General features: G+C 36.1%; 3 protein-coding genes across 3 annotated transcripts in view; all 3 read right to left on the bottom strand.

Annotated features, from left to right (window-relative positions):
- Positions 1–2,669: 2,669 nt before the first annotated feature.
- Positions 2,670–30,735, bottom strand: LOC121424601 (neuronal acetylcholine receptor subunit alpha-10-like). The gene is made up of 9 exons (XM_041620352.1): positions 30,634–30,735; positions 25,412–25,557; positions 19,092–19,136; positions 16,655–16,764; positions 14,650–14,852; positions 5,960–6,092; positions 5,138–5,331; positions 4,203–4,463; positions 2,670–3,728 (listed from the first exon to the last, which is right to left on the bottom strand). The coding sequence occupies exons 1-9, from the start codon at positions 30,683–30,685 to the stop codon at positions 3,442–3,444; spliced, it is 1,431 nt and encodes a 476-aa protein (XP_041476286.1). The 5' UTR covers positions 30,686–30,735; the 3' UTR covers positions 2,670–3,441.
- A 5,572-nt stretch (positions 30,736–36,307) lies between these two features.
- On the bottom strand, positions 36,308–44,154 carry LOC121423938. Its single transcript, XM_041619487.1, has 4 exons — positions 43,355–44,154; positions 42,144–42,356; positions 38,465–38,686; positions 36,308–37,872 (listed from the first exon to the last, which is right to left on the bottom strand). Exons 1-4 carry the CDS (start codon positions 43,428–43,430, stop codon positions 37,697–37,699), a joined length of 687 nt encoding a protein of 228 aa, XP_041475421.1. The 5' UTR covers positions 43,431–44,154; the 3' UTR covers positions 36,308–37,696.
- A 9,727-nt stretch (positions 44,155–53,881) lies between these two features.
- LOC121423950 (RNA 3'-terminal phosphate cyclase-like) overlaps positions 53,882–72,089 on the bottom strand; it is an 18,253-nt gene continuing 45 nt past the window's right edge. Inside the window, exons 1-10 of the mRNA XM_041619499.1 lie at positions 71,920–72,089; positions 67,681–67,781; positions 67,170–67,313; positions 63,749–63,931; positions 62,375–62,516; positions 60,730–60,854; positions 59,683–59,741; positions 56,617–56,711; positions 56,109–56,213; positions 53,882–54,324 (exon numbers count right to left, since the gene is read on the bottom strand). The exon at positions 71,920–72,089 is cut by the window's right edge and continues 45 nt beyond it. Coding sequence (XP_041475433.1) covers positions 54,226–54,324; positions 56,109–56,213; positions 56,617–56,711; positions 59,683–59,741; positions 60,730–60,854; positions 62,375–62,516; positions 63,749–63,931; positions 67,170–67,313; positions 67,681–67,781; positions 71,920–71,964 — 1,098 coding nt within the window. The 5' untranslated portion in view covers positions 71,965–72,089 and the 3' untranslated portion in view covers positions 53,882–54,225. The remainder of the gene's footprint in view (positions 54,325–56,108; positions 56,214–56,616; positions 56,712–59,682; positions 59,742–60,729; positions 60,855–62,374; positions 62,517–63,748; positions 63,932–67,169; positions 67,314–67,680; positions 67,782–71,919) is intronic.

The raw sequence follows: 72,089 nt of genomic DNA on the forward strand, positions 1-72,089 counted from the left end.
TGAATTTGGATTGTATGTCCACGAAAATATGAAATTTAAAAGGAGGCCAGATCTTTATGTTTGTTGCGAGTGGTTGGACAGCATTTTCATTGAAATATAAATGTTAAACATAAAAGATGTGTAGTCGGTGTCATGCACCGTCCACCAAATAGTAACTTTTAAGATTTTCTCGAGAAAGTTATTCAAGTTCTTGATGTAATTTTAAAAATGAAAAGAAATAATGTATTATCATGGGGGATTTCAAAGTAGATAACAGTAACAATATGTTTGACTTTCTACATACTTTTATTTCTTATTCCTATTTTCCTCAGCTATACAAACCAACTCGCATCACAAATACATCTACTACAACTACAGATAACATTTTTATAGCAATTCTCATATTGCTGTAAAATCTGGAATTATCACAACCTCAGCGATCACTTGACACCCTTTATTGTCACTGAATTTGATAATGAGCCAGTCAATGACACCCATAGTTAAACTAAGCTTGATCTAAGTGAAAAAAAACTATTGCTTCATTGTGCACCAAACTGGTTTCAGTTAATTGGGAATTCTTGAACTTGTATGAAGAATGCCTTCTTGTGATTACAGTTCGTAACAATTTAGAGTTCTCTGGAAAATCTAAACCATGGATATCAAATGAGTCTAAACTACTGATAAAGTGTAAAAACAATATTTTTAAGAAGTATGTAAGAAATCCTCAAACCGAACTGCATGAAAAATATAAAAGTTGTATAAATTGTGTGAACAGCAAAATCAGAAGTAAAAAACGTACTTACTATAGTAATAAGTTTGCCACCTCTAAGCGTGATATGAAAGCAACTTGGAAAATAGTTAACGCCGTTTTGAACAATACAGAATCAAAGAAGATTAGTATAGAAGAGGTAGCAATTAAAGGTATTGTTTGACTTTGTGAGCAGCAGATTTAGAAAATTCTCAAACCAAGATGAAACATGTGTACAAGTGCATGTATTAGAAACTAATAAACCCTGAAAACAACCATTATTGAGAATGAAAAGCCAAAACTACAAGGCAAACCCCGATTTTGTAAATAGGTGTCTTATAGACGCCTAAATATTACACATAAGTGTATGGGACGAAATTAAGAAGGTGTTTCCGGTCACTTTATACTTCAATTTTTGAAGCACTAAATAATTATTTTCGAACTCAATTTTTTCTGGGCTTCATTTTTGTAACATATCAGAGACACAGGTGACAAGTGTGACCTTCTAGCTCGGATTTTCTAAAAGTCAAACCAATGTTAACCGATCACTTTAATATTGCTTATGCATTTAACAACTTTTTTTGTAAATTTTGGACAAACTGTCCAATGATATCTCACCGTGGCCAAAAGGAAATTTTAGGTCATCTCTATTTCTACGACCAGTTCCTACAAATGATATTACATCAATTATAGATAGATTACATTTGAATAAGAGTCCAGGTTATGACAACATTCATCCTAAAGTTCTTAAAAAGTCAGGATATTCAATTGTCAAATCCCTATGCATTATTATCAAGCTTGTCATTGAGAAGGTTGTTTCTCTTGACTCTTTAAAAATTGCAAAGGTGATAACTTTTTTTAAGAAAAGAAATGACTTTTAACTAATTATCAACCAAAATCAGTTTTTAGCAAAATATTTGAAAAAAAATAATTTATTATAATTTGCCATACGCGTAGCTGAATGAGTAGTCATTGAAAAATTATAATCATGGTAATAGTATTGATGAAGATGATATAATGATACTTGTAATTATGTAGGCCCTATAAAGAAATGTTATATTTTGTTGAAATACCCAAGGCGCATCATATCATTTGCTTATGGAAAGTTGTTAAAAACCAATGTCTGTCAACTTCAATGCAACTAGGTTGTTACCATACATCCCATGTGCTAATAGATATTCTAAAAAGCAGTATTTCTTAATATAAAAAGCTAGTTTTAAGTTTTAGTGTAGTACTCTTTCGCTGGTGTTAATAAATATAGATATCAAAATTTATACATATATACATATCATACATGGAAGTACATATTAATATTATAAAGGTTCGAGCGTTATGCCAAACTATATTCCTTACTTTGCTAATATAGACCGTAAAAAAAGTCTGAACACATTTCATTCTGCAGCTATAGTGAACAGACACCATGGACATTGCCAAAATCATTTAATTCATATACACAGCCCTGCGGTATAAACTTAATCGAAATATTCATGGTCCATCTTCTGAACTCTGTGCTAAAATTATGGGGAGCCAAAATTCAAAATGTCTGTTTATACTGTATATTTCTTGTGTGTACTATTTCGTATCCTGTTGCTTGATAGTGAGGAAAAATACTTCAGATATCATTCCCAGACAATTATGAACAAAACGGGTGTTACATGAATTTAAAAATGGACTATGTACTGTTAGGGAATTGTGCCCCAATTGGCTCTCCATAGTTAAACCACAACTTTAAACCAGGGTTTAATTTCAACCTCAGTTCAGAATACGGGCCAGTGTACCAAAAAATGTCAATAACGCAATAGGATATATTTAAAAAAACGTGTAAAACTACAATTTTCAATAAGGTAGACATAATCTGGCATATAACCGAATATTTCCCCTAATTAAAGAGTAGAAATTTATAATAACAATATAGAGATTACTATAGCGCTTTGCTTTAAAGGTTTGCTTATACTACAAAATGAAAAAAAGAGGTCATTACCCTTTAACATCACTACTGAAAACACTTCTAGATGACGTTACCTAAGAGAAAACCTTGCTCATGCTTATAGCGATCATAATTTTGAGATCCCGAATACTGTTGCAGTAGATCTTATTTGCAAATAACTAGTATAGACCGCGCACTTCCTTGGGATGAGACATGAACTGGGCTCATTGCCCGCTCGTCTTTGACTCGTGCAATGAAGGTGACATCCGTCTCAAGCCCAGTCCATAGTATTTTAAGTAATCATGATCTGCTATTTAAAATACGAATTTCAACGAAACCTCGTTACGGTTAGAAAGGTAGCGAATAAAATGTTTGTTATGATGGTCACAAGAAAAGACCTCTTTAGGCATTGCAGAAACTTATGTTTAATTGCAAATCAAACATAATTAGGCATTGCAAGAAAGTTAAGTTACAATTGAACATATATCAAACAATATCTGGATTTAATCAAAGGATTATAGTGCTGATTTTTTTTGGACGTATGCTTGATTTGATATTGAATTTAATTTTCCTGCAACGCCGCAAAAGATGGCATCAAGCAATATCTTACTCTCTAAATCCATCAGATTGAAACAGCTTCAGGGACCAATGTAAATTTGGATTGAGTTTTCAATCTGATAGAATTACCTAATCCGACTGAAACTTCAGATCCAATTTGAATTGATCCCTGACCACAAGCTATTAGATTGACTTTCAATCGGCGGAATTTAGAGAGTAATGCCAATTATTAGTCAGCTATCTTGAATACGAGGATCATGACAGTCCCGATCGATCCAAGCATGTAGAAGATAGCGAAGAGGCGATCGATCACCAATGCGATCTGTTTCCATTCATTCTTGATATCCTCGGTGTTATCGTCGTCCTCAAAATGAAAGCGGATGTACCGCATGTGATCATTCATCTGTCGTAGTAACACCAGCTTGCTTGCGTTATCGTTCCGACCGCCATTTTGGATAGTTCCGTCCTCCGGTGGCTTCACTTGACTATTCTCTGACTGGTACTTGCCCCTTTCCTCTGCATGAGAAAACAAGAGAAATCCACGAAAAGAAGGTGAAAAGGGCAACAATTTTCGCTGGCGACTTTTAGAGATTATATACGTCATAATCTGCCCACCGAAAAAGTTTGACCCATTACGTCACTAACCATCACCATTGGTTTAACTTTAAATATGAATTTTGGGGGTGCAATCTTGCACCCTTAAACCAAAAATATGTGGTTCCTGTTTGCACCCATAAAAACTAGTTTGTATCTTAAAAGGTGCGACTTTCCACCTTATACTAGTGTGTATAATGATTGTATCCTAATGGTGCACATTAGCACCTTTACTAAAAAGTACAACTCTGCACCCTGCAAAGGTGTGCAATGTTTGTGACTGAACCTTTGTAATGGCATAAGCGTCTCTGGGTGCAAAGTTGCACCCTCTGAGAAATTCACGTGTTGAATTTGAAGGGTGCAAAATTGCACCTTTCAATCTAAGTGTGTATTCACCTATGGTTCTTCTCCTGAAGCTGGTACGTTGGGAAGACGAAAGGTGTCCATTCCCATGGAAGCCTCTTTTCTGTGGATGAAACTCATTCTTGAAATCATCAGGTTGCAGCCGTAGGTTCTTTGCAAGATTGCCAAGAATGATCCTACGGATCCACATTGGAGCTCGTTTGCAGTATGGTCCACGATGGTGAAGGTTGATCACTGACACCGTTAGGAGGATAGAGATTGATACGAGGACCATCGTGGATACGTAATAATGACCTGTGATTTATACAATATGACGCAGATTGGAGAGTGTTGCTCTAAATTTCTAATGAAATAGAAATATTGCACGAATATATTTTTACAAAATTACACATTTTACCGTTATTATAACTCTATAGTTTATTTCAGCCAGCCATTACTTATCACACTCCATCGGCAACGAAATCGTTCCCCACAATCTTTTTTGGGGGGAGAAGAGGTTTATACAGTCACATCCAAGAGACCGAGTGGAACGTTATTTCCAATGCATATCATTGCTCGGTTTGGAGTTATTTCTGATGGTGAGACTGTATAGCATAAATGTAGTGGCAATGTTCACGATTAGGGGTAAAATATGTTTGGATTTAAGGGTATAATTACAGTATTATTTTGCCCAATGTATGAGTTTATTCAGGATATTTCAAATGACCAAATAATTTAAAGCCATCGATTCTCGTTTTGAGGTTTGCAGAAAAAGACGTGTTCGCGGATGAGATTTTTTTTACAAGATGTGCAGATATTAATAATTGTAACAGATTGAAAGTATAAATAATTTGTGAAAAGTATTTTTAACCATTTTAAGGCGTAAAACGTATAATTGTTCACAATATAATCCTTGAATATGACAACAGACACAGACACTCAAAAATCTCTTGTAAACGTGTCTCTGAAAAATCAAAGATCTTCCATACCTATAATCGGCACAACGCTAGAGGGCGGCATTGATTCAGCTATGAGGAGCAGGAAGACAGTGAGTGAGAGAAGGACAGTAATACCCAGAGACACCTTCTCTCCTGAATCAACCGGAAGTAGAAAACCAAGGAGAGTGATTGATGCGATCAGGATACAAGGAACCAGTAGGTTGAATACGTAATACATAGACCGTCTGAAGAAATACGTATATAGATAATTGATATTTACAAGAAAGAATATTTTTAAGTAAGAAAATAATTCATAAAGTAATTCATTTAGTGAGTTCATAATTTGATGATAGGGAATCCTTTCATTATCTATCTATTTATTTCTTTTTAATGAAAAAGAGTTATTGATTATCAGGTTAGGATCGACTCATGATCAATTCTTGTAACATTAACATTCCGCTAAGATTTTTTATTGAATCTTCTTTAGCTATAATCTCTGTCGGTACTTTTTTTCTACTTTGTCATGTTTTTGAGGGTGGTCACTCCTCGGCAACCTCTTTTTTAAATGTTCCGTTTAGGTGCTTGCACATCATGTATGTTATATTCGTAACCTACAATTATTTTCACTATTCTGTACATAGAATTCCCTTCTCAACCCCCCCCCCCCCCCTCTCTCTCTCTCTCCCTCGTTCTATCTCTGTATCGGCCCCCTTTCTTCTCACTCTTTTGTCGGTACATTGAGTTTTTTATGAATTCCAAATTATATACCCTTAATTCTTTATTGCCATGAATTAAAAAGGTCATTACAAGATCATGGTTAAAATGATGTCAACTTACAAATAGCAGACTCACTTGCCTCGTTCGCTTACTTACCTCCTGATGTGGATTGTGTAGGTGACGTCATAATACTGGGCCTCGGGCGAATCTGGGTAAGACATCAAACTAGTCTCGTACTTCAGTCCTACCATGTCCCATTCCCCATCACTACGGAATACAGTCTCATCACCTAAAAACAATGCCGAGTAGTATATAAGTCATCAGTTTCATCGTCAGCATGGTCATTGATTATGATGTATTCTCTCACCTTTGACATATAGGCCCGCATTCTGAAGTCAGGTTTAACTTAGACCATGGTCTAAGTCTGTGCTAAAATCATGGGAAGCCAAAGGTGTCGAAATTTTTATTAAGTTGTATGTTTCTTATGTTTACTGTGCTCTTTCTTGATTCATCGATGGTGAAGACAATCATCTATTGATGCTTCCTAAACAATTATAAATGATTTGAGAGCCAAATGAGCTGGAATAGGATATATCCACTGTTTAGTGACTTATGTAACAATTGACGATCCATACTTAAGGAACAAGTACACCCCAACAAAAACTTGATTTGAATAAAATGAGAAAAAATCAACAAGCATAACACTGAAAATTTCATCAAAATCGGATGTAAAATAAGAAAGATATGGCATTTTAAAGTTTCGCTTATTTTCAACAATATAGTTATATGAACGAGCCAGTTACATCCAAATGAGAGAGTTGATGACATCACTCACTCACTATTTCTTTTGTATTTTATTATTAGAAATATGAAATATTTTTATTTTCTCATCATTGTCATGTGAAATGAAGTTTCATTCCTCCCTGAACACGTGGAATTCCATTATTTTAACATGTTGTGCTTCAGGCAAGGAGGTCCTAATCGTAAAATTCGTAAAAATCGAAATATTGTATAATTCAAACAATAAAAAACAAAAGAAATAGTGAGTGAGTGACATCATCGACTCTCTCATTTGGATGTAACTGGCTCGTTCATATAACTATTTTGCTGAAAATAAGCGAAACTTTGAAATGTCATAACTTTCTTATTTTACATCCGATTTTGATGAAATTTTTAGCATTGTGCTCCTCTGATTTTTCTCTATTGATTCAAATCAACACTTTTCTGAGGTGGACTTGACCTTTAAACTACAACTTTAAACCTGAGTTTTAGTTAAACCCGACCCGACCCGGCCCATATAGTTTTAGCAGTCTTTATCATTAGCTCTATATGAATCCAGGAGTGCTTCTTTCATTTTTGCTACACAATGCGTGCCCATGGTGACCAAAGACTTTGAAATAACTGTAATTGGTTTATTTAGTTAGGAATAAACCAGGTTGGAAAAAAAGTTCCTCGAATGCATGAGCGCCTCTGTAGCAAAGGTATAGCAAGGTTGATTCTCACATTTTAATGTTGAGCAGGACCCGCTGGATGAACAGTCTGCGGAACTAAAGTGGCTACCCTGGGAAATATAACATTACTCTTATAGAATATGCCTCATGAATTTTCAAGGCCACGCGTCGCAACATAAGGATGTATGATTTTCGTTTTAAGAAGCATCTCGAGTTTTGCGGCGCAGATGGTTTGACCCTGCGCTTCCACAGTACTACTTACAGTTAAAGGAATACTCCAGACTGAATGAAATTCGATTTTACCAGACTGATATAGAACAATCAGACAATCAAAACACTGAAAATTTGATCAAAATTGGACAAAGAATTGCGAAGCTATGGCATTTTAAGGATTTGCATTATTCCGGTGAAAAAAATCTAGGCGAAAAAAAGTTAACGAGCAATCTGATGATGTCATATCCCCACTTGTTCTTTTTCTATGTTATCATAAGAAATTAGGTTTATTCAAATTCTTTCCTCCAACAACTAAAACAATGGATCATCAACTGATTTAGTGTATTAGATATTAACTGCTGCGACTTATGTCATTATAAAAGAGACGTACCATTCGCACATACAAAATAATGAAACAATTATGATTTTATGTAATAAGATTAGAAAAAGGAAAGTGGAGATGTGACATCATCAGCCCACCCAATGAATATTCACGACGGCAAGCGTATAACTGTTTTCACAATATATTGCAAAAAATTTAACAACTTCACTATTTGTTTTCCGATTTTTATTTTTTTAAAATTCAGCATTGTACTGTGTGAAGTTTACTGTATTTGTTTAAACATAAATATTTTCGGCCAAGAGTACTCCTTTAAAGCTTCTGGCGCTGGTTTGAGATAAGACAATTATCGTCTGTTACGTTTCAAATGAAATAGAATAGTCCGGGAGCAAAATTTCATAGGGACCCTATTTAAGGAGTTCATTCAACCCACACCACAAAAGGCTTGACACCAAAGGGTTGTAGTAAGGACCCTCTAGATTACTGCTAGGGTAAGTAGTAGAAATTGTGGTATAATCTTCTACAGTCGAATTTAAAGGGCGATGTAAAATAGCAAAAAAAAATGAGAAAAAAAATCAATAACTTTTAGGAGTAAGGTGAAATGTAAATTGCCATATCTCCACTTGTATACAGGGGCGGATCCAGGATTTTCCAAAGGGGGGGCAAATTTTTCGGAGGGAAATTTTGAAAAGCCCCCCCCCAAAAAAAAAAAGGTTTTCAACCACAAATTAAGGATATTTCGTACACGAAAAAAATTGACAAGAAAAAAAGGTAAAATTAATAAAAAATAAAATAAAAAAGGTCTTCAATTTCAAAAGAGGGTGAACACCTTGGTTTTAATGGCATTTTTACATTAAAAAAATTAATTTGGCTTCTCAAAAGGGGGGCACGTGCCCCCTGTTGTCCCCCCCCCCTCCGGATCTGCGCCTGCTTGTGTATGCCACAAATACGTCATTCATGTATCAAAATGTTACTGGGTGACAGCTCTAACGTTACAGTAACATTTAAAAGTGAAATTGAGATATCAAACCTTCAAAACAGGAATACACACATGGCCGATATCAACTTCCATCTCAAGTAGATATGAAAAAAAAATGATACGATAAAGTGATTTTGTGTTGTTAAACATGAGGCGCTCTAACTGCAGTGGGACTGAATATTCGTTATTCATAAAAAAAATAAGATTTTGGCAATATTTTTAAACATTTAAGATATGTTTTAACTATCATATATGTGATACTTTTCACAATGTTGTAGTGCCGTTAGTTTGAGATCCACCGCTGCGTGAATCAATTAGCATTTCTTGTTCTTTAAATTCTTTAAATTTTAAAATTCTTTTATAGGGTTCATTGGCAGAAATACCTCCCCAGAGGGGGGGGTTGCCAAATTCACCCCATCCTTTTTCTGAAGTTTGTCTTTTTCTTTGAAAATTTGCCATTTTGAAGTCCCTATTGAGGCAGATAGCATTTCTACTATGTAGTAAACCCTCTTTAATTCATTTGAAACAACTTTAAGACAAAGAAGTAACCTTTTATCTATCTCTTATAAATAAAAAGGTGCTGGCAACCTTCTCGCTCAGGAAGTGGTTGGAGTGGTTCATTAATTACTTTATAAACCGTAAACAATTTGTAAAAAAGAACGAAATTCTTCTCTACTAAAGGTTAATTAGGGATGTTCCTCAAGGCATTAAACTGGACAAGCTAGTATAATGGATAAGATCTAATAAATTAGTAAATCAATGGACAAAAAGCGAATGTATGCTTTTCAGCAATTTTTAGATAAATTACCCATACGATATTAGATTGGACAATACTGACGTTGAAGTGGTTGCTTCAACAAAATTTGTAGGTCTGATAGTAGATAACAATTTATCTTGGAAAACACATTGATTTTATATGCCGTACAATTTCACGTAATATTGGTTGTTATCAATAAGGTCAGGTTTTTTTCTTACAACTTCCTCTCTAAAATGCTTTATTCAACATTCATTTTATCCTATCTAAACTACGGGATAATTGTCTGGGGAAATACACATACATCACACCTAGACAGAATACTACTTTTACAGAAAAGGGGATTGCGTGTTATTTTAATATGTCTTGGAGATCCCACACAGACCAATTGTTTATCGACAATAAAAAAAATTATATCAATATAACCTGGGTCAATTCATGTATCAATTAAACAATAATATTATATAGAAATTGAAGCTTACCCCCTCAGGGGCCTGCCGAAGTAACCCACCCCCTTTTCGTATTTTGCCTATTTATTGGAAAATCTGTCATTTTGGAGCCCCATTGAGAAAAAAAGCTATTTTCGCTGTAATGTAAGTCACATAACTCGTCTTAAAACTATACAGAGATGAAAGAGTAGTCTTTTTCTATCAGCTACATACAAGGAAGTGCTAGGAAATCGAAGCGTACTCCCCTCAGAGGCCTGCCGAAATTACCCACCCCTTTTTGTATTTTGCCTATTTATGGGGAAATCTGCCAATTTGGAGTCCCTAATGAGGCAAAAAGCTGTTTCCGCTGTAAGGCAAGCCACTTAAATCGTCTTAAACATACTTGGAGACAAAAGAGTGCCCCTTTCTCTATCAGCTGCATATAACGAAGTACTAGGTAATCGAAGCATATCCCCTAGGGACCTGCCTAAGTTACCCATCCCTTTTTCGTATTTTGCCTATTTATGGGAAAATCTGTTCAGTAATGAATACTCCTGTAAAAATGGGGAGGGCTTTGGGCCGTTGACCCCGAAACAAATCTCACGAGAAAATATGAGGTTAGAAGAAATAAAAGGGGAAAAAGGATGAAATATCATATTTTCTGGATAATATGTCATAATCTGTCAAAAAAACATATTGGTGCATTAAAACGTTATTTTTAGACACTTTACCCTATTATCCATGTCTAGCCCCATCATTTTAATTTTTGAGAGGTGCCGGTGCCCTACGCCAGTGGTAATGAATTTGTTTTCGATCAGATTATATCATCATTAAAAAGTAATTCTCATTGATTTATGCAGCGTTGGGTCCCAAACTACCGGCACTGCAAGATCGTAAATAGTATACCACGGGCGAGCTAGAACATATCTGAAAAATGTTTTAAAATCTTCATTTTTATGAATAAAGCATATTTAATGCAAGTATAGTTTAAAGAGAAATTCCAGTAGTTGCAGTAAACACTGATTTCATGAGAAAGTCTGTAAAACAAGGCTTAATTGTCAGTATATCATCGAGGATCTAGATCTGGTACAGTTACATTAACTGAACTTTGTGAATCTTGAAATCTACGCTGAAAAATGTTCACACCGAAGATCCCTAACACAGATAAGCGCACGTGGGACAATGTATATTTATTGCTTAGAGCGTCGGGCCCGACCGTCTACCCGAATCCTGTGATTATTTGCTGATTTCTCATCAATTACACAATTTCTTCCAGAATCCTTTGGCACATGCGTTTTATTTATACAAACAGACACTTTGGGGGTCATTTCTTTGGATTCTGTACGAACTCATTTTGATATCGTTACCAAAACTAGCATTTACCTTTAATAGAGCGCCACATATTTAACCACAAAAATCATTTTATCGTCTCAATCTCTTCATATCTACTTGAGATGGAAATGGACACTGGCCATTAGTGCATTCCTATTTTGAAGGTTCAATATCTCAATTTTACTTTTGAATGTTGCTGTAACGTTAGAGCTGTCACCTAGCAACATGACGATACATGAATGATGTATTCATGACATATACAAGCGGAGATATGGCAAGTTCCAATTCACCTTCCCCTTAAAAGTTATTGATTTTTTTTCATTTTTTTTTTGTTATTTTACATTGCTCTTTCAATTCAACGGTAGTAAAAAAAAGTGATACCACAGTTTGAGACTACTACCTACCTAGCAGTGATCTAGAAGGTCCATACTAACTACATATGGTATCAAACCCTTTCTCTGGTGTGGGTTGTAAGGACTCATTTTTCACAGGTCCTTGCTCCCGGACTAAAATGAATGTTGATTCGAAAGGAAGACAATGAAGTTGTCGGCTATAATAATAATAAGTCGAAATTGTTTATATTTCTATAGCGATTCTCGACTCTAGATGCTATCCAGGTCAGAATTGAAAATAAAATCCATACAAATTATTAGGAATATGGGAGCATTTTTTTATAATTTCCAAATCATTATTTTTTTATTATTTTATTGTCTCGTTCTTGCATTTATACTTATACCTACAAACCTGTCTTTTAACTTATTCTTTGAGGAATCCACACTCAACAAGCCCTGCTTTTTAGTGGATCCCTCCATTTCCTCAACATTTATTTAAATAGTAAAGATGAATAAAATAAATCATATGCAAAACTCTTTAACATGAATAGTCTGCAGCTATTATGATTATCTAGTTCATCGTAAATATCATTATTATTATGATTATATTGTTTCGTGTCTATTGTATATATTTACTTATATATGCCACATTGTCATACTGTATATACTTGCATATTCATTTATATCTTTGTAATGATTTCTTTTGCTGTTAAAATTGATTTGAGTTGAAATGAAATAAACCAAACTGAAACTGAAAACTGAAATAATTCTCATGAGTGGTGCAATAATCTTAAAACTATAACGTGATGCTTTTCTATAACATTTTCAGTTTTTACATTTTCATAGCTCAAATTTGATTTTTCAGTTACATTTACTTTTAAAGTGATCCGGACTGAAAATAATTATATCTGAACACATAGAAAAAAATTCACTGGGTAAAACTTTTAAAATTGTATCAAATTTTTAAAACAATAATGAAATAATTGAATTTCAAAGTTCAACAATATTTTGTTTAAAAAATTGTATGCACGTCATCATGAATCTTCATTAGATGGGCTAATGTCCCGTCCCCACTTTCCTTATGTAATTACATGAAATCATAACTATTTCATATTTTCATATGTGTGTATGATATGTTTCCCTTACAATAAAATAAGTTGCAGCAATGAATAACCAATGCACTGAATCAGATATCAATCTTTTCTTTATTATTCTTTAATAGTATATTTGAAAATTATAATTTCATATACTAAAATGAAAAAGAACAAGTGGGGATATAACATCATCAGTTTCTTCATTGAATACCCATGAAGACATGCATAGAACTGTTTCACAGAAATAATACCAAACGTTAAAATGTCTTCTTTATTCCTCGTACGATTTCAATAAATATTTTCATTGTTTTGTTTGCTTGATTTTTCTTTATCTGTTCGAGTCATATAATTTTTATCCTGGAGTATCCCCTTTAAGTGTGAATTCTGATGTACAAGTATATAGACTTGTGTAATATTTTCTTGCCTCTTTCATATGTGTTTTCCCGTATAATTTCGATAGTTGTTATTTGGTTATTAGTTGCTAATTCGCAAATGTACATTAATTTCATGCATGTTTTCACATTTTTTGTAAAGTTTTCAATGTCAGTCACACAGGAATGTTTTACGTTGTCTTTTATTTTGTTTATACAACAGGGGCGGATCCAGCTTTCGCCAATAGGGGGGGCCGAAAATATTTTCATCAAAATTTTTCTCGATTAGCCGCGATAATCTGATTTTTTGTTGGTTTTTCAGGGGGTAGTCCTAACTAAAGACTGAAGTTTTAAATATATGTTAGTTTTTATTGTTATAAACAAGATAAGGTATCTCATGTGGTCTTAATATATAATGCGAGCGCGAAGCGCGAGCTAAAATTCTTTGATATTTTATGTCCTTAGAACTGAAGATTCTGAGCAGTTTTTGTAATCATGAAAAACAGATAAGCATCCAACTAAACAATGCGAGCGCGAAGCGCGACCCGAAATTTGATTATAGTAACGTGAAAAGGGACTCAATTAGGACTGTTTTTAGTGATTAATGAAGAGGATATCACCAATAAATAATGAGAGTGCGAAGCTCGAGCTCAAAATTTTTGATAGGCGACCTGAAAACTGGACTGTCTAAGCGCGTTCTTATTTAAATAAAGAACAAGCTGTGTGTCTCAAGCAATTAAATGCGAGCGCGAGCATATGAGCTTAATTTTTTTATATACTGACATGATAAAAGAGCATCTTGACAAATTTTGGAAAGAATTTCCAAAGTAGATAGGTATCTCACAAATCAAACAATGCGAGCGCGCAGCGCGAGCTGAGAATTTTGATATAACAATTTGTGTAAATCAAACAAAATAATGAAAGCTTGATGTGCGAATTGATTTCAGAAGTGGATATAATAGGAAGTGTCATTTAATCCTCTTGAATGGGATTCATTACACAGCTAATGCGAGCGCGAAGCGCGAGCGAAATTTTTCATATAAAGTCTATTTTACAATTGTTTCCCTAACCTTTTTCTTGTTTCCTTTCGGGGTCGGGCCGGCTGTTACGAGACTGTAAGTTACACATCATGGGTATAATACCTCTTTCTTACTTTTCTTTCTGTTTTTCGTAGTTTCTATCAAGATAAAGAGTACACTTTTTCTGCAGGTTGTCAAAAAATAGGGGGCCGGCTCGGCCCCCTCCTGGATCCGCGCCTGTACAATAAAATGAATTGAATTGTATGGAAATGAATTCAATTTAATTTCATTTATCACACCAGTACCATATGATACGATCCAGGATTTCCCAAAACCATAAATAAAGGATATTTTGGACCAGAAAAAAATTTGACAAGCAAAAAAAGTTCTTTAATTTCAAAAGAGGGGCAAACCTCGGTTTTAATGGCATTTTTACATTTACATTATACATTTAAATTTTGCTTCTCAAAGGGGGGCACGTGCCCCCTGTGCCCCCCCCCCCTGGATCCGCGCCTGATACGATTCATAATTACCTGAACCAGAGAGCATTAGCTCGGAGCCATCGTGTTGCCAAGGACCAAACTTGATTGGACAGTTCTGGTAATCAAAAGGAAAGTTTGCAACATCAAGCTGACAGCTGGACTGGATGATACATGGCGATGCCCAGTTAATGTGACCATCGTGTTCTACCTTCACAATCTTGTTGAACATGTAAGGTTTGTACGCATCAGCAGCGCTGCAGATGGAGAGGTTTGCTAACGTTATCACCATCATCAGTGAGTCCATTTTATTACGAGCAATTTAAAGGACACTATCCATGTGTCCGATTTAAGTACAATGAGAGAGACAAAAATAAACTCCTCAAAATAAAGTTTGGAAATCTGACTTTGATCGATAATTCCTCCTCGGTTTTAGTAAATATCAATGCGTAATTAATATCAATAAATAGGGCATTTAATATTCTTTAAAATTATACCCTACATGATATGATTATGGCTCACATGGAGGTGCAGTGCTTTGAAATGTGTGGCAAGGTCAAAATTCAAAAGTTGCAAAATGACACAATATTGACGTCACTTTTCTTTTTTCAGTGGTGATGAATGAGTTTCTCAGCGGCTTCTTTTGATTTTGATTGATAATTCCTCATCGGTTTTAGTAAATATCAATGTGTAATTAAATCATGAATAGATCATTTAATCTTCTTTAAAATGACATCCTAAATGATATAATTATCGTTCACAAGGAGGTGCAGTGCCCTGAAATGTGGGGCAAGGTCAAAATTCAAAGTTGCAAAATGACACAATATTGAAAGACACTGTTCTTTTTTCAGTGGAAATGAGTGAGTTTCTAAGCGGTTTCTTTTTATTTTTTCATGCACCTTAACATCAACATTAACATGGAATCAAACACACCTCTGCAGAGGCAAACACATAACAAACAAACAAACATGCATGGGTATTTCAAACCATGTTATCTTACAGAACCATCACTACAGAAGCAGGGGCTTGATTTGAATGGATTTTCATCTCTTTTGACACAGACAAAAGAATCATGTTCTGTATTGACCCTTCATGACCTTTTCTGCTCGTTTTGCAGCTTTTCAATTCAGACCTCATCTAACACTTTCGAATCCTGCTCTTTTCGTGATGGCATGATCATAACAAGCATGCTATCATTTTAGAAAAAATTAAATGATCTTTTGAATGATGTAAAATATGCATTGTGTAAAATTGGGAGTTGAGAGAAATTATTGGCCAAACACAGATTTCCAAACTTTTTTGAGGGGTTTATAATATTATGTTGCCAAATTGAAGAGTAATCTTTGTTCAGGCCTACGTAACAAAATATTGATCATCTTCTATGTCACCGACGAATTCACAAACGTTTGGGGTTTCTTAGAACAATTTCTTTCCTCAATATGTTTTCAAGAAGGCAACAATAATATTGATCTTAAATCAATCATACAGAATATAATGATTTGAACGTTTTATGGCAATTGCCCATTTCTATATAAAGAAGCTATCGTTTCAAATTTTTCACAGATCAGCATGACAAACGTGTCAGTGATTTTGAGAAGAAACGTCAGATATACAAAATGCCTAGTAGGGATATGCCTTTAACAAGCCTTATAAGGAGAAAAATCGACTTGACTCTCAAGTACCGAAAAATATTGTGATCAAATATCCAAGATGTTTAATGCAGAATGTCGAAGAAATATTATTAAAAGTCGCATGGCTTTTTTATTTCCTCACATTTCCATCTGAATATTATCCGGGATCCTATAATAATTTAAGAAAAATTGAATAAAAGATCGTAATAAGATTTTTTTAAGGAGAAGAGAGAAAGAATATCAAACATAGAAATTCAATGAAACATAACGAAAAAATGCAATTTTAAGCTAGCGTTGTATCCAAATGATCCGTGTTATTATCAAATAAATCCGCAATAACTAAAAGTGGCCCTAAAATAAGAAAATAATGGTTGTAATAAATATACGGATGGCGATCATTACGTCGTTCCCGAGGTGTTTATTCTTACTTGTTGTATATGACGATATCTGGCATCCAAACGAGGTCAGAGGTCAATTTGAAACTGGTTAGTCCGTTGTAATCGGCAGGATCCCATCGAAGAAATTCATCGTACCATTCCTATCATAAAAACAAAATGGTCTATACACATTTAGATGTCAAATTATATATTGATACGTTACTTTAATGCACATTCATGTGCATGCAGTTAATATAAGAGCTTCCTTGACATGCTTGAAGAACGTTACGAAAAATCATACGAGCCAGTCGCACCTGCCCCCCCCCCCCCTCCTCCCCCATCCCCCTCCCTGTAGTGACGTCCCTGATTTCAAAAACTTTCAAACGTCGGGGATTATGGCTTACATAAACTTAGTGTCCATTCCGCATACCGGTTATATCCCAGTTGCAATTTGTTATCCCCTCCCCCGTCTCTCCGTCTCTCTCTCTCTCTCCCTCCCCCTCCCTCAACCTCTCATTCCCTCTCTCTCTCTCTAATCCCCTCTCCTGTATATCTCTTTGAAATTCTATCTTCATCCAAATCCAGAAATTACGGTGGCGGTGAGGGTAAGCAGACCGTTTAATCTTCATGATCATATTACGTGTTGGTTTGCAAGGGGACCACCACATAAAATCTGTATTTCAACTTCAATTTTTTAATTACCCTACTCAATTCAGAAAATTCATACGCTATCAATGATTAATGTGAAATAGTATATTTTATTGAAGAGGTTCTCCCATGGAAAGGAGAAATCAATGACAACTTTGTCAACGTAAAACGAATGTGTGCTTCTTGTACTGCGTCACAATGATTGCCAATTTAAGGTTCTAATGATTTAATTAACTGATCGTGGACCATAATTACTCATGTTACTTTTCGTGTATAGCATATTTCTGCTATATGAATCCAACTGATAATGCCAGTGCTAGAAATATTTGATGGACTAGGCAAATTAAAAGAAAGAATTATTCATTAAAGAATGGTTCTATATAAGATAATTCTTTGAAGGAAAAATATTTGATGGACTAGTTTATTTTTCAGGTTACTCAGGGTAGGCCTATAATGTTGGTATATACCACTTATAACCTGCAAGCAGAACAAATGATTTATCTTTTGGACATAAGTGGTGTTTTATAACGAATGATAGCCAAACGTTGCACTATTCTCTAACATCAGAGGTTAAATTCGTCAATACATTTGGGTCCCGATTCAGTTCCATGAAATTTGCTCCGACGACAATTCCTCCGCTGGAAATTCCACAGATTAATGGAATGACCAACTTCAACTCTGGACTTAAAGAGAAATTCCAGTAGTTGCAGTAAACACTGATTTCAAGAGAAAGTCTCTAAAACAAGGCTTAATTGTCAGTATATCATCGAGGATCTAGATCTGGTACAGTGACATGAACTTAACGTAATACAATCTTGAAATCTGCGCTGAAAAATGTTCACACCGAAGATCCCCAACACAGATAAGCGCACGTGGGACAGTGTATAATTATTGCTTTGAATGTCGTGCCCGACGCCCTACCCGAATCCTGTGCTTATTTGCTGATTTCTAAGCAATTACACAATTTCTTCCAGAATCCTTTGGCGCATACGTTTTATTTATGCAAACAGACACTTTGGTGGTCATTTCATTGGATTCTGTACGAACTCATTTTGATATCGTTACCTAAAATAGCCTTTACCTTTAATGTTGTTCCCTATCATATACCTATACACCTAGATCCAACATAAGTCCATATTACAATCCTAACCATAACCTTATACCTTAGAGAATATAATGTCGCCGGAGCTAGATCCATAACATTTCATACATGTATCTGTCTCCATGGTCTTGGAATAATTCCTGAAATATCTTTCTTCACAATAAAAACATATACATTCAATAAGAATGCTGATTGTAATGTAATGCTGATTGAAATCTAGATGAATTAATGTTACTTCCCTACATGGTACCTATGTACCATCATCTTTTTTCCATGTATTCACTTCTGATTATTTTGCATGTTCTGTTTGTTTTTCCTTATGTAATTTGCTTGTTTGTTATATTGTAAACATTTGTTTACAGTGCCCCCTGGAAAACAGTACATGACTACTGATGGGGCTACCCTGTATAAATAAAACGAAACAAATAAATAAATAAAAACTCTGTGCTAAAATTATGGGAAGCCAAAAGTGTCAATATTTTTATTAAGTTATATGTTTCTTATGTTTGATGTGCTCTTTCCTAATTCACCGATGGTGAAGACAATCATCTATTTATACTTCCTAGACAATTATGAATGATTCGAGAGCCAAATGAGCTGGAATATGGTATCTCTACCATTTATCATGTTTATAGTGATTTATGTAACAGTTGGCTATCCATACTTAATCACAACTTTAAACCTGAGTGTAAGTTAAACCCGAGTTCAGAATACGGGCTTATATATTGTCATACTCACATAAGTCAGCCACACGTTGGTCTTCAGTTGCTGCAACCTCTCGTCCTATGTATGCAAAAGAATATGGATACACTTCATAATGGTGTAAAAACTAGAACGTCGGTGTTAACACAGACCAACGTCAGTAATTTTACATGGTGTTAGATTTACACCCATTTGTTTTGATATCAAGATTATGACACATTCACTATATTGTATAGCATTGGGTGTTATTAAAATCTTGGTGGTATATTGTAACACCTAAGAATTCGGCTAACAAAGTGTTCATTTAAGAGCTAGACTGATCTAATGATATTTTAATAAACAAGAGTTTCATTCACCATTTTATCAAGGAAGACATAATCATGCATCACCCAACGTTCTAAGTATAAACTGATATGAATATCACAACAATTAGAATGTAAGGTCTACCCGTCCCCAAAACCATTATTGAGAATGTCTAGAATACTATTTGAATTGATTTTGGTTTAATTCTGGTCATTTTCCTAATATATTTTATTAAGATAATACGTGCACACGTTGGTATCAATAAAGCATGAAGCATTTTCATTTGATTGATGCAATTAGACAAATTAAAGATCAATGTAGATAATATTCTTTGAAATCGCCCGATCTCACCTTAATAAAAGCATCATTGGTCATTTGTATTGTCATCACTAGGGCCTGACCCATGCCAAATATTTATTGCGTAATATCATTTCATTACACAGTTAAAACGCTGTTTAAGATTTTATACAACGCTGTTTACTATATGAACCTTACAGTATTTTTTAACCGTTTAAACAATCATGTTTAATTGATTGCCAATTAGATATTGAAAATAAACTTTGTTGCTTAAGATTTAAACAGTTGTTTAATATGTTTAAACAATTACTGTAAGGTTCATATTGTAAACAGCGTTGTATAAATTTTTTTTACTATGTGTACCACTGCAAAAACGCGCGCTGCAAAGAGAGTTCATATCTACTGTAGATGGTATTATCGTAAATCTCAATTTAAACATACCGCACAAGTTCACAATGGGTTCTCTGGGTTTCAGTCCTTCTCTTATCACAAACAATGGAGTGATATTCTTTAATTTTTCATTTCATTAACTCATTTTGTTTTGTTTGACTTGTTGAAATCACTCTGCATTGGACATTGCCCCATCCCGCCTACAATATTAAATGTATCATTCCATTGCACCGCAGAATATAGCATACGCAGTTGCTTTTGATTAAATTGCATTTGTGTATCTCTTAATGTAAGTTTGGGCTAGAATAGAGAGTACAATAGACAGAGAGCATAATTATCTATGTGATTTCATATAAATGAAGGCTTATGTTCAAAAATATAATGCATTTGGCTATACACCTTTGAAAATATTAACGAAGTTTTGACATAGCGCTACGGAGCGATGTCCCTTATTACATAAGACGACTCTAAAAATTAAGGTCACAATCTGCAAACATTCTCAACTTCCTGCAGCTGTGCTGTTCCATTGGTTCACAATCATGGCAATGCAGAGAGAAAATGATTGGTTTGAAAATTAAACCACCGATATACACAGACCATTAGCTTTACATCTTTTTTTTTTGGTGTTATGTTCAAGCCGTAGTGTGTACTTTGAATACCTGAATGAACGTTCCCTTTCATAACGCCGGCTATATCTAATGATGATTAATAATAATAATAATAAATAATGATAATAATTACAATAATAATGATAATAATAATAACAATAAAAAGAATAATAAGAATAATAATTAATATTATCATTGCTATTACCATCATCATTATTACTATTATCACTATCATTTCTATTATTATCATCGTTATTAATGTTATTACCATTCTTATTATCATAATTATAATAATTGTCATTATTGCTATTATTACTATTATGATTATCATTATTTTAACAATGGTAATGGTAAGAGCGCATTACACATGGCAGATTATTCCATATTCCCCTTTGGGTTTCAGATGTAGGAAAAGAATAAACTAATATTAGAATAGCTTAGAAGAAAGAAGATATAGCGTTCAATAATTGGACACTGAACTCACAATTTTCAATATCCTGCACTTAATCCTGTAATCCTAATCATTCATTTAAAAAGTGGTAAAATCGGGTCCAATGTAGTGTAAATATTACGCGGAGTTATGTAAAAGTGCTAAGAAAATGTGGTTGTATATTTTATGCAACAAATATAACGCAATGTTTGGTAACGTTTTGCTCAACCATTTTTAAGACAATAGTCCACAGTGATAATCGTTTATTGATTGGCATGAAAGAAATTAATGTCAGTGACCGAATACGATATGATTTCATTTTCAATCTGTGGAATAGTTTACCATTTCATTAAGGTCAATGACCGTGTGATATCTTCATTGCTATGTACGATGATAAAATCGTGAAGCATATTAGTGCATGATCACTGTAGTCTCTTCGCCTCTAAATGAATGGATTCAGAAATAAACATCATTTGATTAAAAATTGGCATATAGAACTAGAGGTCTAAGTTGTAAGTTGAGTGATGAAAATCGGAACCGCTACATGTGAGGGATAAGACCAATATTCATATTATTCGTTTTTCAGGTAAACGTAAGTAAAATTATGGTCCCTAAACTGCAGTCATTCGAAGTAGAATTATTCATGATAAACTCCAATTGATAATTCTAAAATCATGAATTTTTAAAACAGATCTATTCTAAACACACTTTGGCATTTGTAACGCATTTGGCGATTTCCCTTTAACTCGGCCCTGCATGTACTTAAGGTCCATTACGCGATATAGTTACTGGCATGTATAATAAATGTATTATGATCATGATGATTATCCTTCGTCAGGTGGCATAGGGAAATATATATATGGTTTTGCTACCTGCTCAACAAAATAAATATATATCTTGGGAGAACTAAGAAGATAAATAATAAGATAAATGGATTTTATTTTAAAAAAACATCATGTCTCGCATTACAAACGGAAATGAACATGAATTACAGATAAAAAGATTTACAATTAAATAAACAATATACAGTATTAATTAAGATAGGAATTCAAATTAAAGGGTCACTGTCGCAGTGCACTTAATTTCAGAAAGGAGAAATACAAACAGAAAACTAGGTAATGTATCCAGGCGCCCCAAAAGGGTACCTGTAGAAAATTAACTTTGAATAAAATCATCCAAAGTGCACCACGAAAATGACCCTGTAAATACTTAAGAACCTATATAACAACTTGCTTTTTTCAAAGAGTATCGCACATTAATTTTTTTCTGAAAATTGCCGAATTAAATAAATGATTAGAACAAAATTTATTAAAATGCATATGATTTCACCTGATTAAAACGGCTGATTAAAAAGAATCATTAGTTCTGCTTAATTACAAGTATTCTATCCCCAAGTTTGGTAAAATAGCATGTAAATCATGATGATAATTGTAATATAAATGATAATGAGAAATAGCAATAATTACAATAGAATGACAACAGCAACAACAGTAATAGAATAATGATAAGAACAATAATCATAATAATAATAGTAATAATAATAATAATGATAATAATAATAAAAACAATGATATTTATAATGATAAAACAACACTTAAAATCTTCATCCCCAATCATCATCATTAATGATGAAAATAATGATGGCAATAAGAATGATGATAAAATGTATATTAACGATAAAAGCGACGTTTATGGTGTTAATGATTATAACGATAATGAGGATAGTATTTAATAGTAACAAAAAAAAGAAATCATACTTTTACAACCCTCATATAAAGAGCACGTTGCCACTTTAACTGTGAAGTAGTAATGATTCACTGACCGCAATTGCCGAATATGATTAGCGAGAAGGATTATGAAATATGCCGATTTAAATTATTATGCGGGTTACAATACGTATCATTGTTTAGTTGACCTTCGGTATAGCAGTCAAGAGGATACTCCAGGTTATGGGTAATAATGTTTACATAAATTGGGCAAAATTATACAAGCGAAGCGCAGAAAGTTTCATCAAAATCAATTAATTCTAAAGTTGGGCAACATTTTTAGGGGAAAAAATTACATGTATATGCTGTCATAAATATACAATTAGGTAGGCTGGTGACACCTTTCCCTTTTTTTGTCATGACATGAAAATAAAATTTTGTCAGTTTTTCTGAAATGCGTACGTACGTGTCTCCCTGCATGTAATGCAATAAGTTGTTACATGATTACCTTTCACATATCCTGTTGGGGGTTTGAGAACAAAATTAAATGTAACGAAAAACAAAAGACTAAGTTGGATAGGTTATGTCATCAACAAGCTCTTTTCGTATCACTGAAGACGTGCATATAGCTATTTCATCGAAATGATGCAAAAATATAGAATCTCTGTTATACCTTGTTCGTTTTCTTTTTCGAATTTTCATTGTTTTGTTCGCTGACTTCACTTTATCTGTTCAAATTATTCTTCTTTCAGTCTAAAGTCTCCCTTTAACACAGCCACACATGACTGTGATCTGTTTTGTAAGAATGTGGAGAGTTACCAGTAATTGTTTTTAAATGGACAATCTGAAGTGCATGAGGTGGATTCTTTGTTTGTATAACATCAACATAATGACACGTTCATTTAAAAGTACATTGCCATTTCAACCCAATTTTATGAAATCATTAAACTGGTTGCGAATTTGATAACGCGATTCTATCTTTTTATGATGCAGAAGACATGCAAATACGATAAAAATATAAATAAACAAATAAATGGAGCATAGAAAACATGAATATATACTATTAAAAATAACTTAAACAACGCTGTTTACTATGTGAATGGCACAGTGGTTGCTTAAACCCTTTTTAACAATTGTTTAAAATCTTTTAAAAAAAACAAATTTAATTATGAATACTGAATAAGATTTTAAACACCTGTTTAAACTCTTTGAACAACTACTGTGCGATTCACATAGTAAACAGCGACACTCTGAAATACAAGTTTTAACATTATTTTTAACAATTCATCAAGTAGCATCGTTTCCTTGTGGACCTTGTCCGTTATCTAATTAGATAGTTGTCACGTGACTTGTAGGAGATTGTGAATGACCGATGTAGGCCATCGTTGGTCTATATAACTTTGTAAGTTCTAGATTAAGCTAGATTGAAATACCTTTCTATTATTATTAATACCAAGTGAATCACACGTTCATAGGCCTTTTTTGCTTACGCATCCTAGGACTGATATATCTAATTGTGCTGATTATAACAAGTTACAAATTTGATAATTGCTTTCAAAAAATTAAATGTAAGTATTAGTACTTATTAATAACTTTGTTAATAACAGGGATAAGTCCAAATTTGACCAAACTTAGCAATTAAAGTCACCGAAAGATAGGTCAGTGATTAAAGTCATTGACTGAGCTCCCCCCCCCCCCCCATATCCTAATCAAAAGTTATCAGCAAGTGGGTCTATACGCAAGACTAGCATATATAAAACCTGCATTCTTTTAAGAGGGCCTTCAATTCACCTGTCATTGTAGGCTGCTTATTCAGACCACTGAACTTGAGTGGAGACTTTATCCAATCAGCTGTCAGACATTGGTTACAAGCAGTAGCGTACCTAGGATTTTCCAAAGGTGGGGCAAATCCGTAAGCCAAAAATTTGATAAGCAAAAAAAAAGGGTCATCAACTGCGTATGAAGGACATTTCGCACCAGAAAAAAAATGACAAGCAAAAAAAAAAGTCTTCAAGTTCATAGGAGGGATCAGTTGTGACTCGTCAGGGGGGCAGTCTGCCCACCCCCCCCCCCCCCCCCCCTCCATAAGTACGCTAGTGGTTGCAAGGACAAAAACTCAATGAATAAATCATTTAATGACATTCGATTCAGTGTAAACAACAAACGATTGAAATGAACATAATGAATGAATGAATGAAGTAATTTGTTTCCTCCACTGATATATCACCCCGCCTCAAATAATGAGCAAAGAAAACATTTATTATACATTTCAAACTCCTTATTTCCATCTGTTTCTTTTGAAATCACATTCTCGGGTGATTATGTTATTTACATAACCATAGCCATAATGAGGCTGCGATGAATGCAAGTAATGCTCCACATGGAGTGGAAATTGTGCATTTTTCGTGCGGGATTGAAATGAATCCAATGACCGGGGTAATAATATGCTGTAACGCGCTTTGAGCCATTCTGGGAAAAGCGCTTTATAAAGATTGGCTATTATTAGTAGTATTATTATTTCATTCCTTGAAAAAAAATGGCAGACGATTATGAGAAGTATCATTTCCGTTCGTCTTTAGGAATCAAATGATTTTTTTATCCTGATAAAGAGAAGGAACTTACCATGTCGAGAATTTGTGAAACAAAAAGCAGCATTTTAATATCCGTAGGTGTTGATTCGTTGATAACAGGTCTAATGTGCCTATTATAAGGATCGTCTCCATGGAATAACTTCTTCACTAGCTCCTTTGTCAAAAGGCTGCAACTCCCTAAACACAACAATTAATACAATCGTTCAATTAAAAAAAATGACTCATTATTGGGTTTAAGGAAACATGAACCAATGTATGGTTCATGGACCTATACCACTGGTAATATATAATGCCTGTGCTGTGTAATCATTACACATTTGTTGTTTTAAGATATCAAATTATTTTTTTATCTAACAATTACACAGGCTCCCTTTTAACCGAACATTGGAGGACTTTTTACTCACCCTTTGTAGAGTGATATTAAAAACAGAAATATATTACGATTCATCCGCTTGTTTGTGTTCAATTATTTTATTTGTTAGTTTTACTGATTCATTTTAATTGATTGATTGAAGAATACAAACTTTATGTCATTTCAAATTTTCAATAATGAACATCAATGTGAGTCAGCCGAGATACACAACAACATAACGAAATGAAATGCATGGATCTTGTCGGCAACCATCGCTTGTTTAATGAAGGTTCCCATGCATAATTAAATAATTGGCATAATACTATATCTCATAAAAGCATTTTGGGCCTACAGAAAGGATCATATCTTGGTTTACGATATAACATATTTGAGCAAGGGAATCTGCTGATTAAAAAGAGGGATTAATAAATAACATATTTTCAACACTATAGAGTTTATCTGACCCGCTCGAAAGAAGGGGATGCTTGTCGAATTCCATAATATTGCCTATTTATGATTCTTTTTGTGCCATATTTATGGACAATATATATTGAATTGAACTGCAGTTGAACTACATGACCTATGCCATCAATTCACTAATAGCATGTTATGTTATGTACCGCAGCTCGTGTGTTTGTTTTGAATATGTCTTTAGTACATGCTATAACATTCCCAGAGCATTCTGGTTGGGCGCCAATGCTCAGGCATTTCTTCACGTAGGAAATATATCAATAAACAAACGTGACTGTTTCCTCAGTCTAGCATATCACTCCTTCATGGCCCGGGGACGCTGTGGGGGTGCTGAAGCACCCAAAAATTTCCATTGGGGTGCTGCGTGTGTTATTATCCACATGCAGGCAGCACCCCCTTGAAATCTGGTAGGTATGATAAAGTGCAGACATATAATGAAAGTGAAGGAGATTTTGTATGAAAAACCCCTTTTTTTGGCTTTTCAAGAGTGGACCGAGCCCACCTCCATTTAGTAGTGAAAACCTTTTTGGGAGGAGGGGGACCACTTCAGTGACACACTAAAAGAAATGTTCACATGGCCATGCAATCATTCTGCTTTTATCAAGGCGAGCAGGGCGTATCTTCAAACGGTAAATTGCCAATTCGTCTACTGCCAACTCGTCCACTCACCACATGGTCTTTTTTAGTATAATGGCATTCCGTCTATCAACATTTTATCTAACAACCATTTTGGTCCAATAACCATTTGGTCTAATCATCACTTCGTCTAATTACCACTACGTCTATTACCATTTCATCTAGTAACCAGTATATTTCTTTTCATTCATTTTGCACAATTAACACTTTAGTTTAATTAGACCAAATGGTATATGGATTAAATGGCTATTGGACCAACTGATTATAAGACGGAATGGCATTAGACTAAATGAAAGTAGACCACGTGGTGAGTAGACGAACTGATGATAGACCAAATGGTAGTAGACGAGTTGGCGATTGGACGAATTGGCATGAGACGAATTTGGGAAAAAACTACATGCTCTGTTGTTTAATTACCACTTCGCTCACAACATTATATCATAGATAAGATGACATTAACTGGAATGACCTCTGATCTAACATGCCAATCGATAAATATCTTAATGTTTATCATAGATTGCATCTGTTTTTGATTGATCATGAAGCGTGCTCGTATCAGGTCCATGCTCGTAGATACTCATGGCACGTCTTAACAAGGTCAGCGTGTACATTCTTGGTATAGATTGCATAACTTCCTCCTCAAACCCTTTCTCTTTTCCGGTTATTTGATTTCTTCCATCTTTTCATTATATCTTTCTTTTATTTTCCCTTCTATTTCTCCTGTTCTTGTCCGTTGTCATTTTTGTCCCCTTTTCTCTCATCATTTTCATCTTTTTAACCTATTCTTGCGCTCTGTTTATCTTCTATCAAATTTTATTTCAAACTATGTATGTATATACTTATTCGAAAAGTAAGTTCACTGGCTTGACTTTTTTTTAATATAAGTTGTAATTCCATATTTATATAATAAACATGATAAAGCTATGATATAACTTGAATATAATTTCAAATTCAAGTCTAATACATTCTAGGTGTGGTTTTATCAGATTAATGAATTGTCTTTTCCGTATTAGTCAAATTATTTCCATTGCTAAATAACTACTTTTAGCCGGAACATCAGTTCATTTTAATTCTTGACAAAAACATTAGCGTCAAACATGGCATGTGTTCATAGTTTTAATTATCATTATCCATGTTATATGAAACCGAACTACGTCTGGTTTTGCATCGTTTTGATAAAATGAAAATCCCTGATTGATTGCCACGTTCCCGATCCTTCTGCATCTCAGTGTTACTGTTAAGCATGATGCGACAACTTTAATGGGTGTCAGAAACTCCGCGGGCTAGTATGGGGCGACGAACGGGAAGACGCTATGGCGTTAAAAGCCTTACATACGGTGTAACATGAAAATTGGTATATCGGTAATAGCAAGTCAGTTTAGAATCACGCAAAATAGGGGTCAATGCTTTTTAAGTATTACATCGTCGTTCCTTTTAACCCGGCCTTTAGTATGCATGTATGAACAAAACACCAAAAGGGACCTACACTGTAAAAAAAATGTTGGGTAATTTTTTTACTACCACGCGGGTAATTATGTGTCCAGTCCAAACAATTTGGGGCAGTATTTTACCCAATGCAGGAAGGATACTGTCCAGTAAGGTTAAAAAAAGCATAGCAATTACTTTAGAATGGGCAAAATTTTCATCACACTGGATGAATAAAAATGCCCATAAGACACATAATTACCCTTAAGCACTTTTACTCAATATTTTTAGAGTGTATTTGGCGATGACATTCTGAGCATGTCAAAGCCTTATGCAGATAAGAATGTTATCTTGCGTTAGAAAAGTATTTATAATATTAATTCATCTTTCAAAGTAAATTAATGGTTGAATAACTCCTTATGATCTGTGAAACAGTGAAAATGCAAAACATGATTTATTTCAGTACATTCATAATCTACTTCCTTATTCTGAGGAAGAATTCACCTTCACATTGCATTCACATGCATGTATAAACAAAATAAAATAGAGGACCTATTTGGCGATGAAATTCTGAGCATGTTAAAGCCCAAGTTCATATAATAAAATACAAAAGAACAAGTGGGGATATGGCATCATCAATTTGCTCATTGAATATTCCTGAAGACATGCCTAGAAATGTTTCACCGGACTAATGGAAATATTTAAAATGCCATAACTTGGTTATTCCTAGTCCGATTGTGATCAAATTTTCAGTGTTTTTATTTGGGGGATGTTTAAATCATATTATTTTCAGCCCCGAGCATCCCTTTAAGATATTAAGCATTTGATAGATGTACCATGTGTGTGGTGATTACATGTAATCTTGACTTATCTTTATTTTTTCTTCTTGTTACTTTTCCCCTACTCATCCAATCCAATAGATGTATTATCATTTACAGTAATTGTGCTTTACAGGTGTTTCTAGATTATCAAGAACAATCTAAAGTCAATCTATTGATAATAGTAAATTGTGTATGTCGTTGATTAAACTCGTGGCGTATTGAATAAATATAAAACGCAACCATAACCAGGGAAGTGTTATTACTTCCCTGCCATAACAGTGGCGACTTGTACATGTATAGCAAACAAGTCCAACTTCCGGTGATCACGGCGCTTTCAACACAGTACGATGTATAAATGAGCAATATAAATATACTACCAATATAATTTTTTTATTTGTATTGAGTAAGCGTATCATTTTCAAACATCATTCTTTATTTTTTATTTGTTATATTCCAAGTTTCTCTATTGATAATTAGTGGGGGCTTTGAAGAACCATTCTTACATGTACAATGAAATCAAATACGCCGATTATAAGGACGCCTATATTAATGGTCTTGTGCGTACAACCGTTGATTGATACCTTTTCGAGAAACATGAATGAATGAATGAATGAATGAACGAACGAACGAATGAACGGATGAATGAATGAATGGATGGATGGATGAATCAATCTATCAATCAATGTATGGATGGATGAATGAATGAATGAATGAATAAATGATTGAATGAACGAATGACTGACTGACTGACTGACTGACTGAATGAATGGATGGATGGATGGATGGATGGATGAATCAATCAATCAATCTATCAATCAATGTATGGATGGATGAATGAATGAATGAATAAATGATTGAATGAACGAATGACTGACTGAATGAATGAATGAATGAAGGAATGGATGGATGAGTGGATGTATAGACGATTAATCGTTTGATTAATTGATCAATGATTTAATGAACAAATTAATGAATGAATGACTTAATTAATTAATTTATCTATTCATTCATTCTGTCTTTCTTTCATTTATTATCTATTTATTTATTCATTTATTTATTATCAATTAGTTAATTAATCCCATGAATAATAACATGCATAGATGAATAAATGTAAGTTAGACAAATGAATGGGCCTATATATTGAAAGAAAATCGATGAATAGATGAGTGAAAATGAATTTATAAGTGAATTATGAACAAAATTGTATAAAAAATATATAATGAATGAATAAAGAAGTTATTCTATACGTAATAGGTCTGTAACGATTGATATATCAATAGATGAATAAATAGATTACTTCGAGCTATTGATAAAATAGGTTGAATATCAATAAATCAATAAATCAATCAAGTAATGAATTGAGAAATAACTTAAATTAATAGGCCTAACTAAATAGATAAAATTGGAAAACAGTATCAAGCATTCACATAGGCCTACTGATAAAAAGTGGAATAATAACAAGTGGAATATGGGAGATTAAATAGCAATTGCAATGGCGGAATTTTTTATTGCTTATAGGCCTGACTATAAGGAAAAACATGAACTCACCGTCATATGAAAGCAGTAATAATAAGGCAAGTTTGTAGATGAGGGTCATCATGGTGTCAAGCTATAAGATCAAGCCGATCAGATCAAATTGGTTTTAATCCAGTAACTTCGAAGAGCCGATTGTGATGTCATACGACCACGTCTCCGACAGTTACGCATTGAAAGAGAGGTGCGGTTCATTCTCCGTTGCTCAAAGCGCGCGCTCAAGTACTAGTATCGTGCATGTCAAGGTGTAGCACCACAGACTGTGGAAGGAATAAACTGTAGGCCTGTTTCAGCAGGTGAAGCCGACTGTTCTTAAAGGGATGGTCCAGGCTGGAAATAGTTATATCTCAATAAATGGAGTAAAATTCACAAAGCAAAATGCTGAAAACTTGATCAAAATTGGATAACAAATGCCGAAGTTATTCAATTTTAAAGATTTGCATTATTCCGGTGAAACAGTTCTAGGCAGGTCTTCATGGATATTCATAAGCTGGGCTGATGATGTCATATCCCCACCTGTTCTTTTGTATTTTATTATAATGACATTATGTTTATTCAAACATTTTCTACCAAGAACTAAAATAATTTGATTGACAACTGACAGCATTACTTGTTTATTGCCGCAACTTATTTCATCAATGGAGACACATCATTCACACATTGTATGAAAATTTCAATTATGATTTCATGTAATAACATAAGAAAAAGGAAAGTGGCAAAATATGACATCATCAGCCCACCCTAAGGATATTCATGACAATGTGCGTATACTGTTTTCACAAAATTTTGATAAACTTTAAAATTCGATAACTTCGGTATTTGTTATCCGATTTTGATGAAATTTTCAGCATTTTGCTCTGCTAGGGGTCACATGAGGCCCCTTCCTTCCCCTTGAGAACCATGAATAATTTTTGTATTTTGCTCTTCGAATTTTACTCTATATCTATTTTTATTTATTTATTAAAATGTCTTTATACAGGATAGCAGGCTCAGATTAATTGTTTTTCAGCCTGGTCTTGTTAACATAAAATAACAATATATACATAATAGATAAAAAGTAATATTGGGTTCTGTAATGAGTGAGTTCAATAATATTGACAATCAGAATTATTACAAATACAAAATTGTTCAAAGATAACATACACTACCAGTCACAATTCCCAGACTCACTACTACCTACCTTTATTTAGATATAGATATTTTCAGCCTGGACCATCCCTTTAAATGAGCGATGACATGTTGCGCAATCATTATATTGAGCGCTAGAGCAGAAGTGGCAGGTCTGTGGATTCAGGTGGGGTCACATGAGGCCCTTGACTCCCCCCCCCCACCCTTCCCCCTCCCTTGGGATTCAAATTCAAATTCAAATTCAAATTCAAAATTTATTGATTATAATCACAAACATATGTTGGATTGTTCTCAAAATTATTCAATGAAACACAAACAGAAACAAAATAATTTAAATGATATACATAATATTATAATGAATCATGAATAATATTAGTAAAAAAGTGAAGACTTTGACAATCTTGGATCCACCCCGGGGAAGGGGGGGGCAGTCAATTGCTGTACAAATGCGTGACCAAAAAACGCGTTTACAGAGGTGTTTTTCAGTTTTGGACGCGGGCCGCGCGTGCACACGATTTTCAATCAACAAGGAGGTTTTGAAAGAATGGTCAATGAACAATCGCGGGTTGAAACGTATATAGGGTATTTTTACCAAAACTTTTTGAAAGACTAGCCAAACTTGTTTATGTTTTTCCTCAAGCTTTTCCCCGGGCCTTTTTCATCCTGCGTTTACGAGTTCTTTACAATTGTAACCCTAACTGCACTGGGGACATGCAATATCCATGAATATAGTTTTGGTAACAGGCGAAATAAGCCACAGAGAGCCCCCGTTATTTTTAAGCAGTAAAAGAAAACAGAGGAGAAAAAATGTAGGAATTAAAGTATAGGCAGACGGAAGAAGAGTCCCCTAATTCATCATGACAATGTAACGTCACATTTAGTTCACCCCCCCCCCTCCTCCCTCACTCCTACTATCAAAATGTCCAGGTGCAATCCCTGAGTATTGGTGCTAGAAGTTAAAGGGATACTCCAGGCTAAAAATACTAAGACTTTATCGGATAGAGAAAGACAATCGTAACACTGAAAACTTGATCAAAATCAGACAAAGAATAACAAAGTTATGGCATCTTAAAAATTTGCTTTATTCCGATGAAACATTTCTTGGCAGGTCTTCATGAATATTGAAAGAGCTAACTGAAGATGTCATATCCCCACTGTTCTTTTGTATTTTATCATAAGAAATTGGGTTTATTCAAATTTTTCTCAACCAACCATTTGTTTTGACAACTGACAAGACTGATAGATATTCATTGCTGCAACTTATTTCATTGTAAGGGAGACATAATCATTCACACATACAAAAGTGAAACATTTATGATTTCATGTAATAACATAAGAAAAAGGAAAGTGGAGATGTGACGTCATCAGCCCACATAATGAATATTAATTAGTGTATAAATATTTTCACAACATATTGCTGAAACTAAAAAATGTAATAGATTCATTATTTGTTATCAGATTTTGATGACATTTTCCCCATTTTACTGTGTGAATTTTACAATATTTACTTAGATATGCATATTCTTAGCATGGGCTTACTGGTTTTGGAATCGACAAGGGTTGCTACGGAATTCATTTTCATCGTTTGCGACTGGTGGCAACGAATCATTAGTGAAATATTAATATTAAACTATAATAGGCCAATAAGCCCATATTCCTGTTGATATAAGCCAGCCTCCACTAATGGGTCTCATGAATAATATATTTAATATAATTGAGAGAGTAAAAAACTAGAAGAATAAAACGAAAGGTCCATTAGTAAATAATGATACGCTCGTCTGTCCGTGAAGCGTTTAGAATCAAGATAATGATAATGCTCGAGCCTCTGTATCCATTTGCGAATAACAATTTGATAGTGTAATATACAGTAGCCATTTGAAAAGACTGCCTATACCGTGCGTATTAAAAAAAGGTCTATACTTTTTTATAATTCATATGAAATGATATATTTGTAATATCCTCAAGCCTTTTCCACATTTATATATTGGTTTTGGTCTTTCTATGCGAATGGCGATTATGACTATATATATCGAAAAAACCTTTTCGCGTGAGTGAGCACCACACTTTTGAAATGTTCATGGAAAATGATTTGCGCAAAACTTGAAAATAGTTTGGATAAAAGTAGACGTGAATCATGAAGAGCACATGGAATTTAAGGGTTGATATAAAGAGATTTTCCCATTTCTACCGTTTTTCTTGGCAGAAACACTCCCTCGATCGCCATTGGCCCCTCCCCCACACACCTCGAACATCGCTTCGATATCTGATTTACATGTAGCAGTGATTCGCATGAAATATAGGGCTTGATTTTTCTGCCAAACGTTATTCCTTGTCATGCCGGGGGAATGTTTGGAGAAGCAAGTATAAATTGTGAAGTTTGAATTGTAAACCCCCTATAAAAATGACAAAACTGATAAAGAAAAACGTTAGAGATATATCTGGAATTAAGTTTTGTTTACATTGATTTGTTTTATTTTACATACTTCACAAACTCGGATCGTGGTCTCGTTGACCAGTCTTGAGGTGTGCGGGGGTTTTTAAGGATCAATGCAAATGCGAATCATTTATCATTCCTACTTCTTACGGTGTACCCCCCCCCCCCTCCAAGGAGTCATGCACTATTTATTCATGTTAACAATCAATACACGCCACTTCTCTTGACGAACTTGAATTTATGGGTAACAGACGCTTATGTGAAACTATATACAGGGAGCGCCGAAGTTAAGCGATATAGATGCGTACACATAGTACTACCGATTTAATCAAGGACATTGGGCTGTCTCTTTCGGATGCTACATTCACACCGACGAAACCGTCTCCAGACACAGCAAAAATATTACGTTATTTCGTATGGCATGTTATTGGTCACCATGGAGCCGGAGTCGTCGATGTAACCAGGTCCATGGTTTAACTGTATAATTGACGAGCTACTCAGTTGTGAAGTTCATAATCGTAATGTGGTGCATTTTGGGAGTATTTAGGAGAAACAGCGCCTGGAGCAACTGCTGGAAATGCCCTTCAATATCTATAACCTCTTTCCATTATTTATTGAAATGAAAGCTGAATTATAGTAATTGGAATGTCAGACATATGAAATTCATCCCATCGCATTTATATTCTGCATGAAAAACCTACGTACCATTGGTAGGGGAATTGAGATATTAGGTAGTTTTCGCATTTACTACGGGGGGGAACTCTCTACAATGCATCGATTCCCTTGAAAATGCAAGTCAAATCACAATGAAGAGCTGAGAGGATTTTGTAGAAAGTTGGAGGACTGATGGGGCAGCAGATACGGAAGATCTGCACCGGACGAACAATTGCAAATATGTCGTCGTTGCCAAGAGATTCCGATGCTGTCCCGGTCCACCAACTTTCGACAAAAGCCTCTCAGCTCTCTCTGATTGTGATTTGACTTGCATTTTGTAGAGAGTCTCCGTCGTAAATGCGAAAAGTCCGATCTATGGTAGGGGGTGAGAAGGGGGTGGAATTGTAAAATAGAGAAGAGGGTGGAAAGAGAGGGGGAGAAAATAGCTGCAGAGGTAGAGAGGAGATAAATGAATTAAAAGAGGGCAGGCATGTGTTTATATACGTCTTTCTTTTTATGCTTGCGTTAAATCTACTTAAAATGCATATTATCTGCATTAAATCATAGACTTCATTAGCTCCTAATTACCATAGTTCTTATCATATCCACTATCCATCGAAAACAAACAGAATTAATGAAAGGGTAAGAGAAGATATGCGTAAAACAAGAAAAAATAACTGTAGATTTATTAGACATAAACATTTCAGAATAGGCATCGGCGGTATAACAGAATAAAGAGGCACGAGGAAAACAAAGTAACACGAATTATATAAGCAATATACGTTGGCTAAGTGAATGGGTCTACTCCAATACGGTATTGACCGGTAATGACTGTAACCCCAGACACAACACCGAACTGAAACGAAGATAGCACTGGGACGGACAAGATAATGTTTATTTATTTACTGATAATTATCTTTGTATAGACCAATATTCAGTGCTGCAGGCGAGGATATGGAGATTGATTTACCCAACCAGCACCAACACCAATTAGAATCAACCACACTGCAAAAAAGTACCTATATCGGTCCACACCAGAGAAGCGTTGTAACAAGTCCTGAACAACACCAGTAAAGTTCAAACCTATTGGTGTTTGTCTATAACGCCAAACCGGTGTTGCTTCAACACCTCTCTGGTGTGGACCGATATAGATACCAGGCTGGTGTTAAATTAACACCGGCGTTTTGCAGTGCAGTGTTTACACATCCCGTTTGGTAAAAATGTTTAATACAGATCTCATACAGCGAGGTGGGTACGATCCCTCAGTGTCTGTAACTGCCATTGAAAAATACGAAAATGACCCATGCGAATCGCTCTTGGGTTGTACAGAATGATGTATAGTATAAGTTTACAAAATGTATACGTCCCCCACCTTGAAACAAATATTTTTAAACAGGGTATGAATGAAATCAGGGTTGTGTTCACATTACGTACCAACATACAATGAAAACGGATTTCGCGCCCCTGTTGTTGATCTAAAATTAGGGGCGGCATCACGGCATTTAAATATAGGGGGCAGAAGGGGGTCTCAATTGTTGAATAACAAGCAATGTATTTCGTAATTACACGATAAGTCATCTTTCTTTTCTTTTCTCCACTTTTTCATCCGTTTCTTGTTCGTTTGTTGTTGTTGGTTTTTTGTCATCTGTTGAAAAGAAAATCATCGCAGCCCCCTGATTTTTAATGCCGCCCCTACTTCTAATACCATTCATTTAGGTTTTCAATATAGGAGTTGAATCAAGGTAAGACTTGATGACATCAAATCACAAGCTGTGCCCCACAGCGAGAAATACATAAAAAACAACGATTGTCATGCAATGAAAATAAATATTTTTCACTTGAGATATAGATTCACATAAAATTTTCATCAGAACATATATTTTCATGCTTTTCTAGAAAAAAAAACGACTTCGCTTAAGTATGAACAACCAACATTCATATTAACACAATTTCTTGCGCTTGAATTTAAAAAGATGTAACTTTAACCAATACTAATAGAGTACTTTTTTGCAATTCTTAAGTAAAAATAAACTTCGAAAAAGCAAAATGCATTGATTTAAATTCTGCTGAAGAACATTGAATAACTCAAGTTTTCATGAACTTCATGTACCAAGGGTAGAAAAACACGAAAGGCAATAAATAAGCGGAGTACTGCTTCACATAAATTCGTGTACATCAGTTTGGACGGAACGGGAAATTTGATGTCACGTCTCTTCCGAGATCAAGGCAAATAGATGGAACTAGATGTACAAAATCAAAATGAATCTTTGACCCACTGGCAAAGATGGTATGGGGATGGAGAAGGGGAGTAAAGGAGAGTGCGTGAAAGAGAGAAAACAGGGATTGAAACAGAATGAAGAGAGGTAAACAGAAGGAAAGAGGGAAAAGAGAGAAAAGCAGTTCGTGGCGTATAGTTGATGGTTGGCTCTGAATGAAGGGTGGAAGAGAGAATAAAGAATAATATAGAGAGGCGAGAGAAAGGAAAGATGGAGAGAGGTGAGAGGGGGAGAGGGAGAAAGGGGAGAGAGGAGAGAGAAAAAAAAAAGACAGCGCGGGGAAAGAAAAGACTAGGGGGGTTCATGAAAGCTGTCAGCACTGACTTATAAATTATCGGTGCTGACAATTTCAGTGAAATCCTTGGTTTTTATTGGCTGTGAAGCACTTGCCTCTGACTGTTACTGTGGTAACTGTCGGAGAAAGCAAACTTGTCAGTGATGACAACTTTCATGAAAGAGGTATTGAGAGCAGACATCACAGGTTTGAACACGGTACTATAGGATACGATAAAATAACTTGTCTTAAAATAAATCATCTCTATGTACATCTATTTACAATATCCTCTCTAAAAGTTTATATGGTGTGCTATCTATCTGGTATGCTGATAAGGATCCGACACAACAAGCCTGCCATCATCAGCGACAGGGCAACTACCCTGGTATGATATGACCGCCTGGTGGCGCTGTTGTACTCGAACGCCACGAGTTCATCGTCGTCGTCATTTGGTTGAGACACCGTGGTCGACACTTCTGATTGAATATCTGAAGGAGAGAGAAAAATGAAGGAAATGGGTTCTTAATAATCTTCAAATCAAATATCGGAACTATTCAACTATGAATTGTGTGACATCAACAAGGAAAGAAGAGAATATGAATACCCTACTATGACAAGAAAAAAAAACCTTGATTAAAATCATTAATTCTGTGCTTTTTTTCAATGGTAAAGTACACTCTGAGAACTTCCAAACCAATATCTTGTTCGATCACCCGGTGTCATTTTCCATTCAAGATATTCATCACAAAATACTGAACTACTGAACCACCCCCCCCCCCCACTTGCCTGAAAATAAAGTGTGCATCTGTTGTTGTTTTTTTCTAAGAGGGCTGGAACTTATTTTTACAAAGCAATGTGTACTTTTGGGGGCATAGAACAGCTTAGGGAGTATTACCTCACCCCCTCCTAACACACGTAACTTTTGTCAAATACAATTCAGGGAGAAGAGCTTTCAATAAAATAGAGAAAAAGACCATGTTATTTACAGTATTTGACATTGAAATTCCTTTTGTGACGGAGGTACGGACGTGATCAAGATATGGTGCTTTTAATTTCAATCTTGACATAAATTCAACTTACCACAACCGGGCATCACATGGGGTTGGCATTTGAGAACACCGGCCACGCAATGGCAGCTATTGCAGTTCAGGTACACCCATCTGCCGTGCGGTACACGTCCGCAGCTGCTGTTGTACCGGTAGATCTCACAGTACCGACCCATGAACTTGGAGGTGCAGTAGCAGAAACTACCCAGTAGTCGGATACCACCGTTCCGACACACAGGAAGGGGGCGACGGGTAACTGAAGAAGAAAAAAAGAGTAGAATATGAAATTAGGTATATTAAAGGGTGGTGTAAACTAGGGAAGGGATTATGAGAACGAAATATGAAATACAGTTTAAAGGGGTGACCGGCGTAACTAGAGATGATTGCAAAAACACCGGTGTTGATTTAACACCAGACTGACATCTATATCGGTCCACACCAGAGAGGTGTTGAAACAACGCCAGTTAAGAATCAAACCGATATCTGTTTAACACTAAATGGTGTTGCTTAAATGTCAAGTCCACCTCAGGAAAATGTTGATTTGAATCAACAGAGAAAAATCAGACAAGCATAATGCTGAAAATTTCATCAAAATCGGATGTAAAATAAGAAAGTTATGACATTTCAAAGTTTCGCTTATTTTTAACAAAATAGAACGAGCCAGTTACATCCAAATGAAAAAATGGATGATGTCACTCACTATTTCTTTTGTTTTCTATTGTTTGAATTATACAATATTTCAATTTTTACATACTTGACGATTAGGACCTCCTTGCCTAAAGCACAAAATGTTAAAATAATGGAATTCCTCATGTTCAGCGAGGAATGAAACTTCATTTCACATGACAATGACGAGAAAATAAAAATATTTCATATTTCATATAATAAAATACAAAAGAAATAGTGAGTGAGTGATGTCATCAGTTCCTCATTTGCATACCGACCGAGATGTGCATATAACTGTTTTGTGAAATTAAGCGAAACTTTAAAATGCCATAACTTTCTTATTTTACATCCGATTTTGATGAAATTTTCAGTGTTATGTTTGTTGATTTTTTCTCTTTTAATTCAAATCAAGTGTTTGTTGGGGTGGACTTGTCCTTTAAATGCCAAATTGGTGTTAACCTATGGCCAAACCGGTGTTGTTTCAACACCTCTCTGGTTTGGACCGATATAGATACCAGGCTGGTGTTGAAATCAACACCGGTGTTATTGCAAGTTAAAATGGACAGTGTGTAACTCGAGAAAATGACGAAATAAGGAAAACAAAATATTTAAAGGGGGCGTGTAACGGGAGAAGAATGAATAAAATATGTGTGTTGTAAAAAAAATCAGATTAATTTGTTAAGCAATGTGTGAGTGATCTAAGTATTCATGATTTCCAAAGATAATGTGCCTAAGGTTATATAGTATGGTGCATAAAACTTTTGGTATCTAAAAATACACAATAAAGATAATTCTTAGTTAGTCCATTTTATTTCATTTTAGATTATTATCAACAGAATAACGTTAAATTGTTAAGAATTATAGGAGATAGTCTTCTTGTTTGTTATTTTGAGTTCTACTAGTTTCACATCTAATGAAGAAAGCGATAGGTCATTTCGAGATATAGGCTACAAAAAACAGGTAATTTCATTACTTGGAGCAAACATGAAAATGATTTCAATAATTTCAACATATAATTAACTGTTATTTACAATTGACCGTGTATGTTTGTATCGACATACACAAATAACTGCGCTAATTTGACAATCATTAATACATGGGCGTACTAATGCGTACAAGCCAAAATGATAAAATTGTAATCAACACTTTCCCCTAACACTAAGAATAAGCTATAGGCAACAGATTGATGACAAAATCGACACTAATTATGGTAACATTCTACGTCATGTTAGGCCCATTCATCCAGCGTTAAGTCACTGGTCAAGAACTTCACATTACTTAGAAATTCATTCTTATATCGCATAAAGCCTTCTGACAGCTGGATACTTCTTTTCACCCACTTTTCCATTCACGTGCATGCCTATATGGCCCGTGAAAATAACCATGGCCTCATAGAATAGCTGGTATTTCGATCGCCTTTTTAAAGTATTCCCCTCATTTTGACTATCCCCAATCCTTTGATGGTAGGTAAGCCATTCCATTGTGTCACTGATGTAAGATAGGACAATAAACAGATCCCCCTTTTGTGGCGCTAAGACCTGACCAACAATTGACCCCATTGTTGCTGAACTTGGACCAACGATCAGAGAAATTAATGGCTTCACTAGACCCCCCTATGTACGTATAGGCCTATTAAGCATCATCGATGGACGAATACAGAGGAATGTGAAAGTGGTTATAAAATATACGCGTAGGAGGGGTACGTGGTGTATTTACAACACAGCTGGCACAAAAACCAGTTATGTATAGTGTTAATGTTAGGAAAACATTTTTTTTTCTCAACATAAAAGTTGATGTTTCAATGCCATATGGATAAGAAAAGACTTCTAAGGGAAAATATCAACAATTATTAAGTCAAATTTTGATGTTTGTCAAATTTTGAACAAATGTCATAATTTGATGGAGGGTTTTCTTAGAAAATACTGTTTCCAAGAAAGACAAATAATAATTATAATTACAAAAAATATAATATACAATTTCTTAGAAACGATATCACAGCATTTTATATTCTTAAAAAGATCAAAAGTTGATTTTGATATTATACATTTAAAACAAAACTTTAGATTCAACATTTTTTTAATAACGTTACATGAGGAAGGGTGTAAAAAAAAGGTATAGAAAACATTATGGGGAAAAACATTTCTGAGACATTTTCGGAAATGTTATGAAAACATCCGATGTACATGAACTACAAGTAGTCGTCAGTTGCTGGATGATGAAGATGAAAGTTAAGATGAAAAGATGAGAACAAAGATGCGGATGAAAATGATTAAGATTCAACATATCGATAGAAACGATTGTACAGGACAGTAAAGATTGATAGGTTTATTGAATTTCAATGTCAACACAAATCAGAATCATTATCTAACTTTCAAAACAATATCATTTATTATAAATTTTGGAATTTGACACGATATTTTCTAATTCAATGTTGATGTTTTTTGATAAGAGAAATGAAAGATTTAAAAAAGAACTACATGTGGTGTTGAAAAACTTAAACACCTTTCACTGCACTAACTTATAGTTGGGAGCATGCCCCCCCCCAAAAAAAAATGATAATAATAAAAAGATGATAATATAACAAAAATAAAATAAACGAATACATAAATAAATCGCAATCCATAAAAAGGGAAAATGAAAGATGGGTATAAAGGGAAAAGGGTGAAATCTGACAATTTTCTGAATACTGTAGTACATAAAAAAAATTTAACAAAAGTGGATTTTAAATAGAAATATAAACATCTTAAAGCAAAATCCTCACAGTGGCAGTCGATCAGAATCAAGTATACAAACAATCTAATATTTGAATCAGCTGAAGAATGGAAAATCATTTTTAAAGGAAGTACATTGCATTAGATAACGATTATACAACATGTTTTCATAATGACATTAAAAAACTTTGAGAATAACTCGCGTTTTGAAAATTCCCATTATAAAGTAATTTGATTTCAAATTTTCAAAAAGTAACTATAAAAAAATAATTTTTAAATATTTTTTTTTTAAATCTACTTTTAAGATTATACATGTAATGCGATTTTAAAATTTACCTTGTTTAGGTGCTGGCGTTGTTGGTTTTTTCGTCCGTTGTCCGGCTACAAGGATCTCCAAGCTTGCTAAGGCCACATCACGATGACCAGGTCTTCGGTTGTCGGTAGGTGGACGACGCTCTACGACTACGGAGAGGTCGAGGTTATCATCCATCTCGCCTCGACGTCCATTAAGAAACCCTGGTCGCCTGCTAGATCGGCTCGAAGATTGTGCTGCAAAGTAAACAGGGTCATTTTCCCGCGGTCATTTCATTGTCAGTGAACTATGCAGTGATTTCATTCTTTATTTTTTAAAGGGGAACTCAGTCATGACTTGTTCATTAAGTTTGTTTAGGGGCGATCCGAAATAAGCATACAGCATTTTAATGTTAAACAACAATAGTGTGCTTACAATTTGTTTTGATCACCCCCCCCCCCCCCCTTCAGTCATTTCTTTACAGCCCTTTCAAACCACCTTCCCGTTCATTCTTTTCTTGACAACTAATTTTCCTCTTTCAATCAGAGATACCCCTCCCTCCAGAGGAAACGACAGCGGGGGGGGGGGGGGCAGGGGCGATTACCCTCCCCAATGGAAATAAAGGGGCAAACAACTCGTTTTGTCTCACCTATTGACAATTTGAAAGTTTCATCAAATATTTATGTAAATATATACTTTTTTTCAATTATAGACTGGTGCGCAAAGCGTACCGATTTCTTATTACTTATTATTTTTTTTATTTCATTTTTTTTATTCATTTTTTTTTTTGGGGGGGACTTTTTACACTTATGCCCTTTCTCTCCCAAACATAGATAGACGCCCCGACATGAACCTCCCTCTGTGGATGCATTAACCATAATGACGCGCAGATCTTAATTCAGAATTTTTGGCAACATACGAGTAAGACAACTACAAGTTGTACAAAACGAAGACATCAGTTATGATATTGTTAATGGTAACATATTTGTTTATACTTTAGTAGTGAAATAATAGTAATAGATGACTAAACATTCGATCCGATCCGATTTGTTTTACTCCATATTTCAAAGTATACAATTACTTTTCCTGTATTATGTATACCGTCATATACATGTACACACATTTTTATGTCAAGATATGTAACTCATAATCATGCAAATAATTCGATATAAAAAAATATAAAATAAGAACAAAATGCAATGAGCATATTAAATGAGCAATCGATGAAGTGAGAACGTAAAGAATGAAAATTCACCTTCTGATTGGAAAGTTAGAAGAACTTGCATGTAAATGATGAAAACTGGTAAAAGCAAGAGGCGATCCATCTTCATGGAATCTGCAGGTATATTATGTCCTTGGTTATCAACGTACGAAGAAGAATTTCGTCATCACAATCTCATTCACGGAGAGACCACTCGGGCAGCAAGCAAATTCTTATCCCCAAAGCCAGGGCAGTTGTCATAAACAATACGGTGTACAGCATGTACTTGAGTTCGAACTTAGTGACCGTGATTATCAAAAACTCTGAACTTGAACCGACCGGGGGACAACTCCAAAAGTTTTTATCAAACAAAATTCAATTCCGACTTGAAGTTTGATGAAAATGGCGATATCAAGCGTGTCAAGTTCAAAATGCATAGCTCAGCTCAGAGGAGTTCGCCCTTCATTCTCTCATCATAGGTCCATGCTCTCATAAAGTGACCACATCAAACTGAATGTCCACAACCTTCGAAGGTCCCAATGGGATAATAACATAAAGTTTGAAGAGCAACTGATGTACTCGGAGATTTCAAGAAGTGAAGAAGGCGCTTCAAGATGAAATGAATCAAGTTAGATATCGCCCATCTGAGGAGATGTACAATGCAGTGTAGTAGAGTCGGGTAGCTAGCTAGAGATAGATGATGATGATGATGTGCTCACAATCCTTGATATCACTAGAAAATGACGAAGTGATGACAGGTTGCTGTGTAATAAGACAAGTGACAAGTTGTCAACACACACACACAGAGGCTCTTTCTCTGACAGTCAAGTTCTGAAGTGCCCGATTACTTCACACGTGTGCTGAACCAACCACAGCACACACGGGATTACATGGTACATTGTTTCAAAAGAAGGGGGGCATTCATGGGAACCAACCGGGCGGGTAAGGGGGGTGTTCAAAGAATGGTGCCCCGTTCACACCGAATATTTGATCTGATTGTTTGCCTCTTCCCTGGTAGTGGAAGTTCTATACTGGAACCGCAGTATATACAGAAGGTTGGGCTTTGTAGCTGCAGGATAATCGGTGGGAAAACATTTATCATCGAAATGCAGGTCCGCATACAAGTTGGGTTTTAGGCCTAGGGAAATATCCGGGATTCCAAAATACAGGCATAATACATTTTAATTCCTTACCAAGTAATACCCGGCAACTGGATCAGTTCTCTTTATTTATGAAATCAGTTAATTCCATCGACTTCTAACTCATCTGCGGGGGGGGGGGCTAGAGAATTTCTATGATTTCTCTTCGCACTGCGGTTTTATGTAGTTTTACTTATTGTTTTTCATTTTAATTATGTATGTCTTATATTATGTGTTACTGTAATATTTAAAATATTTTCGTATTGTCTCACTTTTACATGTTTTTTTAATGTTCACGGACTTGCTGAAAAGCAGTCTGTTATGACTGAATGTAAGTTTTACCGTGATTAAATAAATACAATACAATACAATACAATACAATACATGTGGTAATACTATCTATTACAGGCCTGCCCCAAAACTGTAAATATAGCTCTGTAAATGATACTTTTGTTTGCACATTGTTTTATAATGAATATTTTTCTTAAATCCATACACAAACTTAAATTTACCACCTCCTATCTACCCCCCCCCCTTCGATATATATCATTACTATATTTTTCAACAAGTATGCGATCCCTCTAAAAATCAACAACTCAACAAAGTAGGAACGAAGTACCCGGTCAATCGAAGTATCAGGTCTGCTTCGATGCATCCATAGTATGCACTCAAGCTATAGGAGATCAAAATTATTTTTCCGGTGTGAAATGGTCGCGTAGGTGGGAGATGTTGTGTAAATAATCGAAGGCGATAAGCTAATCCCCCGACAATGGACCAATGACCATGGTCAAGAATGCTCGCTTTCCCTCATCCATTCCAATAGACACGGTCAACACATACAGGTGAATGGTGGTCGGCCTGTATATAGTCTACAATTACAGACCTTGTGTGAAAGGTATACGGGAAGATCAAGAACTCGTACTAAAGCAAAGAGAAAAAGAACGGAAAGAAAAAGTGCCGAGGAAATCAAGAGAGGAGTGATGTGGAGATCAGGGGTGGGGGCAAGGGGGGCTAATTAAGTCCCGGGGGATAATTTTTTACTAATTAAACTAAAGATTCAATTTACTTATTATTCATTCATCCGATTTCATTCATTCGTTCATTCATCTGTTTTTTTTTTCATTTCAAGGTACACATTATATTATTACATTATTTCATATGTGTTTATTTATTCATTTATTCAATCATTCGTTCATTCATTTATTCATTCATAATTTTATTTTACTATCTTACCCAGGGTAAACCCGTCAGTATAAAGCACTGCACTTTTTTGGTCCTAAAAAGACCCCCCCCCCTAAAAAAAACATATATATATATATTTCATTACGGAGTTTTTATTTCTTTTTGAATTGTTAATTATTGGACCAACTCCGAGCAGAACATTTCACACAGACACATACATTGTTATATATGTTGACATAAAGCTCGGGAAATTATATCACATTTTATGCTCTTCCTTCTCCTTTTTTTGGGGGGGGGCTGTGTCCCTAGCCCTCTCAACCCCATTCGCCGTGAGGGTGGTATAATAATTTCCGGTGACGTTGGTCGAATTGAAACAACAATATTGTCAATTTCCTTGCTTTTATATTTGAAGTATATTTATTTCCTCGTATATTTACCGGTTTATTGTAAGTGAATACCAGTATATTGTAACACTTACGACTGCATATTTGGTTGTTAAGACTAGGCTTAAAGAATAATCTCAGCTCAATGATCATCTCCTCGAAAAGGCCTGTTCTACCAATTAATCCTTGATTGCCTTATTGTCGCGTTTTAAATCTTGATCTTCATTAATCCATCCAAATTTAAATAGAAGATTACTCTTTAGAAATTATGTGGATCAATCTTTTTTTTTCAATCACCCAGCAGGGTTTTTTTCTCACCACATACGAGAATAAGTTTTGACTTTAGAGGATTTTAGCAGGTATACCCGGTAATTGACATTCGGCGAAAAAAAAATCATGGCGTGCGAGAATAAATCTATCCTCATATAAGACAAAATGAGAAAAAGGAAATTAAAAAATGAAAACAAGGAACTAAGCCTAATGTACACGTCGGAAGTAAACTATATGACTGGAATTATTTATTACATCAGGTAACTTTTGGAAATTGAGTGAATAAATTGTTGGTTCCTAAAAAATACATGTGACAGAGTCTCGCGATTAGATTTCTTTCATCTTATACGAAAATTTACATTCGCGTTTCGACTTCTTACACGACTGCATGGTCATGCTCATTGTTAATTGCTGTCATGTTTTTTTAACAAAAAGGATGTCTATGATCGATTTACCCCATACCAACCGATCTAAATGAGGCCAAAAAAATAAATCAATCAATAATGATAATAACCATGCAGAAAGGAATGTATTGACCGATTATCCTTCGTTCATTAATACCTCGATCACTTTCCTTTCAATTTGTGCATTCCCTTTTTATCTTGCATGCATTTACTATTAATTTCATCCTCCCCGACTTACTTTCTCTTTTATTTACTTATACCAAACGTACCTTTCATTCACTTCTCTTCATCCTGTGATTATTCTAACATCATATTATTATTCTTCTTTTCATTGCTCCTTCTTTCCCTTCTTATCCTCGATCATTCACCCCCCCCCCCCCCCCCCTCTCGTCCTCCTTCTTCTTCTTCTTCGTATTATTATTCTACTTCTTCTTTCTTTCCTCTTATTCTTCCTTTTATTCTTCTTCATCTCATTTTCTTCTTCTACCTCTCCTTCTACTACTTCTTCTTTCTTTCTTCTTTTTCTTATTATTATTTTACTTCTCCTTCTTCTTTCTTTCCTCTTCTTCTTCCTTTTCTTCCTCTACTTCTTTTTTTTCTTCTTCTTCCTCTTCTTCTTCTACTCCTTTTTTCTTCTCCTTTCTCTTCTTTAACTTTTCATTCTTCTGTCTTTCCTGTTCTTCTTCTTCCTTTTCTTCTACTCCTTTCTTCTTCTTCCTCTTCTTCTTACTACTTCTTCTTATTCTTCTTATTATTATTCTTTTCTTCTCCTTTCTCTTCTACTTCTTCTTATTCTACTTTTCCTTCTTTATTCTTTCCTGTTCATCTTCCTTTTCTTCTTCTACTCCTTTCTTCTTCTTCCTCTTCCTCTTACTACTTCTTCTTTTTCTTTTTGTTCTTCTTCTTCTACTTCTTCTTCTCCTCCTTCTTCTTTCTTCTTCTTCTACATCTTCTCCTTCTTTTTTTTCTTCTCCTCCTTCTTTTTCTCCTTCTTTTTAATTTCTTCTCGTCTTCGTCTTCCCCTTTATTGTTCTTCACCATCTTACACGTTTCTTTCTGCCTGTAAATCTCGCAGCTGTGAGAAAAAATGTCAACATCGCCTAAATGTTGAACGTTAACGCGCACAAAAATACCCAGAAAAATACCCTCCACTCCCAACAAAATTCCTTCTTAAACAAGCGAGTCTTTTGAAAAGGATGCACAATGCACGTCTTAAAAGATTATACTTTTATTTAAATTGGGCGCGAAATAGAGAATTGCTCCCAGAGCTTGCTTCTCTTTGAGGGGCGCAAACAAAGGATTTCGCAATCGATCGTGAGCGAACTTGGTCAATGAAGTCGACTTAGGGAAAGATGGGGGTTCATTAGGCCATTCCTGTGTCCTCTCTATAGAGACAGGATTACCAAAAAGAGAAATCAATCCTCACTTTGGATTAAAAGTGATGGTAGATACAGAATTGTCATGGTATTATCGGACGGTGTGATCGAAAAAATTAATGGAGAACATCCCCACGAGAAGGGGAGATATCCGGCCATGCACGTTCGCCTTTTGTTGGACAATTTATTGAATTAAAGATTTGCAGCGAGTTAAGGCAGTGATTAACTTCTAGGTTAATCTAACTAATAAACGCTATTGTGATCTCAACATTAATCAAATTTTCTTTATACTCAAAATGACCTTTCAATTTCCTTCCTTTCTCCGTGTCTTTTATTATAATAGCATAGCAACAAGAACATTAATGATAAGATCATGGTTTATATAACACATTTTCTTAGAAGATACACTTTTCCTTCCAATAAACCCCCTAGCAAAAAAAATGTCCCCCCCCCCCTCCCTTTCTATCTCTCTCCTTCCTTCCTATTTTACCTATACCACCCCCATCTCCCTCCCTCTCTTTCCTTGCTCCCTCTTTTACCTACACCCATTCCTTTCTCCTGTCTCTCTCCCTCTTCCCTCCACTTGCCATTTCTCACCCATGTCTCTCACTCCCTCTCCCTCTTGTACCCTCTTATCTCTTATCCAATCCCCAAACATCAATTTCCCTCCTACATGTACATTGCTCCATACTCGGATCCAGTGGATTCCCCCTCCGTACCTAGAATTGGCAGCATGCCCATTTATCAAGTGAAAAGCTCTTTCTCTTTGTGGGGGGAGGGGGGTGGGAGCTGTCACATGTTTCTGGGGGCATGTATTTCCACACCTCAGGGGCTGCGGGGGGCAGGGGGCTTAAACCTCCCCCCCCCAAATTTTTTTTTTTTTTCCAAAATTGTGTACAAAAACGTAAAAATGCCTTATGAATTTTTTTGCATGGTCAGCCCCCCCTCCCCCCCCCCCCTTTGAAAACCGTTCCGAGACCTCTGCACCTGGGGATGTTTCTGATTTGGAGGGATGTAACTTTCAAAAATTCTGAATGAGTAGAATCATAGACCCCACATTAAGAGCCCCATCTCATGAAATGCTGATCAGCCCCTGCACTGATCTCTCAATTTACCTTCTTTTGCATTTACCATCAATTGTGTCATTTGCAGTTGACAAAGTCATTCATCAAGTAATAATAAGTCATAAGTAATAATAATCCACAAGACTTGTATAGCACACTTTCCATCTTGATTAGATGCTCAAGGCGCTTCAGAGCAGAACAACAACCAAAACAAATTACATATAATACATGCTTACACAATAAGTTGATGTCTGTCAAACACCACTCTTATACAGGGGTGTTTAAAGGTCAAATGTGAATTGCAATACTAGAATGAACTTGACTTCAATGAACTGTATATTAGTAGATGAATCCTTGTACCCAAGATAGTTAATTTGAGAGGTGTATTATAATATGTGATACTAAAACAAAAGAACACTCACAGATTGAAAAGAAATCAATAAAATGAAAACATCATTTTAAACTGGTTAAACCGTTATCAACCACTTTTATTTCCTCAATGATGAAGAAATTACAAAAAAATAAATAAAAAGTGCATGAAGGGAATAAGGTCTCTTCACAAACAACTTAAAGGGGAATAAAACCTTTGGAACAAATAAGCTTGTGTCGAAACAGAAAAATCAAAGAATCATAAGAACAAAGAAAGTTTGAGAAAAATCAGACAAATAGTGAGAAAATCATGAGCATTTGAAGATTGCGATCACTAATGCTATGGAGATCCTCGAATTGGCAATGCGACAAGGATGTGTGATGTCACATGTGAACAACTTTCCCTTTGATGGACTCTAAAATACCATCAAAATGTCTCTTTTTGCTTTTTCTTAAGGTGATACAAACTCTTTATCCATGATGCATTTTTTTAAAATCTGTATTACATGCCCTCCTATAGAAAGAACACATGATCTACTGATAGATGTGATAAAGTTTAAGTGAAATATATACAAAAGTAATGGGGAGAGTTGTTCACAAGTGACATCACACATCTTTTTCGCATTACCAATTTGAGGATCTCCATAGCATTAGTGATCGCAATATTCAAATGCTCATAACTTTCTCATTATTTGTCCGATTTTTCTCAAACTTTAGTTGATCTGTTTCTTTGATTTTTCTGTTTTTATACAAGCTATTCTGTTCCAAAGGTATCATTCTCCTTTAAATAGAAATAGAGAAGTAACACATGAGCACAGCATTGAATTTTTCATCAAAATCAGATCTTGAATAAGAAAGTCAGTGGCATACCGTGACCCGGAGGAGACAAAGCATTGTGAACAATGCTCTGCCCCTCCAATGCTTTGTCTCCTCCGGGTCACGGTCCGCCACTAAAGAAAGTTATATTTTCAAGTTTTCACAAAACAGTGATATGCACGTCATGCCAATTATGTAACTGAGAGGCGGATGATGTCACATAAGCCCATTTATTCTGTATTTCATTATTTGTGAAATACTAAATTTTTGAAACTTCATGCATCCCATATTTAAGAAACTGCTTTTAAATACAACTATGATCAATCAAAATAATGATTATTGTACATGATTCATGAGGATTAAAACAAAGTTTCTAACATTATTGGAGAAAAATTAAAAAAAAAACACTAAAACTTGATTTTATTTTTATAACATACAAAACAATAGCTAACATGGTTGGACATAACCCCTATCAACCACCAAATTTTCTTAGCATCGTATTTGCAAAATTTCAGTTTCACCTAGTTTTTGTCTCATTTGTGCAGAAAATTTTGCAGATCATAATCCCATGTTCAGATCGATAACAATTTCACATTTGCTCATTTGCACCCTCCTTTTTGGACCGACCAACCTCTTACACACTGATTTTACAGATGATTCTTATCGAGCTGATGATATATTTTTACTCTTCCAAGTCAGTTCTCTGATGTCACCATGCTAAATGATTGTCTTGCTACTTCCAAAGTGAGCTACAGCACATGATTTGACGACTGACGACGGATATTTGTTCTACAGCCTTTTCCAATCAGATTTCTTGGTTTGAACAACTTTTGTAGCTGGGTTTGGGTTGGATCAATACAATTTTGATAAATTCTGCAAAATTTTGGCCTTTTTATCCCTCTCTTTTGTAAAATCATTTCTTATCGTTCCTACTGACACTGCGCATACCTTCCCGCGCAAAGTGTTTTTACTACGCAATAATCTCAATGCACCCGAGGTGGTTGGTTTCAAAAGAGGTGGTAGATATGTGGTGGACTCACTAAACCGTATGTGACATCAACAGCTCCATTATTTGCATAACATGGATGATGAACGCATCAGTTTTGTAAAAAAAAAGAAAAGCTTTAAAATGCAATAACTTTCTCATTATGCATGTTATTTAGATGACACATCCAGTTTTAAACCTGTTTTCTCTATTCAAATCACTTTCATTCTGGTAGACTATCAATGCATTTTTATACTGCTCATCTTGAAGATTATGCAGAAAACAATGCAAACACACAATTACATAGTAATTCTGCATTCATTAAATGAATATGAAAAAGCTACTTTCAAAGTCAGATGCAAGGGTAGCTGTCCTCAGTGATAACCGCTTACAAACCACTTCATGAAGAATGCTCCCCGCTGACTGATTCCTTACAAATATCAAGGAGCTTTCAACTGTTTAAAGCTCCTTGCAAATATTCTCATAAAAACAAATACAAAATGACTTCATCCAATAAAACCAAAATAAACTTTTCAAGTTTAGAAACATAAAGTCAGGCTTTTTACGAACTTTACAGGTCATATTTTAAACATTTTCAATATTTTTAAAGCCTCAAATTTAAAGAAACACACCAAGCAGGACATCACATTTTCAATGAAAATAAATATTCAGTGTCAGTTTTATAAACTGTCATATCAAAGTACTTGGGACTCCCTGTCTCTATATTTCTTTACTATTCTTCGTGGACAACTTCCACAAAATTCTTGAATTTTGATTGGCTGTCGAGCAATGTAATTATGGTTGCTATGCAACAGGGCTGAAAATGGTCCGAATGGCAAGTATATCAACTGGTGATGAGACAAACTTGTTGCAGACAAAGTAGGATTACGCTATGTGGGATGAGACCAAAGATTTTCCGAAAAATTTGCCCCCCCCCCTTTGGAAAATCCTGGGTCTGCCCCTGCCCAGAGACAGGATAGAGATTACAGAATATCCCTGGATAACTTTGATCATTGATAAAAGAAGTAAAAAACCAAGTAACCCTTAGATAAAACAGGCCTGTATTCTGATGTCCTATCTAACTTGGGCTATGGTCTAACTCTTTCCTAAAATCACTGTGCTCTTTCTCTATGCAAATATAAGATAGGTTGTATGAGAGAAGGCTTCTGATTGGTCAATTGCTTGCTTTTTTCAATTACATAATCCCGTATATGGCCACGGTCGTGGCATATACCAGCAATTTCCGCATGGCCTCGTTGAAACATAAAGGCACGCGAGAAATTTTAAATCTATGGACACTCGTATTATGGTGTATTGAACTCCTTAGCATGCACTACATGTTTATGTAAAATAAATAAGTATTTGGTACATAGCATAGATCACAATTACACTCAGTAGCATCATAATGAACTACATGTACATGAAAGTTGACCTACATTGATCCTATGAAGTGATGATGCCATAAATGATACGACTTGTTAAATCAAATTTCTCCCTTGGGGAAGTGGGGATAGATGATAATAATTACATTGCATGGCTATATTTCATGAAATACCAGAAATATTCCACTCATTAGGGCCAATATTCCACCCATCTGCGATTCGTGGAATACTTGCCCAAATTCTTGGAATATTTCTGGCATTCCATTCTGAGCCATCCAATATGATTATTATTATTATTATTATTATTGCCATCCAATTATTGAAGTATACAGCTCTATCAAGATATTCCAATAAAGAAACATCTTCCGAAGCAGGATCATCCAGTAAGATCACTGACTTCAAGACAGGCATCACCCGTTTAAAGTTACTCCGGACAAGGCGCCATGTGACGCCTTCTGTTGATATAATTCCCACTTGAAACATCCCATTGAAGCACATCTCCATGCAGATTAAGTTTTGATTAGTCAATTACATAATTCAATTTTATTGACGTATCACATTGACAAAATCACATGTCACGATCAAACTATTCTTATAAAATAATAACCTCAGCAGCTTAAAACCCCCTCACACATGACCGAATGTAGGCGGACGAAGGGTGACGAATGGGAAAAATGCATGCAATGCACGAAAATTTAACAAATTCAAATAAAATTTCTGTCAAATCATGGGATCAGTAACTATTGTCAAATTTTATCAACAAACGGTGAGCGAAGGATCGGATAAATATGACATGCGAAGGATATCGGTTTTTCGTTTCACATCTTTGGGTAAATTGCAGCCGAATGTGAGCGAAGGGTGAGCAATGATTTGATATGGCGTGCGATTAGAAACAAAGACAAGGGAATAGATCGGGCGTTCTTGTACATTTGTGTCATCGTGTTGCTAAAGGGTTCTTTCGAGATCGGTCTACACTGGCAAAAGCACGATGAGGGAATATGCGCAACAATAACACACCAACAATAAATAAACGATTACCGCAGACTCAATAAGAGATGCGAATTCAAACAGATGACCGACAATTTTTCAATTTGTCAGGAAATTTTAAACATGTTCAAAATTTCTGTGCGAATTTGAATAATCCCAGCTGTTAGTTCAGAAGGTGTAACGAACCCAAACACGAAGGGTAAATATGATTTACTATCACCATTGAAAATGATTTTTTTTTAATGCCTTATGCCAGCAATCACAAGGCATATTTCAGGCAATTCGGTTAGGTGTGAGGGGGACTTAAAGCAGTGGGATCCAGTTAGACCATCGACTTGAAGATCAGCCAATTCAAGTTACTCGGGACAAGGCGCCATCTGACATCTTCTGACAGAACGACATGCTCATGAAAAGTCCAATGGAGCGCATCTCTTCCACGTAAAAGCTTCCTAGAGGATACGATTACCCAAATGAATGCTACTCTGAAGAAAGCTGCCTAGTTGCAGAGGGAGTTGTCAGAGGATTCCCTGATGTATCACCCTCTATGAAGCATGCTTGGGGAAGATGTTCAGGCTAGTTGTTTGTTCTGTAGGCCTATACCGGTGCATTCTATCATGTGAGCCCCTTCACCCGAACCATCGGTTAGTGGTGATATACTGAACTTGGCCTAGATAAGAGAAAGGCAAAGAGAGAGAGAGAGAGAGACAAAGAGGGTAAAGTGAAACAAGCACAGAGATTGATATAACGCAATTTGTCAGAGTCTTTGACACGTCTTCTTGTAGGAATTCTGCTAAATATGCAATGTGTCTTTTCATAACCCTCCTGCATTTCCTTATTTTTTGTCTGTGATAAAATGTTAACATTACACGAATCTCCCGTTTGATTCTCGACCGCACTTCGGACTGCAAACTGCGGTCCTATACCCCATTTTTCATTTGAAAAAATCTCAACATTTCCAACTCCGATAAACCCATCTTGGCCAGGTAATCCCCTTGTCTCAATTTCACCACCACGGGCCAGTAAACAAGCGTTGAGCCAAGGACGAAATGATAAACAGCTGTGCTATTACGTAAGACTTGTCTGTCTGTAGAAGAAAGAAAGAAAGGAAGGGAGGGAGGGAGGGAGGGAGGGAGGGAGGGAGGGAGGGAGGGAGGGAGGGAGGGAGAAAGAAAGAAAGAAAGAAAGAAAAAAGTTTCTATCGGCGCATGTATACATGGAACTCCATGCACTCACCAGAACTACACACATTGCAATCCATCGTGTGTGGCCCCCTGCTGTGACCGTTGATGCTGGGTGTGTCATCTTCTGACCGAGGTCAAGAAACAGGTGTTTCTATACTTAAATTTCATGCTTGAGGGCAATAGGGTTTGTAGTACTGGGAGAAGAGATTTGATGATAAGGGAAACTGGGGTATACTGCTCTTCAAAGCAAGATTTTCCATTACGAAAATTTGTGTTTAAAAACACATCTCCTCTGACACCCCAATTTCAAATTCCAAGCTTCTCTCACTGCCCCCCCCACTCCCCGATATCAGCAGGAATGGTAATCCTTAAGTAAACAACCACACACTCTCCCAGATAATCCACCTTCCCCCCAAGGAGAAGTGACCTTCATACGGCCAGGCAGAGGGAGAGAGAGAGGGAGAGAGAGATGTTGTGGTTTCCAGCGAGGTGTTTGTTCAGCTCTTATCAGCAGCTGCAGTCGACCCCACCCCAGTTTAAACGAGAAAAACTTAACTTTCCCCCAAAACTGAAAATGGGGTGTCGATACCCCACTTGAGTTCCCATTGACTTACACGCAAGGCCTTATCAGCAGTCAAATGAACCCCACCCCAGTTTAAACGAGAGAATTGAAGCTCTCCCAAAATCTGAAATTGGGGTTTCAGATTCCCCACCTGACTTCCCATTGACATAACACGCAGGGCAATGGGGTTCCTGTGTTATAAGCTGGTGGGGTATTTTTTAAACACGGAATTCACGTAATGCATCATGAAAATCTGCTTGCAGGATTCCTGTGGAACAATGGAACCCTAACTTTCAGACAAGGTGCATAAATTATACAGAGATTTAGTAAAATTTGAATATATGACTATGTATATTATGTCATTTTTTACCATCATGCAAATTTTGTAGCGATCACAAAATCTACGACCAGCATGACCAGAAATACCCCGAGAGTAACAGGGTTAACCATTGCAAGAATCTTCAGTGACAACAGAGCAGAGGAAATTGCAAAAAAAAGTTACTTTCCAAAGTGAGTGGCTAGGTGATGTGGATAGTTGCATCCGTGTGTAAGGTGGGTTCACACTCTTAACTTACATTTTATCAAATCTAATCCAACCGGAATTCACTTTGCACAGTATTTAACTGTGCGATACGGATGTAGTGCCATGGGCCTGTTCACACTCCCAACTTATACTATTAAATCTAATTGACACCAATAATCACTTACCTCAGTAAGTAGTTGTGCTATATGGATAGCTGTCTCTGTGTGTAGCGTGATGGGGCCTGTTCGCACTCGTGATTGGCCTTTTGCTAATGCCATGAAAATGATGAGCTAAAAATAAAAGAAAAACCTATAATGTATCTCATAAAATCAAACATGTGGATTGGTATACATGTACATCAGTTTATAATAAAGACCACACCCACTCAATAATTTCAAAGCTCCTTTTCTGACCATAAATGCACTGCAATAAATGTATCTCCCCCCCCCCTTTCTCTAAAAAAAAAGATGATAAAGCAACAAAAAATGAACATGAAATGGATGCACAAATAAATTGCCAAAAATGAATTAATATCATTTAAAAATAGTGTGAAATATAGAAATATGAAATCAAAACCTCAAACAAAACTGATATCAGGATAAAACGAAATGCTATTCTTAATGGTACAGAAAGCTAATCCAATATAAAGATTGCCAATTTAAGGTTTCCCTTGGCAGAAAGTGATCTACCGACCTGATCCTGAAGGTATTCATCAACACAGCCACCATGTTGAAGATTCTTGATCAATTCCTCCGCCGCATCACGACCTACATCTTCAGCTTGTTTACCTGATCAAAAGAAACAAAATATCAATATTACTGTTAATATTTGTAAGTAGCAATATTTTGTGAAAGCAATTACATGACAAAAGTCTGTCTCATCTGACAACTAATGTAGCATAGTAAGTCAGACATCGTAGCTTCTCAGCCAATCAAAATCAAGGAAAGTTACTTGAAAACCTGTAAGATGACAAATATTGAAAATGGAGTATCAACAAGATTCTGTTTTCAAAAGGTATTATAAGAGCTCTGCTGCGTTTCCAGCTAACATTGCACTTCACGAACCACGAGCCAGCAATCCACAATTTGCCACTCTCCAGGTGTTAACCCTATCTTAACTGGGCTATTTTTTTGCTTTGCTATTAAAATTTACATCAGCACCCCCACTTAAAAAAATGTTCCCAGGGACCTGGTTAACTGTCCGATAACAGCTTGTCAGTGTAGAACTTTCCTGAAATGATTGTCAGCTCTTGACTTGATTTAAATGAAGGAACATGTAGGCTGTTAACTTCAAGTGTTACATCAAGACCCATGCCTTATAATTTGCCATAAAGTGTTTTTTAGATCTGGGCAGCAATTCATGAAAGCACTTGTCGGTCAACCCGGGGGGCCACTTCCATTGACGAGTGGATACCATGCGCGACCACAGGGTCTTGAAAAGCACCCTAAACACGTATTTTCCATATTCTCAAAAGGCACCCCTTAACAAGTATTGGAAACAAAACGATACTCTTAGCAAGTATTCCCTGAAATGAACCCCTAAACATGTACAGAGATATTTTATTGTTATGTCACGCGTCCGTCGGTCGTCGCTTTTACCTTTAGACACCGTTATTTTGGTTTAGTACGGCCCACCTTCCACACCTCGCGCAAATCGGACTCTAAACACATAGGGGCAAAAAGGACATCCTTTATAAAACATTTTGATTTTGTTTTATCATCCCCGCATATTTGACCCTAAACACGTATATTTTTCCGAGAGTAATAGATACCCTTTTTTCAATATTTTGGTGTTTTTGACACCCTTATCACGTTACGTACGTAACGTGCCCTATCTTGAAAAGGACATCCTTTTTACGTGTTTTTTGGGGTCACGCATGGTATCCACTCGTCAATGTAAGTGGTCAATCAAAATCAATCAGGGCCCAGTTTTACTAAGAGTTGCGTATGATCCAATCGATTGTAACTCTAAGGAAATCTATCAGTGTCGTAATTTTGTCTACATGAAATTTGAAAAATGTCTTTTGTATGAGAAGGTGACCGTACCAAATGTTCCAGAAAACAATGAATTCATGTAATTTACATCATATCTAGAAAACAGTTTAAACAAAATGCATTTCAGATGTGGGCATTGCTGGATTTCCAGAGTTGAGCTTGATAAGATCCATCGCAACCCTTTGTAAGACAAGGGCTTGGAGAAAATGCAAGTATAGGCAAACCAGGTTCCAGTAACACATAGCCTAGCAATCATCGTAGAATACCGTTTTACAATCGATTGCATTGAATACAATGTATAATTAATTATGAAAATCAACGTACAATTATTCGCTATTAACCTTATATGCTTTTCACATTGCATTTCCTTAACCCTATACTATCCTTAACCCCGGACTATCCTTAACCCCATACTATCTTTTTTCCGATTCACACTGTCTTTCTTAACCCCATACTATCTGCTCAACCGTGGTTAATGCCTTAACCCCGGACTATCCCTCAGCTCTTGAATATTGATGAATTTACCATACAGAGCGTGATTAACGTGCAATTTGACTTCTGTGATTGGCTAATGCTTAGCCCCACTTTCCTTAGCCCTGTTTCGTTTTCACACTGCATCTCTTAGCACCGCAATTGTGGTGCTAGCACCACAATAAGCCGGCTAACCCTGCTTTTTTGCAGGGCCAGATAGTACCGTACTATTTACCGTGCTAGCCCACTTTGCTAAATCGTAGTGTGAAAACGAAGTGGGCTAAGCTTAACCCCGGGAAATTGGTGGGGCTAAGACCCCCCCTTAGCCCCACCAATTTAGGACAAAAGTGCAGTGTGAAAAGCATATTAGTGTTACGGGACCCAGGGCTCCGTAACACAAAGGTTTGCGATGAATTGCAAACATGAAAGAACCACACTGCTTGATTCCTGGTCAGAATTTTAAACCAAATGCGTGTGTAACATTGATATTGATTGGTCAGTTTATTTAGCGATTAATCGCTTACTTTGTGTTACGGAGCCCAGGTCTTGGAACCATGTAAGACCTAAGCTCTTTAAGGACACATAGTTTGGGTTCATTTGAATAAATTTCCACATTGATAAAGCCTATTTACAAGAACCTGTCCACAATGACCACCTGGGCCCCATCTTACAAAGAGTTACGATTGATCCAATCAATCGTAACTCTATGGAAATCCATCAATGTCATAATTTTTTCTACAGGAAATTTGCACAATGTCCTTTGTAAACAAAGAGAAGCACAGGGAATTTTCAAGAAAACAATGACTGCATGAATATACATCATAGCCAGAAAATATTTTGAACAAACATGCTTAATAGATGTTGACGTTGATGGCCGTCCATAGTTGCAATTGATCGGATCAATCGTAAACTCTTTCTAAGACGGGGCCCAGATCACACCCACTAGTTTCCTTGCCTCCCTCTGATGGTCTTTACAAACAGGTTTGACTGTATTAATAATAAAATCATTCCTTCCTCCTTTCATTTTCCTTCTTCTTATCCTCCCCTCCTCATCTTTTCTTCTTCTTAACTTACTCCTCATCCACTACCTCATCTATCCTTCTCCATCATATTTATCATCTTGGGAGTGTTTTAGGAAGAGTTCTCAGTGATAGATTGCTTATCAAACTACTGAAAATGGGATTACTGAGCTGAGAGCAAAGTGCATGTAGTCTGTGCAAATAACTGACAAAACTGTTCCCCATATCATCATCATAATCACGATCATTGGCATTTATTTTGTAAGAATTCTTACCTCTCTTTCCCAGACTGGACCCTGCTAGTCTGCAGCCAGTGCTCGTCTCTGCTACAACTCTGTTGAATGCACAGAGAAAGAAATGAGAACAGTCATTTAAGTATTTCTTTCTGTGAAAGGTGTAAAGGACTGAAGTATATCATGTCTTTCTCCCGGGGGGGGGGCCACTTACATTGACGAGTGGATACCATGCGTGACCAAAAAAACACGTAAAAAGGATGTCTTTTTCAAGATAGGGCACGTTACGTACGTAACGTGATAAGGGTGTCAAAAACACAAAAATATTGAAAAAAGGATATCTATTTCGCTCGGAAAAATATATGTGTTTAGGGTCAAATATGCGGGGATGATAAATCAAAATCAAAATGTTTTATAAAGGATGTCCTTTTTGTGCCAACACTACATGTTTAGAGTGCGATTTGCGAAAGGTGTGGATGGTGGGGCCGTACTTAACCAAAATAATGGTGTCTAAAGGTACGACTGACGGACGCGTGATGTAACAATAAAATATCTCTGTACTTGTTTAGGGGTTCTTTTCAGGGAATACTTACAAAGAGTATCGTTTTGTTTCCAATACTTGTTAAGGGGTGCATTTTCAGAATATGGAAAATACATTGCTGTACTTGTTTGGGGGCTCAGTTCTGGGAATACTTGCCAATAGTATTTGTTTCTAATACTCAGGGTTTCACATGCCAATACTTGTTAAGGGTGCATTTTCAGAATATGGAAAATACGTGTTTAGGGTGCATTTCAAGAGCCCGTGGTCGCGCATGGTATCCACTCATCAATGGAAGTGGCCCCCCTGGGGTCTTTCTACTATAGTCTTTTGCACAATAAACAATAAACATAATAATACAAAATCAGACAAACAAAATCATATATGGTATAATTATGGTAAAGGATAAAGACATTGGATTGTCTGTATGAGCGTGCAATGTGAAGTTTGCGAGGCACTGAGGGTGCATTGTGCAAAGTATGCTTGGAAATAGTTAAAGTGCACAGTGCACAGTATGTGGACAACCATCTTTATTTCTATGAGCTACTTACATGATCCCTGATCCGTTTCCAACCGCGGCTCCATGAGGTTCTTGTACAGAATCTATCTGAACATCCACACCGGGGTAAGCTTTCTTGATTATACTGCTTGCTGTATTACTCATGATCTGAGAGAGCTAGAACAAAATAAGAGAGAAAGGAGGAGTTGAATGAATTCAACTGATCTTGTAAATTGTTTTGTATATTTTCCATTTGGTCTAATCCAACATGGTCTAACCCTAGTTTATCTATAACCAGTTTGTCTCCTAACCATTCGGTCAAATTGTCAGTTTAGCCCATTAAAATTTTTGGTCTAATTCCCAGTTATGCTATACAGGGGGGGGGGGGGGCGGTGCTTCACGAAACCCGGAAATGGGGGTCTAAGAAACAATGGTAAGACTACAAAGGTAAAATACGGGTTCTTGGGAAATACAGGGTCTACGAAACAGGATTGCGGTACTACTACGAGGTGCAGTGCATGCTAGCGTTGTGCAAGCTGGGCGCTAGCCATGCATGGTGCCAGTGCTAGCGACGTGGTATAGAGGAAAGGAAATATGAAGCCATGCGTGCAGCAAGCTTTACGGTGCTCGTGCTGGACAATGTAGGCAGGGCTGGGGAACAGAGATGTTTCGTAACAGGGATCTTATGGGCGGGCGGCTTCTGAACGAAACTTTTGTCATTCGGAGTATCTAGGGAAGTGAAAATTAGGTCTGAAAAAGTGGGTCTTCAAAGCGGCACGTCCCCGTACCACCAATATATGTGAGTGCCCCCCCCCCCGGTGCCATACTCGTTTCATCTAATAAGCCGGGGCGAATATCCACGCATTTTATATCGCGAGCCCTAGCAACTGACCGTTTGATGAATAAAATGCACGAGCGACCCCTACAGATCTTTCTGAAATTTTCAGTGCAGTTTCTGACATTATTTCATTGTGTTTGGTATACTTTGTTTTCATCGAACTAAGGTCAGTGCTGTCGTCGTTAAGCGGCTGTGACATCACTCCGCCCCCACCCATTTCCACTTGGTCTATATAATTAAATGAACCGTTCATGAACCAAATTTCTTAAGAATAATAATGATAATAGCTGGATATATAGAGCGCTTTTTGCATAAGGATACAAAGCGCTGCTATTATTACCCCGGCTTTAGCTCGAGCTACCATCACTGGCGCTCGGTGCATGCAAGGAATTACTCCTGCCGGGTACCCATTCACCTCACCTGGGTCGAGTGCAGCACAGTGTGGATAAATTTCTTGCAGAAGGAAAACACGCCATGGCTAGGATTCGAACCCACGACCCTCTGTTTAAAAGGCGAGAGTCAGAACCACTAGACCATGACGCGCCCACTTGACAAAGACAGCCTAAAAAGCAGATGAAGTAGAAATCAGACTAACTTGGTATGAGAATGGGATTATTATTTATAGACTCAGCATAGTGTAAATTGAATGACAATTAAACCAAACTGAAAGTACATATAGACACAACGGCCCAAAATCACAAAAGTGGTTTTGAAAACCTTCAGCTGAACCAATGGTTTATGCAGACTTTATTAAAAATGTCTTCGGCTGATGAGCGCTTTTGTCGAAGTGCGCCAAATTGATGCCAGTTGTCAAGGTTAAGCGGGCTAATTTTAAATAGCCTCACATTTTTATTTTTACCTTTCGAGGTAAGGTGCCGGCTACAAAGGCTCTTCCTGTTACCCTGGTGACTGATCCGACCTCTGTCACAGTGACAGGCGAAAGGTCGCGTACTGGTCTGGCTATTACTTGTATCTCTCCTCCTCCCTTGGGATAATAGCCTCTGGAATTGGAGATAGAACAAGCCCAATTCATGAATTAGCAAGAGGTGCTATGTGCAATAAAAACAACTCACTTTATACTATTACTTATGATAATTTTCCTACATAAGTCAAACAAGCTTGTCATCTCCTTTTGTTCCCTCTCTTTCTATCTTTCCTTCCTTTTCCTCCCCCTCCCTCTCCCTATCTCTCCTTACATCCATTTATAAAAACCCAGATATGAATGTAAATCACTATTACAATATCCCTTTCGTGATATTAGTAGTATGAATTCATGTTTAATGACTCAACAATTTGTAAAGGTAATAATTTTATAAAATGTATGCTAATGACTTAATGATATGCAAACATAATAATATGCAAATGGAATTAAAAATTCACATTTCCAGATAATACTGAAATACATATTTCAATATTAGTCAATTGTCTTTCAATAGGTATCAAGCTAATTAAATTTATTGCACTATTTGTATACCCAAGGAATAAAGGTCACATTGCCTGAATCAAATCCTTCAAGATCACATACATTTGCTTCATTTTACTGAGAATTTACTAACAAGTTTGCATGATCTAATGAAAATAACTACTTTGAAACAGGTGAATATTCCACTAATGGAAGGTGTATTGGGATACTGGTGTTGTTGGCTCAGTTTGTAAAGTGTCGGCCTCGGGAGTCGGGAGTTCAAGCCCTGGCTGTATCAGACCCAAAGAAGTCAAAGGATGGGAGCTTCTGCTTCCCCGTTTGGCGTTCAACTATTTGCGGGATAGAGCGGCGTCAATTTGGCACTGCTCACTGGCTGCTGGGTCCACGATCGATTTCGCAAAAATGAATTTTCAGAGGATTCCTTTTTCTGATTTCTATCTCAAACAATTAAAAAAATTAATAACAATAATAGTTACATTCATATAGCGCTTAATACGTTGGTTTCTACGCACTTTACATTGTAATTATTAGAATCCATCACTCTTCCACACATAAAGTCAACCATCTCCACTCCCTGGGAAGTATCCTGGCCAGGCAACCTTACCGGTGCACACATGCCAATCTAATCACACTGACTTTCACATCCTACTGGGCACCCATTTAACACCTGGGTGGAGAGTGACATGTGTGCCAAAGGACATTAGCAGCGTATGGGATTCGAACCCTCAACCCTTGTTTTAAGAGCCAGGTGACTAAACCACTACACCATGACACCTCCATGGGTTATTATGTAAGTCTACATGCACTCACCTTCTGACAATTCTACAATCGTAGTTGATACCAAACTTCTGAACCATCGGCTGAAAGACCATGTTCATATAGTCTATCTGAGGGGCCATCTCGGCGTTGGTACCCCCTTTCAAGGTCACATGGGTGTCACCTGACGCGTAGACCAAGCAGGGAAAGGAGACCTGCATCAGGAGTACAACACTCCTGTGATGAAAAAAATTGATAATGTAGTGACATAGAGCAAGAATGAGAGAGAGCATAAATATAGATTTTAATGATCAAGCCTTTATCTGATAACTTGTATAACAATATTAACCAATCTGTGTGGGAATGTACTAGTATTTGTGATTATGATGGACACTAGTGACAATCAGAAGCCACAATTTCATAATTTTCTTTTTCAAATAATAAACATACCCCCAAAATCTGAGGTATTTAGATCCAGCTACCTGACTTAACTGGTACATGTGTATTATACCGAATTTTTGGTTCACCCAATTGCCATAATTTGACATGTAGGACCAAAGGGTGCTAATTGGACTCTGTGTCCGTGTAACAACAGTACATGTATACACTGTTTTGCTCAAAAAATTCATTAAAATACTAGTATAACTGTCTAAGGGCACAAAATTCCAGTAAAATGCATGGCATTAATTCAAGTGTAAAGCCTACAAATAATAAATTTTAGTTAGTATAATTAGTATTGAGTTATACTGAAATATAAATGACCCAGGTGATGAGAGGTACTAGCACTTTTTCTGTGAATGATGAAAAATGCTACGCTGCCTCAGAAGTGTATAAAGTTTATCCAATCATTATTTGGTTATTTATACTCTTTCAAAGGGGTGTGGGTGGTCACAAATAAAAAGATCTGAAAAAAGCGGAGCGTTGAAAAAGTCTTAAATAGAAAGAGCTCCCATACTTTTTTGTACAGAGGAAAGCCAAAAATAGGCTGAGGTTAAGCTGAAAATCAAAACAAAAAATCTGAAATCGGTTAAAAGTCTGAACTCTCACACCCTTTAACAGTCAGTGTGGCGAATATGGACTAAAATTTAATTTCACTGAAATTGTTATCACTCCAAATTTTTGCACCAATTTATTGTACACTTGACCTACATGTATGTACTGTAGGAAAGTTCCTTGTAATTGCACTCCCTTATATGTGTTGTGTAGCTACATAGGCCTGTGTGTGCACTTGATGGTCATTGAGAAATTCATCTTCTGATGATGAGCTTTGTGTCGGCCAGCTTCCTTTATACTACAGGGGCAAAACCCTCAAGTAAAGTTAAAGAGTGCCTTCTCATACAGCAAAGTATGACAGTGACAGAGGAGAGTGGGAACCTAGGAAACAAGAGGCCAGACTGGCTCTGTCCAGGAGGCAGAGCATCAAAGACACCATCCACACTACCCCAAAACACATTGGAAAGAAGAGGCAGTCAGGCAGGAACCCCACTCGAAGAAATGGATGATTGAGCTCGCACTCACAAAACCAAGGAGAATCTGAGGTTTTGACCCCAATTAATAATAGCTTCCGTTTGTTTCTTTTCTAAAAAAAAGCAAGTATTATTTCATACAATCCACTCTTTAATCTACATGTATTGTTATTCTTTCAAAATTGGTTAAATATATATTTATGTTAAAATGTTCATTATGTTAAAGGTATATACATTTAGTCTACTTCTAACCTTCCCCCATTCCTGCTTTTGACATCACTTCTCCCTCTGTATACTTTTCTTTTTGTATCCCCTTTCCAATATTATACATTAGTCTATTTTCTTATTTTTTTTTACTGTTTTGCTTGTTTGTATACTGAAATTTTACTCTGTACAAATTCATGTAATTCAGCCTTTGGCTGCTAATTGAATTTCTATCACAATAAATACCATTCATCTATCTATCTGTCTAAGAAGAACCCATGGATGTTGAGGATCAGAAGTTCTTCTGCTTGCAACGTGGCCGAAAAAGACTATGAGATGGCTGATGATCCAGAGATACGAATACGACAGCCAACAGAAAAAGGCATGCAGTGGACTGTAGATATGAAGATACGTACTTGGAGAAGTGCTCTCTGTAAATGGAGACGTACTTCCAGCAAACTGAGAACACTGAACGAAGCAGACTACAGTACCATGAAACAGAGTAGAGATGCCCTCTAAGTAGAGATGCCCTCTAAGTTTGTATGGACAATCAAATACCCTTTTCATAAACCTATCCTCCAATTAGCCGCCTAAGAGTAATGTGGATAATTCAATAAAAATTGCGTTCATAAACTCCAAAAATAAGCCGCATTATTTTTACGAGCGCCCGTCCTGAAAAAGGCGGATAATCGTCATGACAACTGGACACGCCCCCTCCGATGCTGTTGTGTTGGAAAAGGGTGACCTTGTGACCGCACCATGGCAATTATCCGCATTATTTGGAAATGCGTTCATAAACTCAAAATCTGGTCCCGATGTTGCTATTATGCGGATAATAGCAGCATCAAAATAATGCGGATAACTCTGGTCCTCCTCCAAATTTATGACCAAATGATGCTACTACTATTAGCCGCATAATTGGGTTTATGAAAGGGGTATAATTGTCGCACAAGAAGATTACTCTGAGGTATGTAAAGATGATGACGACATCCTAACCCAGTGGGATGAAGTTGAGAAAGATCATACTCAAGTGATGAAAATCTTTCATGTCTTGAAGGCACTGCGACCGGAAACAAACAGTGTAAAATCAGATGTACATCACGACAGGTCTGGACATGAATCTGAAGTTAACCCTAATGCACAGAGTGGTTTTCATGTTGCAAACTCTCATCCACCTGAGAATAAAGATGCCCAAAGGAAGCAGATCTAGTGAGTGATTTAAGAGATACACTTAATTTTTATTGACTACCATTGTCAGAACCTCCTATCTACAATGGCAAACCCTTGAGCTATCCCTCTTGATAGATGAGCTATAATCTATTTATTGAACATAGCAAGGTTCCACCCCATGAGAGGTTCTTCTATCTGCTAAAATACCTGGGAGATGAACCAAAGGAAAGGGTGGAAGGTTATCCCTTCGCAGGAGATGATGCAGCCTACGGAGCTGCAATCAAGACCATGCCTGTAACTGTTACAAACACAGGCTCAGACGTCAGTATCTTTAAATGTTCCTACAAAGTAAGTGTACCATCTCCTTACCCAGCTATTCCTGTATCAGCGTAATGTGTCCAGGCTCCAAGCTTTAAATGTTCCAACAAAATAAGGGTAACATCAAAGTGTAACCTTATCCAGCTATTCCTGTTAGCAGTATATCTCCCAGCCCCAATCTTTGAAATGTTCCTACCAAATAAGGGTAACATCAAAGTGTAACCTTACCCAGCTGTTCCTGTACCAGCGGATTATCTTCCAGCTCCAATCTTTAAATGTTCTTACAAAATAAGGGTAACACCAAAGTGTAACCTTACCCAGCTGTTCCTGTATCAGCGGTATATCTCCCAGCTCCAATCGCTCCAGGATAGAAGGTAATCTCAGATGACCCGACCACATCTCCTTTCAGAGAACCTCCACACACGCGACTCACAAGCTGTATCCCGCTAAGATGCTGTGGTCTAAGACATTGTAAAAAGATGACATTTGTTATGAATGATGCAGGTGGATGATGAATGATGATTATTATGAGAAGAAAATAATCAATAGCAAAGTAGCAACAATAATAATAATATTAATAATGATAATAATAATTGTAATAACAAAAGTAATAATAGTACAATAGTAATAATAATAATTATAATAAACATAACAATAATAATGATAAGAATATATAATATAATAATAATGATAACAATATAATAAACAATAAATAAATATAAAAAATGATAATAGCAACATCATCAATAAGACAGACTTTGAAGGTAAGACAGAAAAACATGGTATGGAAGAAGCTGAATGAAGAAAAATCCATGTGAATTTTCTTACCTTAGCCCTGGTTTACTTCTGTTGGCCCGAATGTTGTTTACTGTTATGGGTTTCTGGCACAAACAGCTTAAAGCTGTAGCTATTCTCAATATCTGGCCACCCTAGATTGAATTGAAAATAAACCACAGTTAATTGAACAATTAAAAAAAAATGTATATATGAATGGCATTTTAATGGTTTTAAACTGATAAGGTAACATTTTTTTATTTGAACAGTACTTATTCTGATAGTAATACCTGAAAATGTTGTGACTTTAAATATGAGTTGTACATGTAGTTTATCAATGATAATCTGAAAGTCCAAATGGGAATTTAGAAATACTGAAAAGTGTTAGAAATCATTCAAAAATAATATCACTCTGCATTAACTTCTGGGGTGGTATTCTGGAACACTGTCATAAATTTTGTCATATCTTTCCGAGATGTGACACCGCAATGATTGTCACAAATCGGTATTCTGAACATTGTCTTTTACCTGTCATATCTCTCAAAGTTCCCGCCCATCTTTTCGGAAGCAATCCAATCAAAATCATCGTTAGTTCCCAGTGGGAGCCCTTCTAGCCAATAGGAATGCCCCGTGACAGGTAGGGGGTATCCCCAATTCTGTTGCTGGCATCGCGCAACTACGCGAATATTGATGCGCTTAATTACAAAGAGAGACAGGGAGCTGTGAAGGATTTTAGAGGAGAAGTAGAAAAATAAGAAAAACAGAGTAAAAAAGGAGAAATTAATATGTAGGGTCTAACTAATTGTAGCATGAAAAAATAATTTTAAAAATTGTCATGGATGATGAGTGAAACTAATACCACGATCTAATCTAAATGATATCGTTATATGCTTGACATTCAGTCGGCAGGGTATCAGGATATTTGGTACTAAAAGATATGACAAAATTTATGACTGCTACCCCCTGTCATAACTTTTGTCATGTCTTTTGCTTGTATAAAAGGATTACGCGCATTAAAGCCGCTTATTTTTGGTGCGCGCCAAAGAGAAGAGACAAAATTTATGACAATTTTTGTGACAAAAGTTATGACATCCACCAGAATACCGATTTTGTCATATCTCTGAGATAAGATAAAATATGGAGATAAGACAATGTTCAGAATACCGCCCCTGGTTTTTAGTATTTGTAACAACTGATTAATTTCCTTGTTAGAAAAAAAAATAATAATTTCATCAAAATCGGATGTAAAATAGGAATGTTATGAGATTAAAGTTTTGCTAAATTTCACGGAACAGTTATAGACCTATGCACAATTGCACATCCTGGTCAGTATGCAAATGAGGGGACTGATGACGTCACTCACTCACTACATGTCTTTCTTTTGTATTCTATTATATGAAATATTCTAATTTTCTCTAGGCTAATTAGAGGTGAAATAAGTTTTCTTTCCCATGAACATGAGCAATTTAAAAATTTTATGCAATTTAAAAATTTTATGGTTCAGTAAAACTGGTCCTTATTATCAAATCCATAAAAATAGAAATATTGTACAATATTAATTCAAATAAAAAACAAAAGAAATAGTGAGTGGAGGACATCACCAACTCTCATTTGCATGTTGCCAAATTGTGCATACATGTACCTGTTTTGTGAAAAATAAGGGAAACTTTAAAATGTCATAACTTTCATATTTTACATCCGATTTTGATGAAATGTTCAACGTTATTCTTGTTTGATTTTTCTTCATTTGATTCAAATCACCATTTTCTGGGGTGGACTGACTTGACCTTCAATAACCAAAAATAAATAGCAATTAAATAAACAATGTTTAACACTGAATGAATTAATAAGCAGGATAATCTGCGATGCAAAACCTTTTTTTTAAATGGCTCTCGTCAAAAACTGAATATAGCCCTGTAAAATTAAGAAAAAAAAAAGTAATTTCAACACTGCACTGGTTCAACTTAGATTAGATTTTATGTTTGGTCACAACATGGAGCTGTTTGAACCAATCACAAGCTCAATCTGGCCAAATCATGGTTTTGGGAACCACTCGTAGATTTGTGTATGCGCACTTGTGTACAAAGTGAATGGAGGTGGACATACAGTAGAGGCGCACGGCCAATATTGGAGACTGTCTCCAATGTGGGAAATTATCTCCAATATCAGAGATTTTTGTAAAGAATTTGGGTATCCAATTTCAGAGACAGTCTCCAGTTTTGGAAACTAATTTCCTTTGTTTACATTTGCGGCAAAAGGATTACCTTGGCAGCAAATAAAAATGTGATAAGCAGATTCCTCATGACAAATTACCCCTTTTCACCGTCTACTTTAAAAATTCACCATCTACTTTTGTTTTGATAAGGATTTTTGTTGTCGATCACACACAAAACAAATGGGCTTCTGACCTCAGTGAGACAAAATTTTGGGTGGAAAAAATCATGCTTTTTTTGGTGTTGTTTCTTTTGTCCTTTTGCAAAGCAAGTCTCCAATGTGGGAGATTGTCTCCCCTATTGGAGAGAGTATCCCATATTGGCCGTGCGCCTCTACTGACATCACTTGTTCACTGCTACCACTCTGCCTGTGGGGAAACTACAGGTAGGACTCACTCATGGTTTCAAATCGTCTCGTGTGTGAAGGATTCATATGCACCTGGTGCACGCGAATCTTTCACACCATTTTTACTAAAATAACTATGACTTTACATCATAGCTATGAATTATACTTGTTCTATAACACTTACCGAACCATATGGATCGTTCGTTGAATACTCTTTGCTGTTTTTTTTAATAAAATAAGAGCATTTTTCGTGATCTTCACGTAGATAACTCCTGCTCAGCGTGGATATCAATTTTTGTCTCAAGAGGGCGCGCGATATTATTCACCAAGCCGGTAGGCACTTAAGAACCAAGTTTGAAAGGATACTCGTAAAATTATGTCACTCTCGCCGATGAATATTCATTAGATCGTGGTCGTGCGTGTTCAATACACACTGAGTGCATGCATGCAGAGTTTGTATTGAACACACACGACCACGATCTAATGAATATTCATCGCGACAGTGACGTAATTTTACGAGTGTCCTTTCAAACTTGGTTCTTAAGTGCCTACCGTACCTTTGTTTACGGTCTTGCAAGCTAGCTGCATTCTAGGCGACCAGCATTATTTTCTTGCTCGTTCAATCCACTTTCATCATCATCTTGTCAAAAGATGGCGTACTTTACCAATAAGTATATACATGAGATACAACCTGTTGATTTTTGGTACAATTTCCTATTATGCGCTGACGACTTGAATTGAGAATGTTCGATACGAAAAATTGCTTTTCGCTTGTTGTTTGCGTACTTTCTACCGCAGTATTAAGGACGGATCGAACGGAGTATCCTGGTTGAGACTCGGAGGTAAGCGATAAAAACACTTTTATAAACAATTTCCAAATCATTTTTAAGACAAATTTAATTATTAAAATAATAATACGATAGTGGAGAAATACTGAAACGTTTGGCGTTTTTCATTCCCTCACATTCGTGTGATGAATGAAAACGTCAAAGTCCACTATGAAACCACATGCGTTGTGCGAGGTTAGTATTACTAACCTCGCATGTTGTGTGAGTGGGTAGGACTATGGTATGCCAATGTTGTACAGAACACACACTTTAAAATATCCTTAAAACATCACTTTTGTGACCAAAATTACCAATTTCCATACAGTTGCAACTGAGTTTTCATTAGTAACTTGGGAATAATTTTTGTATTCACCAGAGCGCTCAAAAGTTTGAATTTTGGGCATATTTTTTTGTACGCCCTCTATTGGTGGAAAGTAATATGGCAAGAAAATTTTCATTTTTTGATCTCTATTTTTAATTTAGAAAAAAATAATTTAAAGACTCAAATTTAGATAAGAGTCAAGTTTTAATAGGTGTAATGGAAACTGTCAGTGTAAAAAAATCAAGCATTTGCCCCAAAGAAAAAGAGAAAATAAGCCAAACATTGCCACCCTTATTTTGCCACACATGGAGATATAAGTGAGAACAAGGTTATATCATAACCTTGTTCATTGAATGAGTGACTGACATAAGAACCGTGCGTGTACGTGTGACTGAATAAAGCGCTGTTGTATGAAGTGAACAGTGGTTCCCAATATCACGATAATACCCTCAATCTATGTCAAATACAAAACAGAAAATAAAAAAACATCAGGAGGCGTGAGCACCGAGTGAAAATATAGACAGGCCAAAATTTAAAATTGGGACTATCGTACTAGTTACACAAAACAACACACGTGGGACTTACCCCCTCTTTCAGGCTCCCATCAACAATAAGTGCAGTGGAGGCCATCCTGAATATTTTATAAGCCACGGGCTCAATGAAGTGTTTCTCTAGTCCTCAATTTCAGTTTCGATTAGAATTTTCACGAAGTTGATGAAGGTTAAGAACACATTCGACGGGAATTCTGAAAGGGT

The sequence above is a fragment of the Lytechinus variegatus genome, chromosome 11, assembly GCF_018143015.1.
Source record: "Lytechinus variegatus isolate NC3 chromosome 11, Lvar_3.0, whole genome shotgun sequence".
Lineage (NCBI taxonomy): Eukaryota > Metazoa > Echinodermata > Echinoidea > Temnopleuroida > Toxopneustidae > Lytechinus > Lytechinus variegatus.

What these genes read in the sequence shown, in the direction of transcription:
- LOC121424601 (XM_041620352.1), bottom strand. Translation starts at nt 30,685, where the DNA reads ATGATGACCCTCATCTACAAACTTGCCTTATTATTACTGCTTTCATAT. An exon ending in ATTACTGCTTTCATATGACG is followed by an intron (nt 25,558 to 30,633) that starts GTGAGTTCATGT and finishes TGTTGTGTTTAG; the next exon opens with GGAGTTGCAGCCTTTTGACA. An exon ending in GATATCGTCATATACAACAA is followed by an intron (nt 14,853 to 16,654) that starts GTAAGAATAAAC and finishes CTCCATCTGCAG; the next exon opens with CGCTGCTGATGCGTACAAAC.
- LOC121423938 (XM_041619487.1), bottom strand. Translation starts at nt 43,430, where the DNA reads ATGAAGATGGATCGCCTCTTGCTTTTACCAGTTTTCATCATTTACATG. An exon ending in AACGCCAGCACCTAAACAAG is followed by an intron (nt 38,687 to 42,143) that starts GTAAATTTTAAA and finishes TTTCTTCTTCAG; the next exon opens with TTACCCGTCGCCCCCTTCCT. An exon ending in CCATGTGATGCCCGGTTGTG is followed by an intron (nt 37,873 to 38,464) that starts GTAAGTTGAATT and finishes TCTCTCCTTCAG; the next exon opens with ATATTCAATCAGAAGTGTCG.